General features: G+C 33.6%; 2 protein-coding genes across 3 annotated transcripts; one reads left to right on the top strand and one right to left on the bottom strand.

The window, feature by feature from the left end:
• Nucleotides 1-15,403: 15,403 nt before the first annotated feature.
• LOC114299415 (putative pectinesterase 53) lies at nt 15,404-18,192 on the top strand. The gene is made up of 4 exons (XM_028244136.2): nt 15,404-15,755; nt 15,925-16,114; nt 16,588-17,030; nt 17,783-18,192. Exons 1-4 carry the CDS (start codon nt 15,454-15,456, stop codon nt 17,931-17,933), a joined length of 1,086 nt encoding a protein of 361 aa, XP_028099937.2. The 5' UTR covers nt 15,404-15,453; the 3' UTR covers nt 17,934-18,192.
• A 1,019-nt stretch (nt 18,193-19,211) lies between these two features.
• On the bottom strand, nt 19,212-37,121 carry LOC114299412 (PHAF1 protein At3g51130). 2 transcript variants are annotated; one of them, XR_003642302.2, is made up of 16 exons: nt 36,891-37,109; nt 36,142-36,224; nt 34,565-34,639; nt 32,393-32,460; nt 32,213-32,318; nt 32,052-32,112; nt 31,797-31,963; nt 28,826-28,888; nt 24,895-24,942; nt 23,747-23,860; nt 23,546-23,645; nt 23,386-23,462; nt 22,100-22,204; nt 21,933-21,995; nt 21,105-21,315; nt 19,212-19,588 (listed from the first exon to the last, which is right to left on the bottom strand). XR_003642302.2 is itself a non-coding variant. In XM_028244133.2 (15 exons), the coding sequence occupies exons 1-14, from the start codon at nt 36,985-36,987 to the stop codon at nt 21,948-21,950; spliced, it is 1,212 nt and encodes a 403-aa protein (XP_028099934.2). In that variant the 5' UTR covers nt 36,988-37,121; the 3' UTR covers nt 19,212-19,588; nt 21,933-21,947. The 2 variants fall into 2 exon arrangements, 1 of the variants encoding a protein (XP_028099934.2); XM_028244133.2 differs by lacking the exon at nt 21,105-21,315 and having other exon boundaries at nt 36,891-37,121.
• Nucleotides 37,122-62,809: the final 25,688 nt, after the last annotated feature.

Raw genomic sequence — 62,809 nt, 5'->3', positions numbered from 1 at the left:
GGCAACGCGCCAAGAGTCGAAGGAGGACTTTTCGGAATCTGTGACAAGGTAGAGAGCTAAGGCCCCAATGATGACCACAAGGCCTTTTGAGAAGGATTAGATAAGGATGGTAGTCCACAATTGTAGACTCGCCTTTTTCCGCGCCCCGCCTTTCGGAAAGATTTGAAATGAAAGGCCTCACAGTTCGGACTCCCGCGGTTCTGAATCTAGTCTCACAAGTGTAATGTGAAACTGATAAATAGTCCAAATCTGGCAAATCTTTTTGGAAAATCGATTTTAAATCAAATAATGCCAAAATTGGACTGCTTTGCCAGATACAGAGTCGCCACTTAAATATTTTATTTTTGAAAAATTTAAGAAACCTTGACTCGTGTCGAAGGCCACGTGTCCTTTATCACCAAAGTTGCCTCGGCTTGGGAACTTGGGTATGAGGGGGGAAGGTCATGAATTAAGCACCCCCGCTCGCCCGATCAAAGATCGACCTCTACTAATCATGATATGAGTTTTATAAACATTATGTGTTCTTATTTTGATTATTAAACTAGCTTTACTATGTGATGCGCACAAGCAAGTATAGACTAGTTTGCAAGACTTGAAACAATTCAACTCATGTTTGTTTGCGAAAAGGATTTGAATTTGCCACCTCAAGTGGGCTTAAATATTGTTGATTTGCCACTCAACAAAGTGGGCTTAAAACATACATTCGTTGAATCGTTCCAATCCAAACAACAAGCCTTCATCCACAAGCATTCATGCAGTTTAGCATTTAAGCACATAGCCTCATAACAAGCGTGTTAATCATGGCAACATGGCAATCACACTTATACAGGTATGCTAAAACGTAAAACTCACCGAGTACTCTAAGCCAAAACAGAAACTAGTTAGAAAGATTGTCACGACCCAAACCCACCCATATAGGTTTAGCATCATAACCGACCAGTAATCCTTGGATTACCGAAGGCCTCTGAACTGATTAACAGAATTAAGGGGCTAGCGAAAGCAAATACATAAATATAGTTGTCCAATGAGCTGTGCAGACTTATATAAAATAGAATATTTAAAACTTTATATACATATCCAAAAGTCAGTCTTGCATTATACCCACACACATAATAGCATCTTAAGTACAGCCAACAAAAACAAAGAAAGTCTTATATGCATAAACAACCCGAACTCATAATACGTGACACTTCAGGAACCTCCATGTGAGGCATGGTGGTTGGCTGACAACAGAACACAGATCCAGACAAAAGCTTTCAGGCTCGATCTCCAGAATGCCCACCTATACATATATATACACACAGTGAGCTAAAGCCTAGTGAATAACATTAAGGTAAAGGAGTTAGTGAACGAATTCCGAACATTTCATAATCATAAGGCAAATCATAACATAATCATTCTCATATCTGAACATACTAATGGTACATCCCATAGAACACATCATATATCGTCTTCTAACTAAAGTAATCGGTTCCAGATACCGATTAAACACATATCACCACAATGAAGTGGCTAACGAGACCTCGTATCATATATATGTCATGGACTTGCATTTATATGTCGTCCTCCATGACTTGGGACTATCTATAGATGCCATAATAGATTCACAAATAGGACATTCGTTCACATAATCAAGATAGCATTTCAAGAAGCCATAGCTTATCGATAACAATTAAAACATAATTTATATCAACATATGTTTACAGAAATGTTACTCACAGTGGGCTTCCAGAAACAGTCAATCGATCGTCGAACGTTGACCTACAAACACAAAAGTACATAACACAAACATATCTTATCATTACACGTGTTCACGTAGCCGTTATGGCTTAGCTCTCTTACTTAACTTCTTATTCATTCCATGCCACATAACTTGTTCATATTGCCCATATACTTGGATTCGACACATATTTTCTAATTCACTTTACATACATCGATTCTTAGCTCATGACTCTTTAATAATTCATAATTCATGTCTACATATGCTCAGAAATGGATGGAAATGAAATGCAGAACAACTTGTCAAAATGCACTAAAAATGGCTTGGTCGCTCAAGCGCAACAGTGGTCGCTCGAGCGGACCGGCTTGTTTGAAAAAGTACTGGTTGGTCTCAATCTACGCTCGAGCCATAACTCCCAAGCTTGAGCGGTTCAACAAGATACAAAAGGTTCGCTCGAGCGCAACTTTGGTCGCTCGAGTAGAGTGATTATGTTTGCAAAAGTGCTAAGAGCTCGCATTCATTGCGGAATTATGAGTTTTCAAAAACAGAGTTTTGAGCTTCCAAATGCAATTTCAAAGGTAAACTCGTGCAAGGCTTGTCTTTAAAGCTTGAAAACTTTTCTAAAACATGAACACATGATCCTTTATAAACCCTTTAGCTCAAAACTCATGATTTTAGCCAAAATTGAGTTCAACTTTCATGTATGTAAACCTTCAAGCTCTTTTCTCCAAAACTCATGAAGTTAACAAAATTTGAGTTCATAAACTCCATGCATGTAAGGAATTATTTTCCAAAACATGAAACCAAGGTTCAAACATGCATGTGTCAATGATCCAAAATTTCTACATGAATGACCAAAATCAAACTTGATATAGCGAAACCCAACATGTTTTGGCATGCATGTAGAATTTTCTTCTTAATTCTTTCCTAAGACTCCTCAAACATGGAAATTTACTTACAAAACTTGTTGACATATGCATGCATGTACATCTCACACTCCAAACTCAACACAAATGATAAAACTCATGATCAAAGTGATGATTTAACACTTATATATACATGCATGTTAGAATTATAATCAAATTCTTCATCTTTTTAACAAACATATATGAAATACATGCAAATGATCATAATAACTCCATGAATTCATCTCTACAATACATAATCTTCATGAATTAATAGTCAAAGGCTTACCTAAAGTCTTGAATCACTCTTGTTCTAGCTTAATTTTGATGGATCCTAGCCATGATCTTCAATTCTTCTTCAATCTCTTCTTTTCTCTCTCTAGAATTGCACTCTCTCTCTCTCTAAAATAAATTCTCAGATTCTTCCACTCACTTGGAGCAAATTGAGCTCAAGAATGAGCTTAAGAGCTCATAAATATAGTTGTGATGCCATTATACAATAATTAGGACATTGGTCCATCCAAACACAACTTAATTTACCAAACTGAATTAATTTTTAATAAAAGTTTCCAAATGATTCTAAAAATCCCAAATAACACATCCATGTAATCAATTCCAGTTTCGAATGACGATAAGGCTTTCAATTTTTAGGTCAATACAGAATTCACAACAAATATTACTACAAGTAACAGATAGAAAGCCAAATAACATACAAAATATATGATAAACACATAATTTATTTTAACCACTTAATTAACATCCTTAATTACAGATCGGGCTGTTACAAAGATGCATGATCCTAACTATGTAAGATGTCTAATGCAACTGTCACGACCCAAACCCGCCCCTGTGGGTTTAGCATCGCAACCGACTAGTAATCCGTGATTACTGAAAGACTTACTGAAAGCCTGCTTAACAGTAATGACAGTAATACAGAGTAAAGGGGCTGGCGGAAGCCAAAACAATAAATAAAAGATGTCCAATAAGCTGTGACGATCTGGATGCAAAAAGACTTTTTATAAACATGCCACATTGATAACCAAAACATATGTACATGCATCATATACAAACATCCATGTCAGAGACCAAATCCCTAACTAAAACTGTACGGTTAAGTCTTAACATTCATTACAAGACATAAATGAAATGGCGAATCAGGACACCCCAAAACAGTCGTGGCTTGAACGGACTTGGAACCTCGAGGCGAGGCATAAAGGTTGGCTTGACAAAACAAGAGCTTAACTTAACGCTCCTAGCATCGATCTGGTGCTTGGACACCTACATATAAATATAAACAGTGAGCTAAAGCCCAGTGAATAACATATGCGTAAAAGGGTTAAGAATGAATGTCCTTTCAGTAATCAAAACAGTCCATTATATCAGTAAATCAGTTATTCAATTAGTGGCTCATATTTCATGCCGTAACAGTCATTTAGAGAACATAATAGTCATAAGTGGTACATCCAATAGCAAAACAGTGCAGTAGGTCTTAACAGACCGAACAGTCAAGATGATGGCCATCATAACAGTAAACAGTGGTAGTTCCAAGCATGGGAACTGACAGAGATCTCTGTGACAGTAGCAGTAACAGTACAGTAACAGTAAATTACTATGGATGCCACGACTACAGTTTACAAATAGGACAAACATTCATTCAGTAAGTAGTGTCATTTCAGAAAGCAGTATAATCAGTCGTTCAGAACTAGTTGTAATTGAACATATCTTTACGACATTGTTACTCACAGAGTACTGGTCTACGGATAGGCTAGTCAGCGTCCTTGGGTGCCAACCCTACACAGTTACAGAATGAACACACACTAAGTTACACGCTTGGGAAACAATAACTTAGTCCCTATCTTGACTCGGTGTGGTTCTACAACAATATCCTCTTTAAGATGCCTTAAAATAGGCCTAAGAATGCCTAAGATGAAATGAGGATGCAAAGATGCGCTTAAAAACACTTTTCAAAATTTGCTGAAAATAAGGGTCTCGCTCGAGCGTGGCTTTCTATGCTCGAGCGAGCTTGCCAAAACAGAGGGGTCGCTCGGGTGTGGACTTCCTCGCTCGAGCGGTCTATAAAAATGCAAAAAGTGCTGGAAGGAATCCAACATCTGCCCATTTATTATGTCAGCAAGACATTACTGGGCGCCGAAACGAGGTACTTGCCACTGGAAAAACTGGCCTTGGCCTTAATGATGGCCTCAAGGAAGTTGTCGCACTACTTCCACGCCCACACCATAGTCGTCCTCACAGCTTTCCTATTAAAAGCTTTGTTTGAGAGGGCGAACTTTTCTAGACGAATCTTGAAGTGGGCAGTAGAGTTGGGACAATTCGACATCAAGTTCCAACCCAGAACCGCGATAAAGGCCCAAGCTTTAGCAGACTTTGTCGCAGAATTTACTCCTAGAAGCCATCATATCTGCCCAGTCGACCTGACTAACGCAACCAAACTAGGGATGGAAGTTGACGCCGGAATAGCGTAACCCCTGGTGTAGGATACTCAATCGGACCCCAAGGCAGACCAGAGTAAAGAGAGCAAGGCAGAAACGAACCATGCTACACCAAGCCAAGACTCACCAACAAATAAAGACTTGGTTCAATCAGATAACGAGGGGCAGACAGCAAGTATGGACCTTGAAGAAAACACCAGCAACATTCTTGACCCTACGGCATCATCTGATCCCTCCACTTGCTGGAAATTGTTTGTTGGAGAGATGTGGAAGCTCTTTGTGGACGGAGCATCCAACCGACATGGTGCAGGACTTGGCATAGTCCTCATCTCACCAAACGGCCTGGTTGTGGAGCAAGCAGTCAACCTTGGATTCCCAACATCAAACAACGAAGCAGAGTATGAAACGCTTCTTGCAAGTCTCAAATTAGCATTCTACATGAAGGCCATCGAGCTAATGGTTTACAGTGACTCACAGCTGGTGGTAAACCAAATTTCTGGCGACTACGAAACGAAGGATGACAGGATGGCTAAGTACCAAGAATTGGTCAAAACAGAGATCAAGAAACTTGAAGTAGTAAGGATAGAACAGATTGGCAGAGAGAAAAATAACAGGGCAGATGAACTAGCAGGCTTTGTTTCAATGGCACATACATCCATCCCTCACCCACTGCTAATTGACTACCTACCAAGACCAAGCATTGAAGACCCCAAAGCAGAAGAGGAATGTTGCGCCGAACTAGGCCCCTCATGGATGGATCCCATCGTACTGTTCTTAAAAGACGACGTCTTACCGAAAGAAAAGAAAGAAGCCAACAAAATTAGAGCAAAGTCGCAGCGATTTTGGCTCTCCTCATCTATGGCATTATACAAAAAGTCATTCTCAAGACCTTACCTAAAGTGTGTCCACCCCAGCAAAGTAGAAGCGTTCTTGTTCGAGATACACGAAGGCGTGTGCGGAAGCCACCAAGGAGGAAGATCGTTAGCCTATAGAGCCATTTCACAAGGATACTGGTGGCCATACATGCAAGTAGACTCGGAGAAGTATGTGAAGAAATGCGAGAAATGTCAGAAAGTCGCACACAAAATACGTCAGCCAGCTAGAGAACTCCTACCATTGACCAGCCCATGGCCCTTCGCAATGTGAGGCTTGGACATATTAGGACCACTTCCAACAGCACTCGGTAACAGGAAGTTCTTTCTCACAGCAACAGACTACTTCACAAAGTGGGTGAAAGCAGAAGCATTGGCATCAATCAAGGAAAAAGATGTGAAGAAGTTCGTCTGGCAGAATATCATTACTTGATTCGGTGTACCTAAAGCCCTAATATCAGACAACGGCACTCAGTTTGATGGTAGAATCTTTAGAGACTTTTGTGAAGAATATAAAATAGAGTTCTACAATTCTACACCGGCATATCCCCAACCCAACAGCCAGGCGGAAACATCAAACAAGGTCATCTTGGATGGACTGAAGAAAAGGTTAGAAAGAGCAAAAGGCAAATGGGCTGAGGAACTTCCTCATGTTTTATGGGCCTACTGCACCACACCTCGACGATCAACAGGAGAAACACCATTCTCCTTAGCTTACGGCATGGAAGCAGTAATCCCGCTGGAAGTTGGTCTCCCCATAATTAAAAGCAAAAATTTTGATCCAGACTTGAATGGAGAAGCCATAGCATTGGAACTCGACCTCGCCGAAGAAAGAAGAGAAAAAGCACTAGTTCACATTGCCTCATACCAACAAGAGTTATCCAGGAAATACAACAAGGCAGTACATCCAAGGCAATTCAAAATCGGAGATTGGGTACTGCGCAAAGTGATGGGAAACACCATAATACCGGGAGATGGCAAGTTAGGACCCAATTGGGAAGGACCTTACAAAATGGTTGGATTAGCAGGCAAAGGGGCATACCACTTAGAAAACGAGGACGGCAAAGCCATTCCCAGGCCATGGAACACTATCAATCTTAAACTATTTTATTTTTAGCTTTTCTTTAATACTTGTAATTTTTCTTGCCCCAATAAAACAAGTAGTTTTCTTTTCAGCATAAGTGTTCTATTCTGTAAAAGTTGTTTTAGTAAGTTAGGGGCATTAAAAACATAGTTGGCCGGAATAACCAACTGTGAACCTTCCTAAGCCCAGGATAAGGATTCAGGCTACAGGACGTTTGGTCGGAATAACCAAACACTGTACTCTAGGTTGGCTAGAAAAACCAACTTAGATGTTGGCTGGATTAAACCAACACCCCTCCTAAGCCCAGGATAAGGATCCAGGCTGCAGGACGTTTGGTTGGAATAACCAAACACTTTACTCTAGGTTGGCTGAAAAAACCAATCTAGAAGTTGGCTGGACAAACAAAGACCCCTCCTAAGCCTAGGATAAGGATCCAGGCTGCAGGACGTTTAGTCAGAATAACTAAATACTTTACTCTAGGTTGGCTGAAAAAACCAATCTAGACGTTGGCTGGATTAAACCAACACTTGGTACTCTTCTGCCGAAGTAAGGATATCGGCTGAAGAGTAGTTGGCTGGATTAAACCAACACTTAGTACTCTTCAGCTGAAATAGGGATATCGGCTAAAGAGTGGTTGGCTGGATTAAACCAACACTTGGTACTCTTCAGCCGAAGAAAAGATATCGGCCAAAGAGTGGTTGGCTGGATTAAACCAACACTTAGTATTCTTCAACCGAAATAAGGATATCGGCTAAAGAGTGATTGGCTGGATTAAGCCAACACTTGGTACTCTTCAGCCGAAGTAAGGATATCAGCTAAAGAGTGGTTGGCTGGACTGAACCAACTCTTAGTACTCTTCAGCCGAGGTAGGTATCTCGGCTAAAGAGTGGTTGGCAGCTATAATTATATTGTAAGATTAAGACCAAGATAATTATCTCGGCAAGAAAATGTTAGTCTGTATACAAAGTGAATGCAGGCATGGCACAGACCGAATAGAAAGATGAAAGGTTTTTCATTCAAAAGCAAAAAAGAGCTACAATGTTGGAGACTCACTCCGGTTACAAACTTTTTTCCCAACAAAAAGCAAGAAAATACTAAAATCAAGCAACAAGAAGAAAAGTACAAAATCAAGCGAAAAGATCATCAAGATCAGCATCAAGGTCAACTCGGACCCCGGTTTCATTCAGCAGCACGGTTTCGGTTGGAAGCATGGTTTCCGTAGGCAACTCATTGGTCAAGTCTTCCGCCATTGGCTCCGACCGGACTGACTGATTGACAGGGTCATTGACAACCGGGGTATCGTTGGGCATAGTTTCTTCTTCATCATCTGAATCCTCAAGAAATTGTTGCTGAAGGGCAGCAGCATATTCCGCCATGGAGCTCGGTATAAAGTATGCAGGAGCATTGAAGACCTCGGTCTCTAGACCGTAACCAAGCTGCACTACAGCCGCCCTCCACCCACATTTGAAGAAGAGATCCCTGGCAGCTTCACATTGTTTAATGTAAGTCGCCTCCCCCTCCTTGTGACCCCGGAGCTCGGCGTCATCCACACTCTTCTTCAGCTTCTCAATCTTGGCATTCTTCTTTCCTTCAAGCTTGGCCAGCTCCCGCAGGTATTTGTCTTTTATCACGACCGCAGCCTTTTGCTTGTCTGCTTCGGCCGAGCTAACCAATCCGGTCAGACGGACATTCTCGGATTGAAGCTCGGCTATCCGCTTCCTAGCTTGTTCTAGCTCGGCAGTTTTTTCAGTCACTTCGGCCATGGCTTGCCTTGTAGTCTTGCGAAGTTTCAGCACACGCTTGTGAGCGATGTGGTTCTTCTGCATGGCCTGCAAAAGAATGGGAAAACTTGTAATCAAACTGAGATGAAAGTTGTGCAAATTAGAAAGATTAACAGCAAAAGCTACTTACGAGCACCATGGATTTTGTGGCCGAACGGATGGCTTTTAGCTTGGTCAAGTGGTTGTGGTGCTTCATGTCGGCGGGAAAACAAACACCTTTAGCCAGGTTGAATGCCATCAGGTGGTCTTTCTCTGCAACCACTGAGTCAGAATCCGTGATAGCACAGTTTTGAAAGGTGATTTTTGGAGCCCATTTGGAGGAGGTAGCTTGGCCAGAGCACTCCGGTTGTGGGCTCGGTGGAGGGCTTGGCAGAATGGTTTGAGGAACCGCGGTTTCATCTTCATCAACAAGACGTTGCTCAGTTTGGGTAGTCCGGGCATGTTTCCTTGGGCGAGATGATGAAGCTTGTTGAGTAGGAAGGGCCACCACGGTCCCCTGAGTTTGGTCAGCTGGTGGTATCTCGGTTGGATTTGTTTCGGTCAGAAGGGCTCGCACGGCTCTGTTTTTGGCCATTTCTTGTTCGACAGTAAGTGAGATAAGGTTGATTTGAGGCAAAGATGGGTCCGGTTCAGGAGAGGCTTCTAGCAGAAAGTCGATTACCCTAGTCCTTCCTTTTCCACTATATCTGTAGGTCGGTTCAAAATTAAGCAAGTCAGTCCAACTCCGATCTGGATATCGCAACGCGGCGCGAAGCACGTTCAAGTTGGGGTAGCTGCATTGGGACTTAAGAAAGTTCCTATCTGCAAGAAAGAAGACAACAATTAGTTTGGTTCACAATCAGAAAACCGAAATAACAAGAAGAATGCAATAAAGCCGGGGTAACCCTACCGACTACACCCTTGTTCCAGTTTATTCTGTGGCCTGGGATCTGGGCTTGGTGGTCTTCAAAATTCCCAAATACCCAGAAAAAATCATCATCGTTTAAGTTTTTGTCTGGTGTGTCCTTTATTATTTTTTCACGCCGGTGCTTTATTCGTAAGTAGTAAACCCAGTCATCTTCGGCTGATCCTATGGAATACTGGTGGAAGAGCTCGGCAAGACCAAGGTTAAGGCCAGCCCGGCGGTTTAGCTCGGCTATTCCGTTTATTATGCGGTAAGAATTGGTGAAAAGTTGGGTAGGGCAGAGTTTGGTTTGCCTGAGGAATTCACAGAGTAAGGGCTGTACTGGGAAGTGTAGACCGCACTCCACAATGGAAATAACATTAAAAGGGACAAAACCCTGTTTACCCCAAGGAACGGTATCCAGGTCGGCTAAGGTGAGGTGAACATCGTCAGGGATGTTATAATCCTTTCGGAATTCAGCCATACCACCAGGTGTGTTTACTAAATACCTATACTTTTCCATATTGGGTGTTAGCTCGGTCGGAGAATGGTGCCGAGTAGCTCGGTTGAGCGCTCAAAAGAGTGTCTGGGCAACCTAAGTTTGCAAAGTGAAAAACAAAGGTTAAGCACAGATCGTTGGACCGTGCTAAAAGAAACACAGGCAAGATAAATGAAGTCCTAGCTCGGCTATGTGAATTGCTTTGTATCTTAGCTCGGTTTGAGCAAGGGGTCTGCTAGCTCGGTTTAAGCGAAGATTTGCTAGCTCGGTTTGAGCAAGGGATTTGTTAGCCCGATTGAGCCTATAGGGGCAGCATTCTTAGTTCGGTTTGAACTAGGAAGACTGGTTTAGCCCTGAGTTGTAGCTCGGTCATGGTCGAGGCTTTCAAGCATACTATTAGCACGGATCAATAGCCCGACTAAGATAAATTGAAACAAAAGATGGCTCGACCTAATGAAACTACTAGTTTAGCATGAAGTGCTAGTCCGGTTTGTAGTCTGGCTAGGTTGACATCAACTACAAACAACTTCCTAATTTGGTTATATTGTGATTTTGAATCGAAACCAGTGTTTCTTAGGTTATTTCAAGTGATTCTATTACTAAGTTTTTTTCCAGAAAACGCAAGGCAAAAAGAATACGTTTCGTAAAAACACAAACAAAAAGCTATGGATTAAACAAATACAAAAACAATAAAAGGAGAATAGATCTATATAGCTTACCAGGTCAAGATGAGGGCAACAGCTGCAAGCAAAATCACGAGCTTCACAGTTATCAAGTTGAAATGGGGGTTCAGAGGCTTGCAAGAGAGAAAGGGTGAATAGTAAAGTTAATGATTCAAAACATTTAGGAATTGTTTTGTGAAAAGAAAAGGGCTAAAGGCGGGAACTGTTCAAAAAACACGAGGTACGAAGACGGCGTGACAGCTACCTTTAGCCAATAAGAGCATGCCACGTGTCCTTGGAATGAGAAGCGATTCAGTTGCTGCGATTGAAGAGACGTTTTGACCGGACAGGTACAGCCCGGTGTGAATTTAGCTCGGCTAGAAAGGCTAAAGAGTTTTAGCTCAGCTGGAAAGGCTAAATAGTCTAAGCATGGCTATAAAGGCTTAAAAGTTTAGCTCGGTTGTAAGATTAAAATCTTTAGCTTGGCTGGTAAAACAAGTAAATCCCTATCATGCTGCGCAGATGGAATTAAGGGGGTATTGAGAGGGTAATTTATACCTAAATTGGGCCGAGATGGGTAAATGGGTCGTTCTTTGGGCCACAGTAAGAAGGGCTGGATGAAAGAGGGCTTGTAGTTAGCCCGGTCCTGGTAAGCCTTATTGTTATCCCGGTCCGAAAGAACCGTAAAGTTAGTCCGGTCTAGAGAAGCTTTACATATAGCTCGGTCACCGTACTCAAAGTTAGCCCGGTCATGGCTTATCGTGGTTTTCTCGGTCAGAACCTTGCTATTTGTTAGCTCGGTCTAATCACACCATGGTTTGTACATAAGAAACCGAGGTAAGAGCAGTGAAAGGAAGAACCAAACTAGCTATAGCTCGGTCTAATCTGCGGCTTAGCATAGCCATGCTTACCTCGGTCATATTGGAATCCGACCATGGTAAAACCATCTCACTTGGTTTAAGCAGTGAGGAGGGTGTTGAAAGATAAGCATTGTCTTTTTGGAGTATGACTCCTAGGAGGACTCTACATGGATGAGTAAAAGTCCTACTAGGATTGTGCCACGCGAAACCTATAAAAGCTCATAACATCACCTATGGAGAGGTAACACAACTTTGATTCTCGAATACACAGAGCTTTTGTCTATTTGTCTATTTTGCTGACTTAGGCATCAGAGAGGCATCCGGCACACACCCGCCGGCTAGCTCACATTTGTGTTTTCAGGGAGTAAAGTAACGACGTACGGAGGAGCGCAGACTTGATAACAGGATTATACGAGAAGGTTTATTTCTTTCCCGTACAGCCACTTATTTCTGTCCTCAATCAATCAACCAATTATCATGCCCTCTTGCTATTCCTCGTCATAAATCAAAAGATTCTATCCTCTCCACTAATCAATTCGATTTGGAACACCATATCACCGTGTCCCTAAAACACCAAATAACTTTTAAAAATGTGTAGCAAAAGTGACCCACCAGGGGCATTGGTTTTTTTTTTTTTTTTAACTGGGGCGTTGGGTTTCTCACTAGTGATTTCCAGCGCCCCTCCAACAACTTTTCGACGAGACGTAAAAACACTTCCAAAGTACAAATTTGAGTTTTTTGATACTTACAAAGAGGGATTTGAGAGTCTTTTTCCCTGATTTTAGCGTAAGTTTTTCAATTTTCAACACCCACAATGGTCCTCTCTTCTTTCAATCCTCCTTTACTGTTGTAAGTATTCTACTTCTTCAACTCTAACTTTCGAAAGTATACTGTTGGGCAACTGTGGTAAGGATGTTGGCAACGAAAACAGAGAGGCTAAGCATTATCTAGATGTAAATCTTATTTTTCCAAATCACATCTATGAGATGATTGGTGATTTTTTTCATACTGGTATTGATTTTTTGACAAATTTTATTATTTTTTGTTTTAATTTCAATAGAATTTCTTGTTTAGCTATTTAGAATTTTATTTTTTTCTTTTTATTATTCTGTATGATGTTAATTTTTATTTTAGTATAAATGTTTAATACTCCCTCCATCTTAAAATATTAGTCATTTATTCTATTTTTCATTGTATCAAAATACTAGTCCCTTTTCAAAAATCAAGAAATAAAATAATATAAATTTACTATTTTATCCTTCTTTCAAATTCATTAATAACATAAAATGTGTAATTATAACAATTGATATTTTCAAAAAAAATGTGCTATCAAGGGCTAATTTTGAAAACTTAATATTTTGATAATATAATAATATATTATCAAAAAAAATTAAATTCTCTAAAAATGACCATTATTTTGGAATGGAAAAAATAACTTTTTTTCCCATCAAAAAAAAAAAACAACAACAACAACGAGGAGGAGGAGGAGGAGGAGCAAGGTATCAATACTCCATTTTCACTTTTAACTATTTTATGCAATTAAAAAAATCCCATCATGAACATATCCAGTGACATGATGTATCATTGCCACCATCTATCAGCACCACCCATCCCATCACACCCATCCATCCCATCACTCCCCCTTCCTTAAAAACACCATTTTCATTGCTTCTTTCTCTATCTTCCATGCTAGCTTTGCCACTGCTCTTGCTGAAATGGAAACAGTAAGTGTATTTAAACACACTTACACTATATTGCTGACTATTTTTCCACCCATCTTTGCTCTCCCATTTTCTTTCTCCTACCATCTTTACCCACCATTTATAAATGCATTAAAATCTGTACCTTAAAATTTAATTGTTTCAAAGTTTTAATTCACGTAATGGTAACGGTGACAATTATACAATTTTAGATCCCTAGTGTAATAGTAATAATAATTGGAATCGGTAAATTTTATTCCTTTTTGCACAATTTTAGAAAAATTATTAATACATTTTCTTTATTTTAGAAACACAAAAAATAAGCCACTATATAGTTGTATTAATAATTTTCAATCACACAATTATAGAGGTTTATGTTTTGTTAAATCTTTAAATTTATACTTTTCGTATCTCAAGATTTTATATTTTAAGATTCTTAACATATCATGTGATTAAGAATATATTGAGAAAATGAGATGAATTTTGAAAAAGGAGGATCACTGGGCTGAACCTCAACAAATTAATATTCATTCTACTCCAATCAAAATTATTTATAAAAAATAAATAAATAAATAAATTGAAAAGGCAATGTCATTCAATAGGGGACATCATCCTAAAGCATATGTGATCTTGATTCTCATCATTGTCAACTCTCATGCTGCATCAAGTACAATGGTGCAACAAACACCATTCCTAGCATAATCTATCAATTAGGTTCGTCTGGGAAGTGAATTGGCTTTTTAGTTTTTTGGCTTTTTGACTATTTCTTCTTTCTCTATCTTCCACACTAGCTTTGCTATTTTTTTGATTTTTTTGCGAGAGAAAAAATATAATAATTGTGGGTTAGATATGATATTTTGTCTTATTGGATTTGATTTTTTGTGACTATTTTAGCCAAAAAAACTCAACTTTTTTCTTCCCAAACGGAGCCATGCATCACAGCTTCACTACAAGAAACTCCTTCACCTTTACATCGCCCAATTTTACTTAATTTGGTCCGAATTACCTCATATCTAGACCATCCTTAAAAAGTTCTGAATTTAATTACTGAACAAATCTCTAGCGAATCCTTGAGAGATTCACACTCTTTCACTTATACATAAATGTGACAGATACACATCCATATAAATTTATATATACAAAATTAAATTACAAAAAAATTACGCTTGCCAATATGATGGACTTAGTCATACACATACATAAACTTATCCATATTACAGGGATAGAGTGCCAAAGCTGCAAATGACCCGATCTAAGTTGAGCGCTTGGTTTAATAAAAATTAGTCGAGTTCAAACTTATCTTGAAAGGATTGAGCTTAAGCTCGATTTATCTAATATTTGAGAAACTCGAGCTCAGCTCTTTAGTATTTGAAAAACTTGAAAAAATTATTAAATAAATAAATTAAAATCAAACCTAAATTAAAAAGTACATTAAGAAGAAAAAAAAAACAATAAAATTACAAACAAAATATAAAAGAATGTTAATTTTGTTAATAATTTTCATTAGTTAAATATATAAATTTGCTCATATACAAAATATAAACAAAATAAACTTAAAAATTTACTTATGTAGCAAACAAACCGAACTCACATGAGTTTTTAACTAATGTTGTTAAAATCAAAATCCTAGGGAGGGTCAAGATCAAAATCTTGATAATCCTGCTTTTTATGAGTTAAGATCGACAAAGAAAAGCTCGGTTCATTTGCAACCTGTGCTTAATGTATGCATATGTATATATATATATATATAAAATCGCACACCTCCCTAGAAAACCAAGACAGACAGTAGAAACCACAGTTTGACAGGAACTTATCAAATGCAGGTGGTATAGGAAGAGAGGTAACACAGATGCGGACACACACCCTGCCATCAGATTCCTCTGCAATGCCCTCATTTTTAAACCAATCATTTTAACAGCTTTATCTTCTAACATTCCCTCCTCTTTCTCATTTGTCTTCTCTTTTACCAAACACTTACCCCCCCCTCACTTTCTCATTCTTCCACATTACCCAAAACTAGTAAATCCATTTCCTTCCATGATGTTTACAGTGATGTTGAACCTGTTTTTCTTGATTTTGTTTTTCAAAAACACAATACCTTTGGAGTCTAATGAGTTGGTGACTATTGAAGAAGAACATCAAAATTGGGTGAAACTTATGGGTTCTTTTAACCGTTCTTTCTTCCAGAAAGCAGATAACAAGTTCGAACCTTGCTTAGCCATTAAAGTACACAAGAACCCAAATCTTGGAGATTTTGTTTCAGTGCAAAAAGCCATAAATTCAATTCCACTTGGCAATCGCTGCCGGGCAGTTATATTAGTTAGTAAAGGAATTTACCGGTACCAATTCCAACTCCATTTTTTTTTTGTTTTTAATCACAATGGTGTTCTGGGATTCACTCTGACTAGTCCCCAAATACCAATTTCAACTCTTGTTCCTCACATTATGATGAAAATGTAGTTGTTTGATTATGCTTAAGTTTGGTTATGAATTGAATGAAAATTGCAGGGAGAAAGTTAATATTCCTGTGAACATGGCATATGTTACCCTGGTAGGAGAGGGAGCAGACAAGACCATTATCGAATGGGACGACACAGCAGACCGGATAGGGAAGGATGGGAAGCCATTGGGTACCTATGCATCTGCAACTGTTGCTGTTAACTCTCCTTACTTCATCGCAAAGAAAATTGGCTTCAAGGTGAGCCCAAATTCACTATATAATGTGAATCATATGCTAGGTATTTTGTACTCTAACTAAGCAACTATTCACATTCTAGTGGAGGGTGGGAGGCTATAGCTTGTAATCTCTGTTCTCACCAAGTTTAGCTTTGATATGTTGTCTTTCCATAGCCTAGACAACATGAAATTCGACGTCAATTATCATTATGCAAAAAATAAAATTTCTTACACTCTACCACGATGAATGTCATGTTGACCGCACTGCCTTCTATGCATTTTTCTGTGAAATTTCACTATTAATAGAATTATTGTGCTAAGAATGCTTAGTTGCAATAGTATAGTCCAATAATGTTTCTATTTCAAACTGCAGTGTTGGCAGTGCTATGTTGGGCTGGCACTGGCAGCACTACATTCTATGCATTTTTTTTTTAAGATTATTGTGCTAAGAATGATTAGTCACACTAATATAGTCCAAAAATGTTTCAACAATAGAATAAAGCACCATCGCCACCATCAGGAGCTGAAGGAAAGCAAGCAGTGGCTCTACGAATCACGGCAGACATGGCGGCATTTATACATTGCAATTTTATCGGAGCACAAGACACTCTCTATGATCACATAGGCAGGCATTACTTCAAGTGCTGCTACATCCAAGGTTCGGTGGATTTCATATTCGGGAATGGGCTGTCGTACTACAATAGCTGCCATTTGCATGCGAAAACCAACAGCATTGGAGCCTTGACAGCCCAGAAGAGGGAGAGCCCTCTTGAGAAAACTGGCTTTTCATTTGTTAATTGCAAGGTCACTGGCTCGGGTGTTCACTACTTGGGCAGGGCATGGGGTACCTTCTCAAGGGTGGTCTTTGCGTACACTTACATGGACAAAATAATCACTTCTGGAGGGTGGTGTAACTGGGGAGACAAGAGCAGAGAAAAGTATGTTCATCTGTCTCTCTCTCTCTCGAATTTAGAGCAGTATCAACAGTGTTATGTACTCAGAAAAAATATAGAATTTAAAATGTGTAAATCATATTCATCCTATTTTCTAATTTTTTCTTTTTCAAGCAATGCATACAACTTGGGGGTTGTTTGTTAACGCTTCTGTTTCTGTTTTCAATTTCTGTTTTTATTTTTTTCGAAACAAAAAAAAAATATATATATATATTTTTAAAAACAAGTTTCCACTTTCTTCTCTCTCCCCCAAGTTAAAAGTAATTTCCTAAAATTGTTTTCACGGTTCGCCTTTCATATCTAACCATTCCCAGGTCATGAGCTTTCCACCATAGCTTTTTTGAAAGTTGTCCCAAAAAACTTTAATATAGATTTAACTTCTCTTCAGTTCATTACTTAAGATTGGAGGTGGTGTTGGCACACTATGGGCTCATCATAGACCTATCTCAATATATTTGAACCGTTTATTTTGTAAAATTCGTTAAAAAAAATAATTTAAATTAATCGAATTTCAGTAACTATTGTATAGAATAACAAAACCATGCAAGAAGTCAAACGCCTAGAGAACAAGAATTTTGTATTTTCAAACTGTTTCATCTTTTGTCTCTGAAAAAAAAAAAAAACCATCAAATAATAAATTTCATTATTTTAAAGGCTTCATTAAAATTATCTGCTGGGATTATAACTTAACCCCCAAAAAAAATATGAACATTTTTTTTTGGTTTGTTTTTTTTCAGGACAGTGTTTTATGGACAATACAAGTGTATGGGACCAGGGGCTGACTTCGAAGGGAGGGTGTCATGGTCCAGGGAGCTCACTCTACAAGAAGCCAAACCATTTATTTCTCTTAACTTCATCGATGGCTATGACTGGCTTCCTGAATTCTGATTGCCTCTCTCTCTCTCTCTCTCTCTCTCTCAAACACTGAAAGCACGTTAATATCGTCCTTCAGAATCAATAAGATGGTCTCTCCAAAATTGTGCTACATAATGATAAAAATGTGCTCAGTTTTGTGTGTCAAATGTTCGTTAGTTTAGAAAATGAGTAGAGTTGAGTTGATTCTTAAAGTGTAATGTAAGAATAAAATCTATTTAAATGTGTATTTATAGAAATAAAATGCTTTAAAATATATTTATTTATTTTTAAATACAGTGGCCTGGCCCCTCTCTCTCTCCCCATCCAATTAGCATCCCCTCTCTACAGTTAGCAATAATGCTAATTTCTGAGCTGACTAAGGCCCCGTTTGACAAATATCGCTTAAAAAGTCAAACTCTCAATATAACTAAACAAGTCATTATATAACTAAACAAGTCATTCGCAAACGCATTTAACTTTTTTTCTACTTCATAAAGAAGTTCAAAAAAAATTAAAAAGCCAATTACCAAACAAGGCATAACTACCATGTTACCAATCTCATTGAAGACTAGAAGAAAATTTGACACTATGCTCTTAGACTAGTCATGGAAAGAATAAAACCGATTTAACCCATCTTGATTGACCAAGTGACAGACAAGATCGATACTATCTGTTCATTTTTGCTGCCTCATTAGTCAAGAGCACAATGTAAAAGGATTATTCTCAGTATCAACACCTCCAATTCACTCGAGAAATACACAGAGTGTAGTCCAAGGCAGCTGTTTAGATTATTCCTAGATTAAGATTAAACTAATATTTTCCATGATTTCATCATCCATCAAGTAAGGTTAAACATCCATCAAGTAAGGTTAAAGCACTCCGGTTCAAAAAAAAAAAAAAGGTTAAAGCATGCATTCAATAATACTATGGCCTGTATTTACCAATTAAGGCACAACCAAAGTTTATTTGCTTACACATGGTACCATCGCCCCGGTTGTTAACAAAAGGTCATACAAATTTTGAGAAGAAAAGAAAAGTTGAAACTAACCAGTTCAGACCATGCTTTTTCAACCCTAAACCTCGTCAAAAAAGAAAAATTACATTCAGGTAGTGTTTGAAATAGAATGAAATAATCATTCCATCAAAATGTTCATTCCCATGTTTGATTGACTAAAAAAATAATGACAAGATACATTACAAATGGAATCATCATTCACCATTTCAAGAGACTGGTCATTCCATATGAGAGCCTAAGAAATTATCATTCCATTACTTACCAACTCATTCCAGTGAACCAAATAGAGCATCATAGATCATGCAACCAAGATAACTTGAACCAACTATTTACATTAGTATTGTGGTGTTTTCTCTCTCCTAGCTATACATGTATGCATCCCATGTCATAGAAAGAGGGTACAAATACGACAGAACCCACAGTCCACCCAAGTGTAAGTTGCGAGGGAAAGGGAAAGGCAAGAGAGGGGAGGTATTCCTCCTCTTCTACGGTTAGACAATACTTAATTTAGGGAAACGGAAGGAAAGGAAATGACATGTTACCTTTCATTCCTCTTGTTTGGTTATCAATGATAATTACACATGATTACATGACTATACACAGTCCCGCGGTGGCATTTATTCCAAGTACTTCTTGCTTCTTTATAAACATTTAGTACAAACCCACCTACACCCTGCAAAAACAGAAGATTGCAACCAAATCAACACACATTAATCACGACCAAAAAAGGCACCATGAGGGTTATAACATGGAGGCTGTTTTAGAACTGAAACATAGGGAAATATCATAGATAATCCCAATGAGAAAATTAACCATGTTAATAAAAAATCTGGGCCGAAGCCAAGTACTATACACTCCAAACAAGAAAATATAAATACCTTCCATTCCAAGCACATGAGCAGCATCCAGGAACTCTCTCTCTCTCTCCCCTTTTTTATTAGGATAAATTACATGGAGCTCCATTTATAATTGAGATAAATACAGTGAACCCCATTACATAAATTATATAATCATAAAACAATTGCACTCATTCCATTAAGTCACCGTTAGCCTTTCACCAGTTTGACCATGACATCAGCAAACATATATATTGAATTCCTATTTCCTTGTGGTCTGAGATAAAACCAACTTCTAATTTTTTTCCTATTTTTTTTTTTTTAAATCAGCAACACGAGTAATTTTATCAAGTAAAAAAAAACCAATTTCTAATTACTCCACAACCTACCAACTATGCAGATGAGGAAATACTTTGGCTCTTGATGCAACAATCTAATTTTGGTTCTTTATGCAACAGTGTAAATTTGGCTATTGATGCAATAATCCGCATCTAAACACCAGGACCCAACATTTTCTCCAATCTTCGTGCAAGAGAAGAGTCTGTCTGCACATCAAGAACAATGATCTTCCGGTCGCATTGGAGACGGATTTGGTGGGTGATTCAGGGTTTGGTTGCCTAAGGGTTGTGTGGTCTCTTTTCTCTCGATCGCTCTTTCTGAAAAGGTGATGCAAGAGTGGCATGGTCATGGGGTTGGGTTGGGTGAGAGAAAGGGATGGCAGTAAGGGGCACGAGTGTGGAACTAGAAAAAGTGGTCCCGATGCAGTTGTGGGGCTGGGTTTTAGTAGTGGTGGTGATGCATTGGAGGCAGGAAGAGAAGGGGTGACCAGAGGAATGTGGCAGTAAGATCATGATGGTGTGTAAGAGGTATGGCTGGTGGAGGGATGTGGGAGGTAAGGCAGTGAGGTATGGAGTTAGGGTATTTTCGTTTGCATGCCATATATGATAAGAGAAAATCTGAGGGCATTTTTGTCAGATTATTTATTTGATTAACAAAGTTAACATCTGTTTTGTTTGAAGCAAGGACACTGTGATTGTCTCATATTAATGGGATCAAGTGTATTTTGCCAACTATCAAGGGAGGTTCGTGTAGTTTACCCCTTTTTTTCCGACTATGAAGATGGCAACATTATATAACTCAAACAAGATAAGATCTATGTTACACGTACTCGTCAGATTTGGCGAAGTACCCATATCAACACAACACGACATAGGTACAGATACGGGTACGGGATCAAGATCGGGATACGGCATGGAGAAAGTGGATACAGCAAACGAAGAAGAAAGATGGCATATACAGCTAAAACTCAGAGGTGGAGAGAGAGAGAGAGAGAGAGAGGGGGGTGAAACTCACCTTTGCGAAGCAAGTTGAGTCGCGAAGCAAGATCGAAGCACGAACCCTAGTCGCGAACTAGACCGAATTGAAGGAGATCTAAAAACCAACATCGCGAAGTTGATTCCACCCAAAAAATGACCCTAGCGCTTCGATTCCCCTTTGGTCTCTCTCTCTCTCTCTTCTTCTTTGACTCCGTCTTCTCTTCCTCTCTGTTCTCTTTCTCTGCTTTCTATTTATAAATGATATTAATATAATAATATACAAAAGTATTCATATTATATAATATTATTCACTCAAAAAAATATTGTATAATATAATATATTATAAATAATATAATTTTTATATCTAAAATGAAAATAATTTATTTTATCATATATAATATAATTTATTTTATACCTAAAATAATTTTTAAAATTTTTATTTGTTATTTTTTTAACAAAATTAGTTATTCCTTAACCTTTTTTTTAACTCATCTTCATATAATAAATATATTTTAAAAAATAACTATTTAACATATCTCTGACCCGTATCCAAATTTGGATCCATATCCACGTATCCTCATTTTTTAATTTTGAAGTGTCCGACCCTAAATACGCACCCGCACCTAAGTCCGTGTAACATAGGATAAGATACATCCTCAAACACGCCAACGCGTGGGTAATGTCTCATGAATGTCATACTAGAGACCTAATTCAAAGTTTTCTAGAAGTTGAATAACTGCTTCATCAATTAAAACTAACCACTGCCTAAAAATTATTTGTACACAAATAACACAAATTTAAGATCAGAATACTGCCAGAAAGAAAGAAGAGTTGCAGTAAAAAAATCTTCAAAACCCACACATACCGGTTAAGAATTTTGTCACGACTGGAAGAGAGTCACAGTTGCAATATACCCGTTCTTCATAACCTGCCAAACATCAGGGGGATCCTCATAAAACATAAAATTCAAATTCAGATGGCAGGGAAATTGAACAGAATAGAGTATAAAAGGATCAACCGGCAATGACTCACCTCAAATGCAACATTCTGATAACCATACACAAAAGTAGATCCAAAAGGATTGCTTGTAGAACCTTGTGTTTGGATAGCTGCTCGGCCAGAGTCCCCAAGAATCTCCTAGGGTGAATAAATCATTTTTGGGCATCAGTACAGATATTTAAGGGCAAAGCAGAAGTAGAAAGATGTAACTTAAAAATCTCATATGGAACAAATGTAAGTTAATAGAGCAAAAAAAAAAAACAAAGACCTCTCAAGGATTGATTTGGGGGGGGGACTCTGGTATAAAAAAAACAAGGTTTGAGGTCAAATCACAGTTAACCATATTCTGTCAAGAAGCCATCAGGATTTAGGCCACCACAAATGGTATAGCATTAGCATTTTCCAATGCCAAGTTTAAAAAATGCCATCATATTTAGCTATAAAAACTAATGTACCCTTGGATGGATGCTAAGTTTTCAACTACATGTTTGACTTTAGGCTTTTTAGTCTTGGTTTCCGAGGCTATTTTAGTCTTTTAGCTACATATAAGAGCAATGTTGGAACTTGGTATTGAAAAATACTAACATCAAACCATTTCCATCCTCAATCTTGACAGTCTATGATTGATGGCAATTTGACTTCAAACCTCCCTCAGGGGGGGGGGTTTACAATTTTTGAAATTTTACAAAAGGTCTTTTGTATGCTCATCAAACCTCAAAGTGTGTTTTTTGCTTCAATCTAAAATAAATAAATAAAAAATAGGGGGTTTTTTTATCTATTTAATAATAACCAAGTCAATATTGTAGCATAAAGGGGGGGGGGGGGGGGGGGGGAGGGGAATTGCAATTTGATAGAGAATAAGGACTTCTTTTTCGCTTGGGGCTTTGTCATAATGGTTGCATTCATGAAATGCAAACATTTAAAACCTAATTGAATGTCAGAACACAGAAATCCTGACCAGAAAATTCCAGTTTGAACACATTGAAGAAATAACACTACAAGATATAGGTGTAAAAATGACACAATTGTTAATTGTCTCTCTGTAGCTATTAAATTAACCAAAGAATAGGGTGGGAAGTCACTCATTGCCACATTATCCATCTTGTAAATATAAAAGGGACCGATTTAATATCTTCTTCCCAGCAACCAAATGAGCTAAAACATACAGAATAAAAATAAAATACCCAATAAACAATTGCATACACTTCTGTCATATTAATTGAATTTGCACTTTCATAATCTATTTTGATATTTTGAAGGTTGAAACTTCCTCTACAGAAAACATAGTACAATCACTAATGGCAGTAAAACAAATTCACCTTCACTTGCTCCCATTTTGTGCTGGGTGTAATGCAGCGCTTAGAGGCATTTACTTCCTCATGAAAAGACCCACCAACTGTAGAAAAAATTAGAAAGGGAAGGTATCAGTTTCTAAGTTAGCATGACCACCCAATCATTCAGTAACAGAATGGTACTTACAATCAGAACTATAGATAGCAAAATTGCACTTTATGTATGAATTAAAATCTGCATGCCCTGGATAGTTGGTATGCAAAACAAACTTCTTGATTTTATGAGTCTGCAAATTCAATACAATACACTGAGAATTTTCCAGAACAAAGATTAATATGCACAACTTCACTAAAGAGATTTAACACCATGAAGGAAGGAAGACAATACCTGCCCATCAAATAATATGTCCAAGCCACGAGTGAAATAATTGTAGAAATAATCACCACATAGAGTTGTCCGTGGCCGAGGATCAGAGGCAGAATGAATCACCATTTGGTCAACCTGTACAAGTAACATAAATTATCTCTACAAATTGTTTTTTGGACCTCAAAATCCAGAAATGACTATGGAAAAAGAAGTGATTTCAAGAGTGTAGATGTATTATTTCTTTTTGTTTGCGCTTTGTTTCGTGTTCCCTTCTAGCATGGCTTCAATATATGTAGCTGCTTGCTTAATATGAATAACAACTGGTTGATTTAGTAACAAGAACACAATTTTGACTAATTTTTTCATGTTGTTGTGTAGTGTGGTTGCATAGGGAATCATTTTAACTAGCAGGGCATCTCCTAGGGTCACTTGGTTGACAACAATGATTTTTGTATTGATAACTCAAGATACTTGAAAGGTCTGTCGTAGAATGTATAAAGAAACGAAAAGAAAATAAAGATTTGTCTCTTTTAAATTTTGTAGTTTTTCATTCACTTTCTAATTGGCATGTGCGAAACTTGAGCTATTGATACAACAATAAAAACCTTAAACAGCCAATGCCTAAACAACTCTTGTATATCCCTGCTTGTTAATCAAAGAACCTACCCATAAATCCATGATGCAGAAAATTCAAGTATTTGACCAAAAATAAACGCATCGATCCACTCATATAGTTTTATTACATAAAAAAAGGAATCAAACTAACTAAATTTTTAAAAAATAATAATTTGGTTATATTAAATTAACAAAATGCAACCCGGGGGGGGGGGGGTGTTGGATTCCTAAATGATTATACAAAAAATCTTTTCAATCCATCGAATAGTTCACTAACACTGTGTTTGGTTGGAGGATTTGGAAAAGGAAAGAGAAAAGGTAGGTGAAATAAGAATAAAATATACCTACATTTCACTTAGTTTCACACATCTTTTCCTTTTCCATTTCCAAATCCCTTTCTAAATCCTCCAACCAAACACAGCATAAATTTCTGCAAATTCCTAAAAATAAGAATCTCACGGCTTCATATGAGTAGCTGAAATGTACAATCATATCATAACAAATGTGCAAAATTCTAACATTCAGTTTTCAAGAAGAAGAGCAACTGAGGAGACCTGCTTTTGATGAATTCCACATGGACGACCTAACTCAGTCCACACATCCTGCATAAACAACCAAAAGTATTACATGCAATACAAACATTTAACTGCAATATAGAAATAAAGCCTCAGTTACAACAGACCAAATAAACACCATTCTACATTCAAGTGTTTCTTGAAAGAACTAAAAAATAATGAAAAGAAATGGCATACAAAATAATCAGGAATATTTGCACTGAAGGAGAGAGGTGCATGTAGGTTGTAGAAGGCTACAAGCAAAAAAACAAATTCTTTTTGTTCTCTTATCAAAAGAAGGAAAAGAGAGGAAAAAGATTTTTTTTTTTTTTTTTTTTTTGGATAAATAAAAAAAGAGAGGAAAAAGAATAACCTTGCTTGTTTTCACCTTTCAAAAAACACTTTTCAGAAAATTCTACTTTCTTATTTTCCATGTTTTTTTGTTTTTATTGAATTTTTTTAATATTTTAAGCAATTTTTTTACTTTTTAGACACACCTAACATAAATACACCTACAAAGTAAAAAAATTGTAAAAAAAATCTTTTAAAAATTCACTAAATACCAAAAATACAAAAAAAAATACAAGAATTCAGTACATTTTTTGTATTTTTATATATTAATTAATTTTTTAAAATATTTTTTCACAAATTTTTACTTTTTAGATACATCTGAGTAAGGTGCATCTAAAAATGTTTAAAATTTAAAAAATATTCACTAAAAACAAAAAAACACGAAAATTAAAAAAGTCAATTTTCAAAAAACTTAATCCAGAAAACTCAAACCAAACACACTGAATGGCTTTTTTTTTTAAGGTCCCTAATATTACAATTTTAGGAGATAAAGGACATCCCAAACTTTCATACTACGTCAGGTCCCTCAAAAACATGCGTCTCTTCCCTCCAAAATTATTAGACCAAAATATCCTTGCATTTTACATTCAAATGTCTTTCACTTTTTGAAATTTTTCAAAACTTAAAAATTCAATAACTTTTGATTTAGATGTTCATTTTCAACAAAAATTATATTTTTGGAATGCCCTCATCGAAATCTATCAAACAAGATCCATGATGAATATGAAATTTAGGGAAAAAAAAAAATTAATAATAATAATAATAATAATAATAATAATAATAATTGACAAAATTTCACTGAGTTAGAAATCAACATGAAAGTAAATTTCTCTAAATACATTTACATAAAAATTTTAGAAAAAATCAAATGTGTTAGAGAAAATCAACATGCAAGTAAATTTCTCTGACTACATTTGCAAAGAAATTTTAGAAAAAATCAACATGCAAGTCAATTTCTCTGACTACATTTGCAGAGAAAATTCAAAGAAAATCAACATGACAAAGAAATTTCAGATATAGGTCCAGTGAAATTTCATATTGCAAGTGTGTGATGACCAAAGAAGATCAACATTACAAAGAAATTCCAGATATAGGCTCAAATGAAATTTCTCTGGTATAAGTCCAATGAAATTTCAAAAAAAATTCTCTTCGCGAACAAATTTATTTTGGTATAAGTCCAGAGAAATTTCAGCACGTCCTCCAAATTCTCTAATATAGGTCCAAAGAAATTTCTGCTATAAGTCCAGTGAGATTTCTTTGGTATAAGTCCCAAGAAATTTCAGCAGGTCCTCCAAATTCTCTAGTATAGGTCCAAAGAAATTTCAGCAAGTCCTCCAAATTCTTCAAGATCCATGAGTTTATTGTTGTCCATGATCGCCCACTATTTATTCTTCAACAAAGAGATCAAGGATCCATCCTCATGGTAGTGGACAAGGTCAACGGAGCGGACGTGGCCGCAAAGGCGGCAGAAAGGGTTTAGAACTTGGCGTCGAAGACATGGACAAGGCCAACGGTGATGAAACGATCGTCAGAATGAAAGGAGGCGGAGGTGGCGATGTCGAAGAATGAGGAGATGGTGTATTTGGGTTCTAGGGTTTGGGAAGAGAAGATTGTGAGGTGGTGGAGAGATCCAAATCTAGAGAGAGAGAGAGAGAGAGAAAAGAGAGAATATAAATAGAAAGATGATATCAAAGTGGGAATCGGCGGCGGTGATGAAGTGGCCGTCGGAGTGAAAAAAGGCGGAGGTGGCGGTATGGGAGAGTGACAAGATGGTAGATTTGGGTTTTAGGGTTTGGGAAGAGAGAGATCAAAGAGATGGATAAGAGAGAGAGATCAAAGAGATGGATAAGAGAGAGAAGAGAGATCCAAATACATAGAGAGAGAAGAGAGATCCAAATACATAGAGAGAGAAGAGAGACCCAAATAAGTAGAGAGAGAAGAGAGAAGAGTGAGGGTAAAGTTGATAATTTTTTTGAATAAAATAGTAGTAAAGGATGTGAGGGTCCTTATCTAACATAAAAAAAAAAATTGCGGACCTCTTCTACCACCGAAAATTAGAGAGGGATGTTAGACTAATTTTTCCAAAAAGAATTATGAAAAATGTCTTAGCAAAAAAAATAATTATGCATGAACAAGAGACAATGATAAGAATTTATTGTGACTGCAGACCAACAGGACACAGTTTAAGTCGACAGAATACAAGAGTGCTAGTGAACCCCAACTTCGCAACAAAGGGGAGAGAGGTAAATAACCTACATGATGAAGTAGCTTTGTGTCCAAATCCCAAACAGTGATGATACACCAATTCGACAGCATTAATGACCAGTTAATGCAGTACATAGAACCGCCACAAATTGAAAGGATTCAACAAAGAATCTTGGCATAACAGTACAGATTACCCAAACCAGATGCCGGACTTCCACTATAAACTTCTCGAATTGTTTCTAAAGTTGCCAAAAAGTTTAAACTTCTACCTCAATTTGGGTGCAATTTAGTTTTATCACCACCATATATTCATTTTGCCCAAGTTTTATTTGTGATTATGAGGCTACACCTACAACAAATAACATCTAAATAAAAGTAAAACACTTTTTTTCTTCAATACAGTTCAACGAATTCTCCTCATCATTGCTTGCTCTTAGGGCTGCAAATGAACAGAGTCGTTCGTGAACAGACTTGAACTCGGTTCGGTAAGAGCTCATTCGAACTCGATTCGTTATATTTTTTCGAGCTCGAGTTAAATTTTTAATAAACAAGCCTAAACATTCTAAAGCTCGGCTCATTAACTGGCTTGTTTAATATTTATTATGTATATATTAAATAATGTAAAAATATGTATAAAAAATAAGATAAATATGCTATTTATATATTTAAAAAATATAAATATAAATAATAGTTAACTATAGATAGTACATTTATATAATAGCGGTAGTAGATATTATTATTTTGATAAAATATTGACTTTTTTTTTAGAATGTTTATATATATTGTATATATATAATTGTATAATCAAAATTTTAATTGTAACTTTAGTCTCATACGCAAGTATAAATTTATAAATTTTTTGGCTCGTTAAGGTTCATGAACAGGCTCGAGCTCGAGTGAAGCCTACGCCAACTTGGCTCGAGCTCGGTTCATTAAATTTTTAATAAGCTCAAGCTCGAGTTTGTTAAAATCTTAATAAACAAGCCCAAACATATTAAAACTCGGCTCGGATCAGCTTTTATTCACTCTCAATTCATACTTGCGACTTTTCCTGAATTAGTATTCTTAACCATTCACAATTGACTGTAAGGTTCCAATTTGTTTTTAATGCCAAAGACATTCCCATTCCCGACTGACTATGTTATGTAGGTAAAAGTAGGATGAGAAGCAATAAGCAGCAAAAGATAATATATAAAAAAATATCGTAATTCCTTGGACAATGACAGTGAACAAAAGAAGCATGATTTGGACCACTTCCAAAAAAAGAATACATATACAGCATGTTATACAAGAAAAGAATCCAAAATAAAATAAAATTACAGGAAATGGAGAAGGCAAAAGATTACATGCAATGAAAGAGTTAAGCAGATCTTACCTGTGGTGATGCACCAAATGGGATATGCTGCCCGCCAACAGTAAACCTCAACTCTTCCCCAATCTGAATGACAGAAAAAATGAACAGGGTCATATGAAAAGTCTTCAAAAGAACAACTTCTATTGCTGCCTTTATCGAACATCTTTAAATAAAACAACAACAATATCACATCTGGAAAGGACCAACTACATTGTAGCTACAATTCCTGTGTGCCTGCTGACCACTACGTAGAGTAGGGATGGCAACGGGGCGCGGGCGGGGATCACACTCCCCGTCCCCGATCCCCGATGACAAAAATTTCCCCGGCCCCGGCCCCGGCCCCGATCCCCGACGGGGAACCTCTCACCGTCCCTGTCTCCTAACGGGGATCAGGTTTCCCCGGCCCAAAAAAATAAATAAATAAATAAATTAAAAAAATGAAGCTCCACTTGCAGATCTAACACCACAATCACAACCAACTCAAAACCCTAAACAGAATCAAAATCAAAATCACCTCCTTATACCACAATCACAATCACAATATAACAACACAATCAGAATCAGAAGTTGAGTTGTAAAACACACATATATATAGATATACACACTCATGGACACACACACACAAAAAAAAAAAAAAACTAGATCTAGATTTGAAATTGTGGAGTTCATGCAGCGGTGAGGATCGATCTCGATCGATCTCGTTTTCCCTGGAGTAAATATGCAGCGGTGAGGATCTAGAGAGGGACGGCAGCCAGGGGTAGCACGGTGGTCGTGGTGTCGGAGGAGGCAACGGCGTCGGAGGATGAGACGAGTTGACTTCGGATGCAGAAGAGAATGTAAAGGGAAGAGAGAGAGAGAGAGAGATGGGTTTGTTGTATCAGTGAAGATGGGTTTGTATGTTAACCAAACAAGATGGGTTTGTATCAGTTTTGAGAGAGAGAGAGAGAGATGGGTTTGTTGTTTGTATCAGTGAAGATGGGTTTGTATGTTAACCAAAGAAGATGGGTTGTATCAGTTTTGAGAGAGGTAGTCTTTATATATAGAGAGAGAGAGGGGTAAAATGGTAATTTTATTTCGAGGACAAACCGGGCCGAGGATGGGGGTTGGACACTTATCCCCGTTCCCGGCCCGAAATTGTTCGGGGATTAATTTTTTAATACCATCCCCATCCTGTCGGGAATATTTTTTGGGAAAAAACCGACCAAATCGGGATCGGGAGATCGGGTCCCCGTCGGACCTGGTTCAAATTGCCATCCCTAACATAGAGAGATCCATATACTAGTCATGAGCGATAGCAAAACCTAGAGAGGTGGAAGCAGTAGTTTCTAGGACGAAGATGAGCCGATACAATAGGCGGGCAAAGGGAGCAAGACTAAGCCGAGCCACTAGTGAAGTGGCAAAGGAGGCCTACTAACTATGAAGCACCGACACTTCAAAACAAGTGCCGTATCCGTGTCGGACACGCAGACACTTCGGGGATACATGGGACACACCACATGGCGTGTCTCCTTATTTAATTAATTTATTTTCAAGGGACACACTGGGAACACACTAGAGAAACACACTAGATACATGCCAAGTTGTCTTTTCCACCATTTTATTTAGTTCTTTTGATGAATGTTGAATATTTATTTTTTTCTTCGATTTAAATACTTAATAGATCATCTATAAAATAAATAAAAAAAGTTATAAACTGTAAGTATTAATTTAAAAGTGCATTTTAAAATAAAAAATTAGAATTAAAGTTAGTTTTGTTAATATTTATTGTTTGTGAATGTAATATTAATCTAGATACGAAATAAAAATATATGAAAATATATTTTATTGCCGTATCCCCATTTTTTTGAAATCGCCGTGTCCCGTGTCCGCATCCATGTCCGTGTCTACATTCGTATCCATGTCCATACTTCTTAGCCTACTATAGATTAGCGGAGTGTTTGTTTGGAGGAATTAGAGTGTGGAATAGGACTCCACGTCCATTGCATATGATAGCCCGACATTTGGTTCAAAAAATATAAGTTGGACTAATAGTCCAACCGGACTATCAATCCCTTATTTGTGGGACTATTGTGTCCCATGCAGGGATAAAAAAGGTGGGATAACTCGATTGGAAAGTTAAAATGACATTTTTGGCCCTCAATTTTTTATTTATATTATTTTTAATTATACTTGGTAAAGTAAAATAAAATTTAAAAAATCTCAACTAAAAATTAAATTAAATTAACACTTCAATGGATTATAATACCCCTTTAAAAATTCAATTTATTCAATTTATTTAATTAAAAATAAAATTAAAAGTTCAATTTATTCAATTTATTTAATTAAAAATAAAATTAAAAGTTCAATTTATACAATTTATTTAATTAAAAGTTCAATTTATTGAAAAGTTCAAATTAAAATAAAATTAAAAACCTCAACTAAAAATTAAAATAAATTTATATAATTTTTATTGATGTTCAATGTATTTTATTTTTTAAAAGTTTTAGTAAAAATAAATAAATCAAATAGGATACACATCGGATTCAATAGAATAGTCCAATCCAAATATGTAATCCCATGACTAAATAAACAAAGGATTGAATAGAAATGTCCAATCCAGACATCTAATCACATAACTAAACAAACATAGGACACAAATCCAATCCAATCAAATAGTCTAGGGACAATGTATAATGTATCCTAGAACTAACAGTCCGGTGGATTACAATCCCCCTATCCAATCCAAACATACAAACACACCCTAATAGAAATTTCCTAAATTCCTACTAATTCAAAACTGCCATGTGCATGGTGCATCAACATCCTTGCTTTTTCCAAGCTAGCAACCAACCAACCAATTGATGTAACTATAGACAGACAGGAGTGGTACACCATAATTTTCATTTATCTCATATCAGACAGATGATATCGATATGAAGAAAATTGAGCAAGTGAGAAACCACTACAAAAATAATAAATAACTATGCAGGGCTGGCAAAGTAAGTAGTCAAACCTTAACCTGCACCTCTTCCATATAGAGGCTGCCAGCAGGCAAAGGAGGAGCAGAAGCCTTGTCCATTAAAGAACCAACACCAACTTTACTATCTGTAGAGCTATCATATACTGAGACACGGCATGTTACTGGAGTAGTGCCATCTGGAAACTCCAAGGGCAACTCCGCTTCACAGTTAAAAGGGAAACAAAATTAATAAGCACTGTTAAAATTTGTACTTCAACATAATAGAACGAATAATTTTAGATCCAATACCTTCTCCATCATGACAGCAATCTGTATACTGAGATGGAATTGGAAAAGCAAAAGACAAACCCTGTAAAATACAGACATCAACATCTCTAAACAAAAAACAAAAAAAAAAATTCAAAGGAGAAAGTAAGTGCATCTCATGGGTGTGTGTTTGGCGAACATACTGGATAAAATAGTGTGTAAACACCTCTATCTTTGTCATAAATTCCAGGAAATGTTGGTCCAAAAAGTGCATATACAGCTACAAAAGTAGCTAGTGTAGATGGTCCTCTGAAATTAAAGATGAAGGTTAATAATCCATTGAAATAAAAAGCAAGATAAAGAAAGGTAAACTCATGACTTACCCTATCAAAGAGGTAGCATAGCGCATTTGAAGCCGTTTGACATCAAAAATTTCAATAAGGCGTAGTCTCTGATAAAGAGTACAAAGTAAGGTCAATCAATCGTACCATTCATACACACTTAAAAAATGAGCTTACCATACAGACTAGATCATAAAGTGTGCACCTCATCAAGAAACTCAAATGGAACCATAAAGATAAAAGAACACCCAAAATTTTTGGACAAGTATTAATGTTTCAGTATTAACTTTAGTACGTATATCTATATATATAGGAGATATCTAAAATTACAACAATAATGGAGGAAGTGATTAAGCATAGCACAAGAGTTGTAACAACAGTTTCAGAAAACCAATTTGGATTTATGCCCAGTAAGTAGATCAACTAAGGAAGAGATATATTTACTAATAAAATTAATTGAGAAATACAAAGAGAAGAGAAAGAATCTTCATATGAATTTTTATAGATTTAGGGGGCAAAAAAAATTATGATAGTGTATCTAGAGACATAATATAGTGGGTATTAGAAAAAAAAAGGAGTGACCAAATGGTATATTAATGCAATAAAGGATATGTGCAATGAGGTTGCGACTACAATTAGATCACCTATAGGAGAAACTAGTCAGTTTTGAACAACTGTAGGATTGCATCAAGGGTCAGCTTTGTCCTTTACCTAGTTGCCTTAGTTATAAATGGATTAACTAAATACATTCAAAATGATGTCTCATAGTGTATGTTGTTCGCACATGATATTGTTCTAGTGATAAAACCAAGTGAGAAATTGAAACTAAAATCAAAATATAGAAAGATGTGCTAGAGTCTAAAGGATTTAGAATTAGTAGAACAAAAAATGTAACTTTAGTAACAATATTGAAAACCAAAAGAGATAACAAAATAAACATTATCATTACCCAAGTTCGACTATTAATAAGGATGGAAAGGTTGGTGATGATGTGATCTTAAATCAAAATAGTTGGCTCAGGTGGAGAACCGCTTCTAGCATATTATGTGATCGACAAATACCAATAAAATTGAAAGAAAAAATTTATAGAATAGCTATAAGACAAGTGATATGATCACCATCAATGAAAATGTTAAAAGGGAGGGGGAGATCTAAATTGACATGGGATGCACTACTAAAAGAAGATATGAAGTTATTTAATTTAACTCAGCATATAGCCCTTGACAAAGCAAAATTACAAAAGAAAAAATGATTCACAAGGTTTAGTTTGGTTTGGTTTTAATTTGGTTATCAATAAGACAAGCGATACCTTAAGGGACAAAATATCTGGCAACTACAAATAACACTTTTATAAAATGAGTGTAATTGAGATGAGAATGTTTATATGGATGTGTGGTAAGATTAGAAAAGATATAATTAAATGTTATTCAGATGAATATATTCGCAAAATGGTAAGAGTAACGCCAATTGAAAATAAGTTAAGAGAATAGGCAAAGATGATTTGATCATGTACAACAAAAACCTATAGATGCAACAATAAAGAACAGTGATATGATCATCATAAATGGAAATGTTAAGGAAATGAGAAGACCTAAACTGACATGAGATGCAGCAGTAAAAACTGTATGAATGTTATTTAAGGAATCTGAGTATATAGCCCTTGACAGAGCATAATGGAGAAAAAAGATTCATGTAGTCAATCCCACCTCCTCCTTGAAATGCAATCATAAGTTTGGTTTAGTTGGTTTGATTTGGTTATCAATGTTTTGGTACAAACAATGTTTTGTATACATGTGTGGGGGTGGGTTGAAGTTCCTCATACAAAAATTATCACAAATATTAGTTTATAATTCTTGCAACTTTGTCACTTCAAAAACTAAAAATCTTCCAGCCAAATTAGAATTAGTTAAAGTTACTGAATTTTAGCTGAAACTCTACAACAGATTTCTTTAATACCTTAAATTTGAATCACCAAGTCACCAAGCAAAATACAAGAATCATGGGTTATCAATTAAATCCTGCACACTTTTAGCTACTAGTATATAGAGTGCAAAACCTTGCACAAATAAGGTATTAGATACAAAGATTATAACATTCATACAATAGACAAATAAGGCATTAGACGAAAAATTACAACATCCATACAATAGATTAAATTCCCTAATCCATTTCAAAATGGAAAAATTAACATAAAAGGTATGAGCAAACTATTACCTGTGACCAAGGATCAAAACAAAGATGAAAACCATGATCCGGAAAGCTTATAACAATATCCAGTTTTAGAGGCTCCTGTAGAACAAAGGCATAATAATGAGAGCTTGGCACACTCTTTGAAATGCTAAAATACCATGTGCTTCAACTGAATTCCACTATGAACATTTAAATTTACAATCATCAAAATAGCCGGTTTGAAGTAGAGAGAACCGCAAAGGCAGAATAAAAAGAAAAGTTCTAGCATTGAGATAACAAAAGGTTATCCATGCAAACTAACAATATAATTAAATTAAAGTTCAACACAATCTCGTAGTCCAAGCTATGCACAATTAAAATCATTGAAACTGCAAGATAATGCAGCAGAATTGTACTTTTACCTCTAATTGGAAAATTGTTTTTCAATTCACTCCTTTGATGGTTCAAGTATATCACCCAAACCTTTATACCTCATTTTTTTCTTTTTCTTTTTCTCTTGTCTTTTCAACAAAATCCCTACAATTTTTCATTAGAAGGTTGTCCTTGGATCTTGGATTTGATAAAGAGTTTGTGGGCAAAAATGAAAGAGATTTTATTCCATTCAGTTTTAGCGTCCCTTTTTCTTTTCCTTCTACAATCCCTCCTCAAATCCAAGATCAAAACATAACCTAAATGTTTAGTTTTGCTAAAATCTTCTCTTATAAATTTTATATTATTTCTCTCTTCCCTTATAAACAACCTAAATTTTATATTATATCTCTCTTCTCTTTCATTAGGTTGTTTATAATATGAAATTTGATCGTATTTTAAATTATAATGATCATCATATTCAAAAACTAAAACAATAAATTGAATCAATAATAAAAAAATCAACAAAAAAAATAAAAATAAAAATGATCGGTTAGCTCAAGCATAAAACATATAACTTTGGCATCACATTGGTCTAGTTGTTCTACCACAAAAAGAAAATCGGATCGGTTTGGTTTTAATAAATCTTGCTAAATATTGCCCCTTCAGCGAAAATCTGGCTCCACTCCACTACTGCCACAATGGTAGTATAATAGCAACAACAAACAAGAAGAAAAATATATACATGAGTGACAGTGTAAACAATAAAAAATTAATAAATAAAAAGCCCCCCAACATGATAGTAACTTTTCAACTACCAGGACTTTAATTGTTATTCAAGACCTATGCCGTAATCTACTTGCCAGAAATCAGTAGGATAGTAGCAATCTTTCAAACTGAACATTTGGGCCAAACAAACATCCAAAAATGGTAGATGTCTATATTTTTTTCCCATTTTCTTTTATTTGCTGCCGACAATCAAACTGAAAAAATGGGAACTGGCCCAAATAAAACCATACACAACCACGATAGAATAGGGTAGTAGCGAGCAAACTGAACAGTTAGGCCAAATAAACATCCAAAAATGGTAGCTTCTATGTTTTTTCCCATTTTCTTTTATTTTCTGCCGACAATCAATCTGAAAAAATGGGACTGCAGCCCAAACCAAATCATACGCGACCACGTTAAAACAACAGTAGCATAAGGAGGTAAACAACATTAAACATTTTTTGTCATATTTCATTGACCAATACCTCATCAAGGTATTTCACATGGACAACATCGTAAATATTAGGTTGCTGCTCTATTTGAACAAACGCTTCGCATATTGGCATTCCTGCAACAACAGTATAGACATTAATCAAGGGAATTATTCAATTATAGCTCAATAATAAACAAAATCAAATAAAACTATAATAGCTGAACAACATAACCAAACCAATCTAAGTATTGGTCCCAATCAAGTAGGATTGGAATTGGCTAAATGAATCATTTTTTGCCATTATGCTCTATTCAGCTTAAATTAAATAAATTATTTTTCTTTTTTTTTTTTCAACTACCACATCGATATCAGTTTATTTCTTACTTTTCCTTGTACATAACCAAATCATCATATCATATTCTCCCTCAACTTATCTCCAATCATTTTCCTACATTAATGCTGTGTTTGGATCATGAATCTGGATAAAAATTTGGAAAATGAGAAAACCATTTAGCTTATATTTTCCTCACGTATGATCCAAACACAGCCTAAATCTCAGCTCAAATTTAGAATCAACATTGAAAGCAATCAAAAGTCAGTATGTCAACAAATCCAAGTAATTATAGAATTCAAACAGCAACAAAACCACCAAATAACCCCAAAAAAACGAAATCAAACTCCAAATAATTGCGAAATTAACAAGAAATCAGAAAAAAGCAGACCTAATTGTGATTAAAAGTGGGAATCAAGAAAAGTGAAGGAAGTAAATTGGCTGGGAAGCAATAAGAAGAAGAGGAGTACCGAGAGAGAAAGGTCCGATACCGAGGCCGGGACGGAGATCCAAGACGATGGCACCCATGGCTGTGCCCTCGCACCTGCGTGTGGGTCTCTGCAACATTCCTTGTTTGTTCGGTGGTGGTGTCGTAGTGTTTTGGCTTTCTTTTTTATCTCCGTTTCTTTCGGGGGTGGAAGTGTTTCGTCTTTGATTGTTATCGTACTTGTACCAGACTCAACACATGACCTGGTTCTTTTAAGGGCAAATTACATAATTGGTCACCCTTTAGTCTCTGTAATTTTGATTTGAATAATTTGATTATTACATTTTTAATTATGTTATAATTTGGGCTTTTCACCACTTGTCATTCGAATTTTGAATGAAAAATAAAATTAGAGGGACTAAAATAAAATTCAAAATAAACTATAGAGACTACTGGTATAACATATTCATTACATTAGTGGTCTTTATAGTTTCTTTTCAATTTCACTTTGGCCTTTTTGGTTTTCAAATATTAACAACATATGATAAAATGATCATATTACAACAAAATTGAAAGTATATGAATTAAATTAATCGAATTGACACTATAAGGACTAAAGTGACACTTCACTAAAATTGGAGAGACTAGTAGTGTAATTTACCCTTCTTTAGCCAAAAATAAATAATAATAATAATAAAAAGGAATTTACACTTTTTAACAAAAATAAATTCTAAATTTATTTTAATGGACACTCCATCTATAAATTCAAATTTTATTTATTTATTTATTTACCTAAAAGTCCACGCCAAACAATTATGTCCATAAAAACATGTTTTTGCAAAATGACCAAACTGCCCATATATACCCTACCAACCACAAAGAGTCATTAGACTGAAATTAGGAAACAAGAGCAATTGAAAACCCTAGAGAGATAAAAAGATAGCGAAATAAGTGAAAAAAAAAGAATAAGAGGGCAGCAAAACCTCATTCTTTGTCATCTTTCGCTGCCAAAGGTTTAAACAATAAGCAAATCGAAGGTCGAGATAGAGTTTCATAGGATCTCCAAACAGTGCTCCTAACTAGGGCTGTAAACGAGTCAAACCGAGCCGAACTTTAGTATGTTTGGGCTTGTTTATTAAGATTTTAACGAGCTCGAGCTCGAGTTGAATAAAAATTTAACAAATCGAGCTCGAGCCGAGTTAGCTTAGGCTCGACTCAAGCTCGAACTTGTTCACGAGCCTTAACGAGTCAAAAAAGTTATAAATTCATACTTGCATGTGAGACTAAAGTTACAATTAAAACTTTGATTATACAATTATATATACAATATATATAAACATACTAAAAAAAATCCATATTTTTTAAAAATAATATCTATTTTCACTATTATATAAATGTACTATCTATAGTTAATTATTATTTACATTTATATTTTTTAAATATATAAATAGCATATTTCTCTTATTTTTTTATACATACTTTTTTATATTATTTAATGTATAAATAATAAATATTAAACGAGCCAGCTAACGAGCCGAGCTTTAGAATGTTTGGACTTGTTTATTACAAATTTAACAAGCTCAAGTTTGAACGCAAAAAAAAAATTAATAAACCGAGTTCGAATGAACTCTTACCGAGCCGAGCTCGAGCCTGTTCACGAACAACTTTGTTCATTTGTAGCCCTACTCCTAACACTGTGTTTAGCCTAAAATTCCTCGCCGCTCTCCTTAATTATGAATACGAAAACACTTTCAAATTACAAATTACTACTATTACTTTTATACTCGTACCCACTTCCTCTCCTGCCTCTATCACACATCCGCCTTCAATCACCATATCCGTCGTCTCAGATACTCTGTTTTCAGCAGCAGTAGTAGTATTGATTTTGGTTTTCTTGAATGGCTCTTCATTGTTGTTGTCGTCTACTAGTAGTGACATAAAAAAATATATATGTAAAAGTGTTTTTTAGCAAGTTTTTTCATGGATCTTTCTCAGATCCAGTTGTTTCATACACAAAACGATTGATTTTGCAGTGGTTTTTGAACTATAATTCAATTTGTGTTCGATGAATTCATCAGAGAATTAAGTATTTTTAAGTGATTTTGTTGTTTTTGGTAATTGTTTCTATATTTTTGTTGCGATTTTCATATTCAAATTCGTCGATTAATTCATTTTTGCCAATTGAGAAATTTGAAGTGATTTTGTTATTTTGTCGTGCTCGTTGAGCCAATTCGAGAGACAGAATTTTTTCAAGAAAGTGTAACGAATGTGGGTTTAGCTCAATTATCTGTTTGTGTGGGATTTAAATAGATAAAAAAATGAGGATTTGAACAAATACTCTCTCCTATCTCCAAAAGGCTCAGTATATGTTCAAACAATTAAACAGATAGGTTGAGATAGGTTCAAAAAATTAAACAGATAGAATAAAATTTCAACATACAGATACACATATACGAATTCAACAAATAAAATAAAAAAATTCAACAAATAGAATAAAATTTTCAATAGATAGGCGTTAATAAAAATTTAAAAGTAAAATTAAAAACAAAATGTTTTAAAAAATAACAAAATGTACTTTTCACTACAATCTTTCACAAATAGTGTATTCCTAACCAAAAAGAAAATAATAATAATGCCTTACAACCCCTTTAAAATGAACTTTCAACAATCTTCTCTATTTTAATTTAAACCAAATTGTCTATTTTCATTAAGTAAAAGCAATTTTAAAAAAAAATGGTATTGACCTCATATCACAAAAGGTATTACGCAACCATTTGACCAAATGGTATGATTTAATTCAAATAACTAACAATAAAGAGCATGTTTATTTTTTTATATATTTTTATATTCAAAATTATGGGAAAAATTAATTGAAAGCCAAAATTAATTAATCAATATCACTCTCTATTTTTTTTGCATATTTTTTATAAAAATAAAAAAACTATAAAATAAAAGCAAACTCCAAACGACCAACTAAAAACGTTGTGTAATAAATTACAAGAAGCCCAGCCCACTCAGTAAGCCCTTACACAATGGATATTCCATAGACTTTATAAAATCTTTAGAAGATCCATATTAGTTGTGTTTAAAAACCAAGTCCAAAACCTCACATCGTCTGATAATCTCCCTATGTGTCGCAATAGTCCCATTTTGGCTTTCAAATATTATTGGTTGCTTTACGAAGATGGTTAAAAGTTATTTTTTAATTTTTTTGTGATATAAGAAAGTGGGTTAAAAACTGAATAGGAATTTAAGAAGGAAAGAGAAAATGTAAGAGCATGTGTTTAGTGGGTTAAAAGCCTGTGTTTAGTTCATGTATTTAGATAGGAATTTAAGAAGGAAAAAGAAAATGTAAGTAAAATGTGAATGAAATATAATTATATTATACCTACATTGCATTCACTTTTTTTTTTTTTTCACTTTCAAAATTTATTCCCAAATTTATAAACCAAATACATCCTTAGAGAGTATTTGATTTATTGAAATTGAGTTGTAGAATGTCTATTCTAGCATTCGATTTACTAAAAATTTATTTTAAAAAATACACTCTAAAAAAAATTATTATTCGCCATTGTAAGTATATAGTCATTTCATACGGAGGTTGAAAAATGGACATTTATTTCATTCTTTTTATTTCAATAAACTAAAAATAACACTAAGGTATATTAGCTATTTCGACCCCCATATAGCTTTCAAAATTATGATTTTGCTAATGACAACCTTTATGAAGCACTAATGTCAAAAAAATATATATATGACCTCTATACACTTTTCACATATCTTAAAATATTGTTATATATTTTTGGATAAATTACACTGATACCCCTTGATGTTTATGTTTATTATAGTTCCTTTCTCACCTTTTAGAAATTACATCTCCCCCCTGAGATTTAAAGTTTCATTACAGATTTCCTCCTCAGAAATTTAATTTTTTTAAATACCAATTTTGCCTTCACTGGGTAAATTACATTGATACTCCTCATATTTTAGAAATTACAATCCTCTCCTTAAGGTTTAAAGTAGCATTACCAATTGCATCTTCGGTTAGTATTAGTTGAAAAAAAAAATTCATTGGAAAAAAATTAATTGAAAAAAAATATTAATTGAAAAAAAAATTTGTTAGTAAAATTTTTAAATTTTTGTTTAAAAATTAACGTAAACTCATTTTTTAAATTTACGTTTTTTCCTCAAATTTACAAACTGAGACAACTATTTATAAATCAAAAATTTATCAAACAAGTTTTTATGACAGTTTTTTAAATTTTTGTAAATATAAATTGAAAATTAAAAACGAAATGGTTACCAAACATCCCTCAGATTGTAAAAATGTCGTAAAATTAACAAATAATTAAATAAGTTATCAATGTAAGAAATGACTTATCAAAAGATTATTAGGCTATGTATGGTTTGATTTTTTAAATTTTTTTTTTAAATTAAAAATTAATTTGGCTAAGAAATAAAAAATAATTATCATTTAAGGGTAAAAAATAATTCACCTTGCTTGTTTTCACTTTTTAAAAAACACTTTTCAGAAAATTCTACTTTCTTATTTTCCGAATTTTTTTGTTTTTACTGAATTTTTTTAATATTTTAAGCAATTTTTTTACTTTTTAGACACATAATATAAATACACCTAAAAAGTAAAAAAATTGAAAAAAAAAAATCTTTTAAAAATTCACTAAATACCAAAAATACAAAAAAATACAAGAATTCAGTATATTTTTTATATTTTTATGTATTTATTAATTTTTTAAAATATTTTTTCACAAATTTTTTATTTTTTAGATACATCTAAGTAAGGTGCATCTAAAAAAGTAAAAAAAAAATGTTTAAAATTTTAAAAATATTCACTAAAAACAAAAAAATACGAAAACAAAAAAAGTCAGTTTTCAAAAACTTAATCGAGAAAACTTAAACCAAACACACTGATTATCATTTTAACTTTTTGACAGGTTATATACATACGTATGGCTGTTTCAATTTAATTTGTAAAAAATTATTCGCTTAAAAGATAAAAATTATATAAAAATGATAATTATTTTTATTTTTTGTTTCTTAACCAAATTAATTTTTAATTTAAAATTTTTGTTTTCTAAAAATCAAACCATACATAGCCTAAGAATCTTTTGATAATTCATTTCTTACGTTGGCAACTTATTTAATTATTTGTTAATTTCACGACATTTTTACCATCTGAAACTTGTTTGGTAACCATTTCGTTTTCAGTTTTCAATTTATATTTACAAAATTTTAAAAAATTATCATACAAACTTGTTTGATAATTTTTTTTGGTTTATAAATGATTGTCTCGGTTTGTAAATTTGAGAAAAAAAACGTAAATTCAAAAAATGAGCCTACGTTGGTTTTTAAACAGAAATTTTAAAATTTTACTAACAAATAATTTTTTCAATTCATTTTAATTCCAACTAATACTAACCAATGGGGCAATTAGTAATGTTACTTTAAACCTTAGGGAGTGGATTGTAATTTCTAAAATGCAAGGGTGTCAATGTAATTTATCCAATGAGGACAAAATTGGTATTTAAAAAAATTAAATTGCTGAAGGGGGAATCTGTAATAAAATTTTAAACCTCAGGGGAGATATAATTTTCAAAAGATGAGAAGAAAATTATCAAAAATATAAACCTCAGGAGGTGTCAGTGTAATTTACCCTATATTTTTTATACTTTTTTTTAACAGTAACAACCGTTCTAAGGATTGATTTTAGCAATTCCTTTACATTTATTGGGCTCAATAAAAACCCCAATCATTAGTAACACAACACATATTCAATTGGTCGTTTGGGACTTGTTTTTCCAATTGGCATAAAAAAGTCACAATAGTGGTCGTTTGGGATTTTTATTTTATTTTTTATTTTTTTTAAGAGCCAAAAAAATTAATATATTTAGAAAATTGAAAGGGGGGGGGGGAACTTTACGAGTAAAAAAATTAATGTGACATTAAACTTTTTTAATTAATGATAAATAAAATTTTAACTTTTTTAAAATAAAATTTGAAATTTTCCGTGAGGTTGTCAAACTTGCATCTAAAATAAGCTTGGATATTAGTAGTTCAATAATAACAACATGCTTTATTAGATGATATATAATCTTCTGAAATTTAGCCCACAACCTCTCTAATTCAACTAAGTAATTGTGCAATATCCTTTTGTAGTTTGACATCTCGAATTTAATTTTTGTAGAGAGAAATTTGATACATTTTATGGTGGTATTTATTTCTCTCACATTACCGGGCTGTATGTAGTTAGTAATGATTATTGAGCTTGATATATTGATTGTGTTATGTTTTGTTAACTTTTTAATTATTGGATATTAATAATCTGTTTGATAATATAAATTAACTTGTTTGTCTTTATTTTTGAAAAAACAGTTTTTAGGAAATTTTACTTTTTTATTTTTCGTATTTTAATGTTTTCACTGATTTTTTTAATATTTTAAGCAATTTTTTTAATTTCTAGACACACCTAACATAAATATACTTAAAAAGTATAATATTTGTGAAAAAAATCTTTAAAAAATACACTTAATTCCCAAAAATAAAAATAAATGAAAATTCAGTAATTTTTTGTATTTTTGTGTATTTATTAATTTTTTAAAATAAATTTTCACAAATATTTTTCTATTTAGATACATCTAAGTAAGGTCCATCTAAAAAAGTAAAAAAATTGTTTAAATTTAAAAAATATATTCACTAAAAATTAAAAAAAATATATGAAAAACAAAAAATTTAATTTTAAACAAATTGAATTTAGAAAATTGAAATCAAACACACTTTCTTTCCTTCGTAATTAAAAAAAAAAATAAATTAACAGAACTTTTTGGGTGAATAAATTAACAGAACTTGGCAAAAGCTTTGGGAGAGCATTTTGGTCCAGCCGGAGGCCCGACTTGCCCCGTTTTGGTATCATGCATCACATTCATGGGATCTTCATGTTACCTGATATACTGGTCAGCCCGTTTCACATTATTGTATCCAACAGTTCAAATACGTGTCTTTGCCAATAATATACCAAACAATGAAACGATCGCCCTTTCAATCATTTTCAAAGTCAGTACTCTTTGAGGTGGGAAGCTTAAAGTCCACTAATTGAAACTAGAAAGGCACTCTTTGGTACAAATTAAATGAGTATATTTATTTAGGTTATATTTAGCTTGTTTGGTTTTGGTTTTTAAAAAATAATTTCCAAAAATATATATATATATTTTTTATTTTTTGTATTTTAATGTTTTCAATGATTTTTTAAAATATTTTAAGCAATTTTTTTTAAATTTTTTTTAAACACACCTAACATAAATATACTTAAAAAGTATAATATTTGTAGAAAAACATCTTTTAAAAAAAAATGAAAATTCAATACATTTTTCGTATTTTGTGTATTTATTAATTTTTTAAAATATTTTTGTACAAATATTTTTACTATTTAGATACATTTAAGTAAGGTGCATCTAAAAAAAATGTTTAAAATTTTAAAAATATTCACTACAAACAAAAAAATACGAAAAATAAAAAAAACTGAAACCAAACATACTAATTATTTTTCTATCTTTTTATATATTTTTTCATAGAAGGTTAAAAAATATATTTATTTACATAATTTCAAACACACCCTAAGTTGGATCGAAATAAATAATAATTTATTTAAATTTGATTTGAAAATTTTAATAAGTTTTAAATTTAGTTTATTTAATATTTTTAACAAGTCGAATTCGAGTAATTTGATTTTTATAATTCATATAAATTTATCAAGCTGTGTTTAAGTTTGATTTAAAATTTTAATAAAATTCAAAATGTTTTTAAAACTTAACTTGTTAACATAACAAGTTCATATCATTTAAAAAAATTAAAAACCAAACATAAATCAAGTTCTTAATAGCCTTTAACTTAAAGTATAATGCCATCCCCTGACATAAGTTATCAAGAGATAAAGACATAAACTTAGATTATCTTTGGCATGTATTATAGTGATTATTGTAGTGGGTCAGAAATTAAGGTTGAAATTAAGTATGGACTTAAGTGCTGAGGTCGTCCCTATTAAGCGAGCGAGAATAATTAAAGGATGCCAAAGTTCAAGGAAAGTAGGTTAACAGTGGACTAGAATAGGTCTGAGCTGCCAATGGTCCAAACAAACTCCATGAAGAAAAATGGGTAAGTTAAGTTACAGAAACAACACATGTAGCGGTCAAGTTGCTAAGACACTTCGTCTCAGCGCTGCCATTCTTAGCATTGTCGATATCATTCCCAAGTATTATCGTCGCTGACATTTGAGCTTACTAAGGGAAAGAGAAAACCGGAGTAGCTAACTTGCTGGGGCAGCACTTGTAACGACCAAGTAGCTAAGGTATTTTGTTGGTACCGCCATCTTTAGTTTGTTCGCACTGCCACTTGAACTTGTCACAAGAAATAGCCGTCACAACAACTACAACTGCCGTAACTAACTTGTAGAGGAAATACTCTACCAAGGTGATAACAGCTTTTGAGAGAAGCTTCCCCTCCACAAGTAGAGACTGATGCTTGGCGTTGATAACAGGCCCCAAGGTATTACCAGCCTAGAGCTAATAGCAGGCCCCTAAAGTCATCATTAGCTTGGTGCTAATAGTAGGTCCCTAAACTCACTAGCTTGGTGCTGATAGCAAACCCCAAAACTTATTGGTTGGAACTGATAGTAGGCCCAAAGACACCAATATACCGCGACGACCTCGCGAAGATGAGAGTAGGGCAGCCCAAAAGCAAGAGACTCTATTCCCATTTACCTTGGTCATGGAACTGCCTAGGCAGGACCAAGGAAACCCCATTGGGCTTGGTATCAAGGCACAACATGATTGATAACAGGCTTAGTTGTGGCCTTTGCTCTAGGAAGTTGGGGAGTTTGTAATTAGGTAGTTAAGGGTGGAGGCGTTGCTGAGATGAACACAAACATAGCTGATAGTAGGCTATGAAGTCCTGAGAATATATGTCTTGGCTAAACCGAACTGAGAAGGCAAGTGCAGCGGCAAACACTACCGTCGCAAGTACACTTGCTGAGGTATAGTACATAGTAACACCTTCAGCCTGGTAGCCTAAGGCAGAATATTCCACGTGGTTCTTAGGGACACATGTCCTCACTTTATTTGGTCACTTGGTATCCTTTGGTGCAAATAAAAGCCTATAAATAGGACCTATTTTCCAAGGTTCAAGAAGAGGATTTTTGAGATTTGGAGAGATACTGCTCATTTGTGCACTGCCATTCTTTTCTCCTTGAACCACTTGCTTCACCCTCACCCAGCCACTCATCCCCCAGCCAGGTCGAATTCATTCGACTATTGACATAGTTTTGCCTCTCTAATCACTGTTCACTTCGAACCACCCTACAATTGTAAATAATTTACATAATTTATTTAATCTTTATTCTTTTCAAACGATATAATATAGTCTTGAGTCATGGATGAGTAAATTTTCTCTCATTTGCCCGGTTCACTAGAGAATAGCCTTTGAATTTTGAATTTATCTTTTTGGAGTGAATCGAAAGGACTCTACCTATGATATGTTCTCAATTATTAAAATAATAATAATAACTAAACGTAATATAAGAAATTTATATGAAACAAATTTAATCTATACATGGTCGAATCCATTATCACAAGAAATTACTTGTCCCTTGGAATCCTCCATCCCACAAAGAAACATTAGATTACTTGCATAGATGGTGAAACGGCCAAAAATGTGTTAGCCACCATATATTATAACCGTCTTAAAATAAAATAAATTGTTTTGTAACCCATAACCTTTAAGGTGATAATGCAAATTAAAGAGGATTAAGCATTCCCTGTTTTTATTTTTATTTTTATTTTAATTTTAATGTATTTTCAATTATTAAATTATATCAGAATCTCAACTTATGTAAAATTTAAGATATAATCTAATAATTAAAAATATATTAAGGTAGAGAGACTTAATAATTTAATAACAGAAGATGTTGTGGCGTTAAACAAAAATGTAATGATATTGACACTAGAAATGGAAATTACACGTATAACAAATACATGCAATGACATTATGAATAAAACTTGATCAATATCAGCTAACAGTAAATGCGATGAGGACTTTATCTAACATGATTCGTGGTGTTAATTTGTTAGATTGGATTGGGTATTAATGATAGTAGCTTGAATTAGGTGATTTATTTTGTAATATTTGTCTTATTTTCTATAAATTATTATTTCATTTAAAAGGGTAAAGTGGCCTTACTTGGTCAATGGAGCTTCGTAATATATTTATTTATTGTACATCCAATATATGCTTTATATACTTTATATTTTAGAAAGAAAAAAAATTGTAGATGTAGGTGTAAAGAAAAATTTATTTAAGCGTTTTAAAATCTCTCACGTTGAAGGAAGCATTTAAAAACATGTGCTAATCTATCATAAATCCTTGTCCCTTTAAAAGAAGTATTTGTACCTTATTAAAAATGTGGGTATAAAATAAATGTATTTAAAAGGTAACCATTAAAGGTATTGATGGCATGCAACAACTAAAGAGGCTTGCCAACTAATGAGTTTAGTTAGCGACTTTGTTTTCTAGTTACACTAGGGTTTAGGGGTGATGAGAAAAATATTAAGAATTCAAAATAGAGTAATGGTAACTTCTTTAGTGTTACGATCTAATTTTACTAACAAATAATATATTTTTGTCTTAAAAATAAAAAAAATAAAAAACTATTTAGTGCAACTATGTGCATGTTTTTATCCCTAGATTTTGGGAAAATAAGTATATCCAACATAATTAAAAAATAAAATTGCTAGAAGGAATTTAAAATTGAAGAACAGTGGTACAAAAGTAACTGTTAAGCATTCGATCGGATCTATTTTAGGCTTCACTTTCATAATGAATTTGAATATTTCTTTTTAGAACAGATCAAGCGTAATATACTTACAAAAAATAAAGTTGATCAAATAACAGTACCTAGTCTGATCAAATCACATTTTTATTCCATTTTATACTTGAAATTACACTTATCATTCATTTTTTTTAATATAAATGTGATTTGATGAAAAGATTATCGATATCTTTATCATATTTAATTTTTTTTGTAAATATAATCTATTTGATATATTCTAAAAGGTAAACGATTTAGATCATCGAATTGAGACAAAAAAATAGACCCCGTCAAGAGCATAACAATGACTGTTTACAAGAGTCACCCCATTTCCATCATTTTTATTTCTATGTTTAATTATATTTTTAATTCTCAAAATATTTGTTAAAATATTTTTTATACATTGGGGATTAAATTTAACATAACTTAAACATTGGAGACTAAATTGAAATAATTTTATACATTGAAAACTAAATTGATATAATTTCAATATTGAGAACCAAAATGATAAAATACTCATATTTTAGGAAACCAAAAATATAATTAATCTTTGATCTCTATTAATAATAGTATGATCGACGATAAGAAAACAAGAGTGTCATGAAATTTTAAATATTAAAAAAATATAATATAATTGTGTCAAATTTATAGAATTATTGTAAAAAAATAAAAATAAAAACTTGAAAAATTAATGTAATTTATCGTTATTATTATTATTATTATTGGGTGAATATTTGAACAAGTTTGGTGTGGGGTTGGTGTTGGTGGACCACAAGGACAACTGTTTGGTAGGTCTCCTTTTCAATAGATTCCAGGGATTATTAAAAGAGCATCCCATTTACTTAGATTTTTATAAATAAATGATGAATGAAAGACAAGAAGTAAAAGTTATTCCCATTTGCAAATCTACAAGCTAAATAAATGTAGGGGAATTAATAACTCAGTGTTAATTTGATTTTTTTTTTTTAAAAAAAACAATGGTAAAGTTTATGAGGTTTAATAATTAAAGTGTTAATTTTTTTTATTATCAATGTATAATTATTTTTTAAAAGTGCTACTGAGATGTAATTTTTTCATAAATACATGGGAAAATTACCAGCAATTTGAAAAAATTATTATATATTTATGAAAAAATTATGATTTTAATTATTAATATTTATAAATGTTACCACTTATTTGTAATTATTTTTTAAATTTCAACTGATATTAAATCTCTCCTAAATATACCTTTCTGTTGCCGAACTGTTTCCTTTTTAAGTAATCAGTAACCTACAATAGAGATTCGTTATTCTTGACTCTGTCTTCACCTTAATTGTTATTTGAACAAGTAAAAGTTTTGTCTTAATATCATTTCTCTTTTGCACGTCCATGGAATTTTTAAAATTCAAACATCTCATAAATAAATAAAGAGATAAGAATTTATTGAATGAACCCTTTGTATAAATCAGGAGTCCATTGATGAGAAGGGGCTATCATTACATGGCTTAAATTAAGGACGGCTCGCAGGCAAACATGAAATCATTTGGGTGGTTGAGTGTAAAGGATTCGGGTTTTGCCTTATACCCCCAGTGGGAGTCGCGCCCCCACTGGCTGCTAACCGAAAGAAAAAAAAAAAAAAAACTGTTTTTTTCACCCAATTATGGGCCTCCACCTCACTGGGGGTCGATCCCCAGTGGGGGTATAAATCATTTTTCAAAAGATTCAAGAGTTTTATTTATTGAGTTTAAAAAATTTATTAATTATAACATGAAAATATTTATGATTTTAATTATTAATGTTTATAAAATTTATCATTTATGTATATTTTTTTTTAACAATTTTTATAATGAATTATAATTGCCCATTATTTATTTATGTAGTTTGATTTAAATTTAATTTCAGTTTCTATAGTTTTAAATTAAATAACTTGATCACTATATTTTAAATCCAATTTTAATTTAGTCATTAGTCCAAATTTGATGTCAAAATTAAAAATTTTAAAATAGTTGTCAATTTTCTAAGGTGAGGCGTAGAAAAAAGTAAGGGAAAATTTCATTTCAGTGGAACAATGCATAAATAATTTTATTTTTATGGTAGGAAAGCCTCTTGTGTATGGTTCAAGTTGTTGGAAAAATGGTTTTATATAGGCATATTATTTAGCTCAATTTGGGTGGACCCCAAACATCTTTTGGGGTGGGTCCAGAGAGGTGAAGTGTTCCTTGCCGCGTGGCATGTCACACGGTGAAGACGGAACGTCAAAACCATTTATTAGTGAATGGGAAGTTGACGTCGTTTTCGAGTCTAACATTAATTTTTATTTGATAAAATTCATTTGGATTTTTTCAATAAAAATTATTGTGGGAATTTAATTTAATTCTAATTCAAATTTTGGGTTCCTAAGTGGCTTCCTAAAGTTTGTAATTGTGAGAATTTAATTTAATTCTAAATTTAAATTTTAGGTTCCGTGATAGTTTTCTAAAATTAATACCTTTTCTTTTATTTATTAAACTTGTTTAATATATATATATATATATTTTAAATGGTTTAAATGAAAATAAAATAAAGGTGAAACAATTTAACTATTCCAACGGGTCTCTTTTCAATTAATTTGAAAAGTTGTTCTTACTACGGTCAAAACAAGTTTTGAAATTTGAATAGTAGTAGTTGCACCTTTTCACAAATTGTTTTGGACCTGTTCGGGGCAATGCTGTTGCCTATATATACTGACCATAAATCCAATAATTAATCCTCCGGAAAAAATCAGTCTGATTTTGGTCTTTGGTTGTCCTAAATTCTGCTTTTTTTTTTTTATTCTTCATATTAGTTTTAGTATAAATTTCAGAGAGTTAGAATACAAATTTGGTTCACCAAACAAATTGTTTGAAGTACTACTACAATTTGAGAAAATCATTGTATCCTGGGAGATAGACGCCACTCAACCGTAAGTACCGTAACGGGGCGAATCTGTCTTAAGGACAGAGTGTCACACACTCGACTTGGTCTTTTAATTTTTGTTTGGTTCAACAAAATATTTTCTGTAAGTTTTGTTTTATTTTGTTTGAATTTATTTCAGTTTATTTTATTTACACAGAAGATTGTTCCAACAATCTTAAGACAGAATCGAATTATTCTGTTTACATAATTTTTCGTTTGTTTTCTTTTTCCATTCTTCGTAAATAATTTCGAAAGAAAATTATTTTCTGTGGATTTACAAAATAATATTCTGGTTGAAAAAACAAATAGTGATTATATGCTATTTGACAGATAGTAGTAATATACTGTCTCTTTTTTTTGACAACAGCTAGTAGTACGATACTGGTGTCATTAACAACTCAGAATATATTTTTGTGGAATTTTTTCAGAAATTAATTTTGGGTTTTAGAAATTATTTTATGAGTTTTCATTAATTAAAATTCTGTTTTAGTATTTTAATTATTGAAGTGTTACTGAAATTAATTTTCTTGTCTGGAATTAATGTGGTTAAATAAAATTTTATTTTATTTCCAAATTAATTGAAAAATAAAAGTTATAGTTTTTATTTCTTTTATTTTACAGAATTTAATTTTCTGTGTGGAATTAATTTGTTTAAATAAAATTTTATTTTATTTTCAAATTAATTGGAAAATAAAAGTTACATTCTTGTTTCTTTTATTTTTTACAGAATTTAATTCTGTGAATTTGGTTTAATTTTCTGTGTAGTGTAAATTCTAATTATAATTTTGTTTTATGTATTAGAATTGATGGCTACTGAAACTAATGCCCAAACAAGTACTACTGTGGTGGCTGCAATGACGCCAGCCCCCTCTCCTGTTGTAACAGTACCGGTAAATCACGGTGAAAAGTCAGAGAAGTTCTTAGGAACTGACTTTAAAAGATGGCAACAGAAAATGTTGTTTTATCTTACAACTCTGAACTTGGCTCGTTTTCTCCGTGAAGATGCTTCTATCCTGAAAGAGGATGAAACCGACCGGCAAGTGGTTGCTGCGGTTGATGCTTGGAAACATGCCGATTTCCTTTGCCGAAATTATGTCTTGAACGGACTTGACAACACATTATACAACGTCTACAGTCCAATCAAGACAGCAAAGGAACTTTGGGAATCGTTGGAGAAAAAGTACAAAACGGAAGATGCCGGCTCAAAGAAATTTGTGGTTGGCAAATTTTTAGATTTTGTAATGGTTGATTCAAAAACTATGATTAGCCAAGCTCAAGATTTCCAACTCATCCTGCATGACATTCACGCAGAAGGTATGTCTCTCAGTGAATCCTTTCAAGTTGCAGCCTTAATTGAAAAATTACCAAAAGACTGGAAAGAATTCAAGAACTACCTCAAACACAAGCGCAAAGAAATTTCTATGGACGAGTTAATTGTGCATTTGAGGATTGAGGAGGACAACCGCAATTCGGAAAAGCGGGCTAGTAAGCTTCCTATGGAGTCTAAGGCAAATGTGGTGGAACATGCTTCAAAAACCAAAAAACGAAAGTCTTTTGGAGAAAGTTCATCACAAGGCTCTAAAGGGAGGGAAAATAAAAAGTACAAGTTTAATGGCAAATGTTACATCTGTGACAAAGAGGGACATCGGGCCAAAGATTGCCGTAGCAAAGGCAAAAACAAAAGAAGAACAAGCAAGAAGCCTGCTCAAGCCCACATGACCGAAGTGGATAATATTTCCAATGGTGTCAATGACATCAATCTTTCTGCAGTTGTTTCCGAGGCAAATTTTGTCGGAAATCCTAAAGAATGGTGGGTGGATACTGGTGCTACTCACCATATCTGTGCCGACAAAAAGATGTTCACATCTTATTCTACAGTGGATAATGGTGAACAACTCTTTATGGGCAACTCCTCAACTTCCAAAGTTGAAGGACAAGGAAAGATTGTACTCAATATGACATCTGGAAAGGAACTCACTCTCAACAATGTGCTGCATGTACCGGACATTCGCAAAAATCTTGTTTCCGGATCTTTGTTGAGTAAGAATGGATTTAGGCTAGTATTTGAGAGTGATAAATTTGTACTTACTAAGAATGGAATGTATGTAGGAAAAGGTTACATGTCTGATGGACTTTTCAAGTTAAATGTAATGACCGTTGCACCCTCAGTTATTAATAATACTACATCTTCTTCTTACTTGCTTGAGTCTTCAAATTTATGGCATGGTAGACTAGGACATGTTAATTATGAATCTTTGCGTAGATTAATTAATATGGAATGTTTACCTAAATTTGACATTGATCCAAATCATAAATGTGAAATTTGTGTTGAAGCAAAATTATCTAAAACTCCTTTTCATTCAATTGAAAGAAGTACGGAACCACTTGAATTAATTCATAGTGATATTTGTGATTTTAAATCAATTCAAACCAGAGGTGGAAAAAAGTATGTAATCACTTTTATAGATGACTATACTAGATATAGTTATGTCTATTTAATTCGAACCAATGATGAAACTTTGAAAACTTTCATTCAATATAAGAATGAAGTTGAAAATCAACTTGGTAAGAAAATCAAGAAACTTAGAAGTGATAGAGGTGGTGAATATGAATCACCTTTTGGTGAATTTTGTAAAGAACATAGAATAATTCATCAAACCACCACTCCTTACTCACCTCAGCAAAATAGAACTGCTGAAAGGAAAAATAGGACTTTAAAAGAAATGATGACTGCCATGTTAATAAGTTCTGGATTACCTCAGAACTTGTGGGGGGAAGCAATACTTTCTGCTAATTATATTTTAAATAAAGTACCCCGAAACAAAATGAATCAAATACCTTATGAAATGTGGCATGGAAGAGTACTATCCTACAAATACTTAAAAGTGTGGGGGTGTTTGGCTAAAGTGGTTATTCCTAGACCTAAAAAGACTAAGATAGGTCATAAGACCATTGATTGCATTTTTATTGGTTATGCCAAGAATAGTAGTGCATATCGGTTTTTGATTCATAAATCAGAACATTCCGAAATGCATGTAAATACTATTATTGAATCTCGGAATGCATCTTTCTTTGAACATGTATTTCCAAAGAAGACTGGACAGGAGACTAGTACTAATAAAAGATCTTTTGATGCTATTACTAGTCAGGATCGAGAACATGATCAAGTACAAGAGTTAGATCAAAATGAGGAAGAGGAACTTAGGCGTAGTAAACGTGCTAGGACCTCAAAATCTTTTGGTCCAGATTTTCTAACATATTTGTTAGAAAATGAGCCTTTAACTTTTAAAGAGGCTATGTCCAGTCCTGAAGCTCATTTATGGAAAGAAGCTGTCAACAGTGAAGTTGAATCCATCTTGCAAAATCATACTTGGGAATTAGTGGACTTGCCACCAGGTTGTAAACCTCTTGGGTACAAGTGGATTTTCAAAAGAAAATTGAAAGCGGATGGATACAATCTAGAAATTCATCAAATGGATGTTAAAACCACTTTCTTAAATGGTGAGTTAAATGAAGAAATTTACATGGAACAACCAGAAGGATTTTCTGTTCCAGGAAAAGAAAAGAAAGTGTGTAAATTGGTTAAATCATTATATGGTTTAAAACAAGCGCCAAAGCAATGGCATGAGAAATTTGACAAGGCAATGATGTCAAATGAATTTAAAATTAATGAGTGTGACAAATGTGTTTATATTAAAAACACAGATAAAGGTTATGTCATTGTATGTCTTTATGTAGATGATATGCTCATCATAGGTAGTAATAATGATATGATTAAAACTACCAAGAAAATGTTGAATAAACATTTTGATATGAAGGACATGGGCATTGCTGATGTAATTCTTGGTATGAAAATTACCAAAACATCAGAAGGATATGCTTTGTCACAATCTCATTACATTGAGAAAATACTTGATAAATTCAGCAAAAATGATGATCATCTTGCTAGAACTCCTGTAGATGTTAATTTGTATCTTTCTAAAAATGTACAGGAAAGTATTTCTCAATTAGAGTATGCCCAAATTATTGGAAGCTTAATGTACTTGATGAACTGCACTCGCCTAAATATAGCTTATGCAGTAAGTAAATTAAGTAGATATACGAGTAATCCGGGAGTAGAACACTGGAAAACAATTATAAGGGTTCTTAGATATCTCCGATTTACTCGTAATATTGGGCTTAATTATACTAGATATCCAGCAGTACTTGAAGGATACTGTGATGCAAATTGGATATCGGATACAAGAGACTCAAAGTCCACTAGTGGGTATGTCTTTACTCTTGGTGGGGCGGCTGTATCTTGGAAATCTTCCAAACAGACTTGTATTGCTAGGTCTACTATGGAATCTGAATTCATAACTTTAAACAAAGTTGGGGAAGAGGCAGAATGGCTTTGCCACTTCCTTGAAGATATTCCAATTTGGCCAAAACCGGTGCCTGCTATATGCATACATTGCGATAGTCAATCAGCAATAGGTAGAGCACAGAGTCATATGTATAACGGTAAGTCTCGACACATTCGTCGTCGACATAATACCGTAAGACAACTACTCTCTAATGGAATTATTTCCATAGAATATGTTAAGTCTAAAGACAACATAGCGGATCCACTAACCAAAGGGTTAGCAAGAGAGTTAGTTGAGAATTCATCGAGGGGAATAGGACTAAAGCCTATTAAATAAGAGTTACCACAACGGCAACCCAACCTAGTTGACTGGAGATCCCAAGATCTAGGTTCAAAGGGACAACCGAGTTGTGATTGACTCAGAAGGATCACTGTGGAGTCCAACTCCTACCCATTTCTATGATAAAATAAGTGATGTCTGCAGCGTTTGAGGTTAAGTAAAATTTTAATGATTCTTATATCTAGGTAAACCTAGTGGAGTATGGCAAGATACTTTTCATAAGAATCACCTATGTGAGTGTGAATTGGGCCGGTTCTATAAGATTTGTGAAGGGCTACAAGTCTTTAGAGCACTCATGAAAGACCAGGTTGTTCAGGGCCAAAATGAACACAATAGTGAGAACTAAACTGTGTCTGAGAATATACTGTGTGAGTTCTATTGTCTTGGTTTACACAAACGGCTGAACAGTTCAAGACATCATGTTTACTGGTTAGCTAGTAAATCCGATAGTGTCTCACAAGGGAAGGTTCAAAGCCAAAAGCTACCTATCCTTTGCAGGATATTTCCAACTTCTGTACTCTCTGTATTTAGATCATGTTGTTGCATTTTCTCTCTGTCAAATTCCATTCATGTGGGGGATTGTTGGAAAAATGGTTTTATATAGGCATATTATTTAGCCCAATTTGGGTGGACCCCAAACGTCTTTTGGGGTGGGTCCGAAGAGGTGAAGTGTTCCTTGCCGCGTGGCAAGTCACACGGTGAAGACGGAACGTCAAAACCATTTATGAGTGAATAGGAAGTTGACGTCGTTTTCGAGTCTAACATTAATTTTTATTTGATAAGATTCATTTGAATTTTTTCAATAAAAATTATTGTGGGAATTTAATTTAATTCTAATTCAAATTTTGAGTTCCTAAGTGGTTTCCTAAAGTTTGTAATTGTGGGAATTTAATTTAATTCTAAATTTAAATTTTAGGTTCCGTGATAGTTTCCTAAAATTAATACCTTTTCTTTTATTTATTAAACTTGTTTAATATATATATATATATATATTAAATGGTTTAAATGAAAATAAAATAAAGGTGAAATAGTTTAACTATTCCAACGGGTCTCTTTTCAATTAATTTGAAAAGTTGTTCTTACTACGGTCAAAACAAGTTTTGAAATTTGAATAGTAGTAGTTGCACCTTTTCACAAATTGTTTTGGACCTGTTCGGGGCAATGCTGTTGCCTATATATACTGACCATAAATCCAATAATTAATCCTCCGGAAAAAATCAGTCTGGTTTGGTCTTTGGTTGTCCTAAATTTTGCATTTTTTTTTTATTCTTCATATTAGTTTTAGTATAAATTTCAGAGAGTTAGAACACAAATTTGGTTCGCCGAACAAATTGTTTGAAGTACTACTACAATTTGTGAAGATCATTGTATCCTGGGAGATAGACGCCACTCAACCGTAAGTACCGTAGCGGGGCGAATTTGTCTTAAGGATAGAGTGTCACACACTCGACTTGGTCTTTTAATTTTTGTTTGGTTCAACAAAATATTTTCTGTAAGTTTTATTTTATTTTGTTTGAATTTATTTCAGTTTATTTTATTTACACAGAAGATTGTTCCAACACAAGTCCATTCATGTGATTGGTGTAAATTTTTTATGTGTGTCAGAATTGCATAAAAAATGTAATTATTTTGTGACTGCCCACCTATTTGCAATTTGCCCAAAATTTAACAAAAAGATTGGAAGGAAGAATAAAATTGAAAGTAGATTTAAAGTGTGGACCCCAAATTGTTTAATTTGAAACTATAGTGACTGTAATAAAATTCAAATCAAACTATAAGGGTGAGAAGTTTTTTTTAATTTTGTAGGCTAAATTACAAACACACCTGTTAAGATTAACTTAAAATACAAATTGCTCCATGTAGTTTTAAAAATTATATCATGATCCTTCAAATTTATAATCACATAAAAAATTATCCATTTTGTTAATAAAATCATTAAATCAATTGACAAATTTTAATGATGTTATAAATATATTATTATTAATAATTATGATAATTTTACTATTGTATAAGTGAGTAGTTAAAAATTTTATTTTTTCGGTTACTTCTATTAAATAAAACAATTATGACGATGAGGTATTTGTAATTTTCAGAATACAATTTCAAAGAGAATTTGAACCTTTTTTTATTTTATTTTGAAAAAGGAAGATTATGATACACATTTTTATTATAAAAAAAATTATGATACACATTTTCAAGGGATATATTTATAATTTTTTTAACGTGATTTTGATATCTTATTTTACAATTTCAAAGAGAATTTGAACCTTTTTTTATTTTATTTTGAAAAAGGTAGATTATGATACACATTTTTATTATAAAAAAATTATGATACACATTTTCAAGGGATATATTTATAAAAAAAAAAAAATTAACGTGATTTTGATATCTTATTTTTCAATTTCAAAGAGAATTTGAACCTTTTTTTATTTTATTTTGAAGAAGGAAGATCACGATACACATTTTTATTATAAAAAAGTGAATTTTTTTTTGGGGTATTGGTTATAAATTTAAGATTTAGGGTTATAGTATGAAAGGACGCGGTTAATTTTTTTAAAATTTAGGCCAAGTTTGACATTCTCAAAAAAATTCAAAAAGTCAAAAAGTCGCTATTCTATTTAAGTCACATCATCTTATTTAAGTCACATCACCTCTCTATCACATCACTTCAAACCCAACCCATACCCAACTCATATTTCATAAAAAGTCAAAAAGTGCACTTTTTAAGGACATCCCAAACAACCCCCTAATTTCCAACTATTGTGATTGTGTTCAACTATTATAATTTTATTATGAATTATTGTGGTATAATTATGAAATGACAGAGGGCATTTTTTGCCATATTATTTTTCCACTAGTTATATTTTACAAGTTAACGTAAGAATCCTGAGATAGAATTGTGAAAATAAATTACTGAAATGTTTGGGTTTCTCTCATATTGGGATCTTAATATGATAGAACTTGAGAGGCTTGTATGGCCTAATATAAGTTTTGTTTCAATAATCTGAATAGTTCATTTTGTAAGATCCGCAATGTATAACATCCGTGAAAAGTTTTAGTACAATCCGAAAATCGTAACATTTTCATTTTATCACATTTGTCTTTACAAAACTTAATGGTCTATTTGAAAAGTACATTTGTCGTCCATTTTTTTTTAACACAAATGCAATAAAATGAAAAATTATAATTATCAAATCGAACTAATTTTTTTCATAAATAATATACATTGCAGGCTCTACAAAATGAACAGTCTGGATATGCCCCTCAAGTTGTGTCATGTTGAGATCTCAATATGAGAGAAGCCTAACCCATTATGAAAATAGATGGAAATTGCAATGAAAGATTTTGTGTATAATAAGATTAAGTAGAATGTTATGAAGAATAAATAAGGTAATAAATAGATGGTATAAAGTTTAGATAGAGTGAGTTATTTAGTTAAGATAAAATGAAAACATACCATTATTTTTTATTAAAGTTGATGAAAGAAGAAAATAATTGGGTGAAACGTAGTCCCTGTAATATAAGAATTCTTATTTAATTTCTCGTACTAATATTAAAATTTTTCAAAATTTTTATACAATGTTGAATAAATGTCAGACTGAAAAAAAGAATGATCCTTATGCTTCTTTCCTTTTTACCCCCATTTCATCTTAATAAACAACACCCTCATCTAGTAATGTTACAGATTCAGATATAAAAATTTTAAATTTCTTATTAATGACTCAGATTTATTTTATATGTGAATTTTACACCTCATCAATTTAATCTTTACTGTACAATCTATTTCTAGATACATTCTAGGTCTCAAAATTATGAGACCCTGACTTTTATTGTAATCTCACATGTTTTTCACTTCTTATCCCGTTTCATGATGCAAAACACATACATAACAACCCTTCAAGTGTGTTGTGTAGCATAACTTTTTTATTTTATAAATTTTCAACTTTGTGGTGAGTTGGAATTTTTGTCCTGCTTCTGTTAAAAGGATGGTCTATTTCATGTCGTACTCTTGCAAATAAAGAATTTGCAAGGTCGCGCACTAAGCGAACCCTCTCAAGATTTTGTCAGTATTCTAATATTATAAGTTCTTATCTCTTGTTCGTTTTTTCACTTACCCCTACTTTAGGCACGGATCCTTTCTTAATAGGAATTAATTTTCTTTGTATCACTTCCCTTGGTTTGAACATGTTCTATTTCATCCATTTCTATTTCGCTGATTTGACATATTCCTTTTTTATAGTCACATTTTGACAACTCCATCTTGGCATACATATACTTTGTCGATGTTGGCAACTCCATCTTGGCATATGCACAAGTACGGAACTAGGATTTCTTTTTCGTGGGGGGGGGGGGGGAATTTTTTTTTTATATCAATTGATATAAACAATTCTATTTCAATTAAAGAATGAAAAATAAATTAATATGTAATACTAAATTAATACGTAAAAAATAAAATAAGTTTTTATTTGAACAAAAGAATACAATTTGTTAAAAAAATCCTCATTCATTTTGTCACAACACGTAATTTTAACAATTTTCTTCATAATTACAATAGTAACTGAAAGAGTAAACACAAATGCAATACTTTGCAAATAAATGGATAGATTGTTTCATTTATTAGTCCTTCTCAACCATTGACGCAAAATTTTTGTAATCTCTTTAGTTCTCAATTGTATTTTCTTATGATCCATGAAGTTTTGAATATAAAGCTTGTCTGCAATCAACTCTCTTTCATTTTAAATTTTTTATTTAGTCTTTTTTTTTTATTCCAATAAAATTTGCTATACATTTTTTGTATAACAATAATATTCATGGTCATAATAAGCAATGTCATGGAAAGAATGACTCAAATTTATTTGTGAGATGTCAAGCCGTTGAAAATTTTGTCATTTAAATGAGGCTAGTAATCTTCATTTTGGTTATTCCAAATTGTAATGCACAATATGCACTTATTTGAGAATTTCTCTTTTTCGTATGTGTAATGTGAGTTATTTAATTTTTCACGTAATAATTTACACATGCATCCACACAATATGGAATAACATTTCTCTTTTTATATCCTTATGTTTGGTTCATTGATTTGGAAAAAGAAATTAAAAAAAAAAAGATAAATAAATGAAATATAATTATATTTCACTTACATTACACAAATTTTCTCTTTTTCTTTTTAAATTTATAAACTAAATACAACCTAAAAATATGCTCAATATAAATTACATTATGAATCTTATAAGAAACAAATAAATAAAAATTTCAAATACACAATTGTTTCCTTGTTAATAGAATGATGTGGGCAATCAAAAAAGGATAGGACCATATCTAGTCAAAGCAGAGGGGCCACATTTAATAAAAATTGTATTCAACTTTCAAACAACTAACCATAGCAATGGCACTCTCCAGACAGGCGTAGAAGCTTGTGACACCTTACGATTAAGGTAATGCTAATTGCTATAGACGTTAATTCTGATTATTATAAAGTTATATAATATTTTTTTTTTTTTTTTGAGATAGAAAGATATTATCATTTAACAAAATTATAAGTGATAAAATATTTTTAATTTGAAATCACCTAACATATGTTGTGTTTTGAAAATATAATTTTATTAAATTTCTCTTTAAAAAATAAGACATTATTGGAGTCTATGTTCACGCTACGTCAAAACCCCGTGTAATTAAGAAACAAAATTGAGGTCTCATTTAACTATCAACTTTAGGTTTTTTAGCACTCCAAAAGTTAAAAAAGTCTCAACTTCATCCGGCACATTGGTCCTGTTTGGTGTAGCTGTTAAAACAGATTATAGATTATAGCTTAACAGATTATAGATTATGACTTTAATCAGAAACTGTTAATCTATTTGATATAACTGTTGGATTATAGATTTAAGTTGCTGAGTAATGTTTATTAAATAAGTTGTGAAGTAACTTTTTCAATTAACTTTTATTTTTTATTATTCAGTATTTGTCTACATTTCTCATAAAAAGTAATAATAATATTTTATAGTCCATTTGGGTCCTTTTTTATTTTTTAAAAAATAAAAAAATCTAAGAGAATAACCGTGAATTAACATGTCCACAGCAGAAGCTGATAATCAGAAGTAAGGGGTGAGTAGTTTCTCAGAATCAACTTTTTTGACTTAAAATAAGTTATTAGAATCAGAAACTGTTTGAAAGAAATTTAACCAAACAGTCCAAAATACCTTTTTAAAAGCCAGAAGCCATAAGTTAACTAAAAAAAACCCCACCAAACACCCCCATTCTAGCCCAAGGAAAAAGTCAAGAAACCAATCTTTTCGTTTTTCTTTATATTTATTTATTGTAATTGCCGTCCTCAATGTGGTTAATATATATACTACATGGGAGGCATTGCGTAATACAAGTAGTTAAATGTATTTTTTTTAGAGTAATGCTAGGGAGCTCGAAAATGAGCTCCCCCGAATCCCCCTAAATTTTTTTTTTTTTTTTTTTTTTTTCCAGAAGCAGAGACGAAGAAGAGAAGAGAAGGGAGGAGGAGGAGGAGGAGGAGGAGGAAGGAGGGGGGAGGAGGAGGACTGGAGGGGGCCATAACCACAGGGGAGGAGGAGGCGGAGGCGGGGCCGGAGCTACGACGAGTTGATGGGCTGCGACGGGCGACGGGCTGTTGCTGCGACGAACGGGCTGCGACGAGCTGATGATCGGCGATTGGAGCTGCTGCTGCGACGACGGCGGTCGGAGGCGGTCGGAGCTGCTGCTTCCCTCTCTTCTCTCCCTCTCCCTCTTTCTCTTCCTCTCCCTCCCTCTCCCTCTCCCTCTGTCTCAGACTCGTTGAAGAAGAAGAAGAAAAAGAAAAAAAAATGCCCAAAACGACGTCGTTTTGGGCATTCAGGGGATTATGGGGGGAAATTTGAGCGACAAAGCTTTATCCTTTTTTTTATCAGATTCAAGGTCACAAAAAATTTTCCCATAAAAAAAAAAAGGATCATACAAAATTTAATCTTTATTTTATATATAATATAGATATATATATATTGTTGGATCATTTTAATATCTTTTATTTATTTATTGTGATTTTTTTGATTTTGTTCATAAATCTTATTTTGTCATGTTCATGAATCTCATTTTATTTGATGAATGGAGATTCATTATTTTTTGGTGACCTTTTATCTTATTTATAAATGGAAATTGAGAGGGTAATTTATATGAATATTGGGCCGAGCTGGACAATGGACTGTTATGGGCCACAGTACGAAGGGCTGAGTAAAAAAACCTCAAATCCAGTCCGGTCCAAGCAGGACTTAAAGTTAAGACCGGTCCCAGAAGTGCATTGTTATCTCGGTCCGGGAGAGCGCGACAATTCGGTCGCTAGGTCACCACCAACAGAGTTAGTCCGGTCATAGCATATTACGGTTAGCCTGGTCGTGTCTTCTAAACCAAAGTATGATAAGCCTTCTTCAAGATACTTATGTGTTAGTTCGGTTCGACACTTCTATGGATAGCTCGGTTTGGGCATGCGAA

The sequence above is a fragment of the Camellia sinensis genome, chromosome 4, assembly GCF_055761805.1.
Source record: "Camellia sinensis isolate YWXY chromosome 4, ASM5576180v1, whole genome shotgun sequence".
NCBI lineage: Eukaryota > Viridiplantae > Streptophyta > Magnoliopsida > Ericales > Theaceae > Camellia > Camellia sinensis.
The sequence above is the reverse complement of the archived record's forward strand: the minus strand, read 5'-3'. Positions and strand labels throughout refer to the sequence as shown.

Bases quoted from the DNA above. Each gene is read 5' to 3' on its own strand.
- LOC114299412 (XM_028244133.2), bottom strand. From the start codon at position 36,987: ATGTTGCAGAGACCCACACGCAGGTGCGAGGGCACAGCCATGGGTGCC. The intron at 22,205-23,385 runs GTGAATTTGTTT...TATTCACCCTAG, and splicing joins CAAAATGGGAGCAAGTGAAG to GAGATTCTTGGGGACTCTGG. The intron at 21,996-22,099 runs GTGAGTCATTGC...GATGTTTGGCAG, and splicing joins ATCAGAATGTTGCATTTGAG to GTTATGAAGAACGGGTATAT.
- LOC114299415 (XM_028244136.2), top strand. From the start codon at position 15,454: ATGATGTTTACAGTGATGTTGAACCTGTTTTTCTTGATTTTGTTTTTC. The intron at 15,756-15,924 runs GTACCAATTCCA...TGAAAATTGCAG, and splicing joins GTTAGTAAAGGAATTTACCG to GGAGAAAGTTAATATTCCTG. The intron at 16,115-16,587 runs GTGAGCCCAAAT...TTTCAACAATAG, and splicing joins CAAAGAAAATTGGCTTCAAG to AATAAAGCACCATCGCCACC.